Raw genomic sequence first — 72089 nt, 5'->3', positions numbered from 1 at the left:
TCCTTGCCATCAATCCCTGTGTGAGTCAGTCTTGTCCCGTTTATCTGTGGTCTGTCAGGTTTAAGATAAGTGTGTCTAAGTGCCTACCTTCCTATGCTGTACCTCTTGTCCTTGTAATCTCAACGCTCTGCATACAAATATTATAACCTCCTCCGGAGGTCTTGAGAACTGTACCCCTGGTGTCGTGTCATCTAACCCAGCCGTTGTGTCCTTTCCTTAATTGATTTAGCATAGCGCGATTTGGCCAACGTTCGAGTGGAATCGGGTAAACTGTGCAGACGCGGTCATACCAAACCGCTCGGTAAACTAACATCCAAAACCGCGTCTGTAACATTTGGTGTCGAGGAGTTGGATTCGGACCTGGGACTAAATTTGTTAGGCCCAAATTTTGGAACACCAATTGTACTATTAGAGTAACATTTGGTGTCGGGAAGTGGGATCGGTCCCGGAGCGCGTTTCACGCGCTCGAAATTATAACAGCGAAATTTAATTGTGTTTTACCAAAAAAAAAAAAAAAACCCGAATTTTGAAAGTCGCGCTATGGCAGACCAAGACGGCTGGGTTCCGGTAGAGGAGAGTGAGGCAGGGTCGATCCAGGACCAAATTGAGGGACATGAGGAGAGCGAAGCAGTGAGGGTAGCAGGGTCGCAAAATAGCGTCGTCGCGCACGAGGTTACGGGCGCGCAAAATGGCGCCTCGCACATGGCCACGGCGACCACGCCCGCGACCGTAGTAGCGCCGCTGGTAGATTTGAACCTTTTTTTCATACAAATGAAGGCCCTTATGGCCCAGAATAGCGAGAAAATGAGGGAGGAAATGAGGGCTGATAGAAAGCGATTGTGTGAGCGATTGGAGGGCCAAATGGGGGCAATGAGGGACGAAGCGAGGGCTCGGAGTGAGCAATTGGGGGTAATGGGAAACCAATTGGGGGTAATGAGGGACGAAGCGAGGGGTACCGGTGAGGGGTTAGACAACGGGATAAAAGAGGTAAAGAATGGGTTAATGGGGGTAGAAAACAGAATGGCCGCTCAAGAGAATCAAATGGAAGGGATGCAAAAGGGGTTAGAGGGGTTAGAAAACAGTATGGAAGGCAAATTGAGGGACATGAGGGACCAAGCGGAAAGGGAAGTTAAACAAATGGGGCAGCAGATAGAGGGGGTCAGAATGGGGGTAGAAACCAAACTGGATGCTCACAGGGAGGAAATGGAGCAGATGAGGGTGGCATCTGGGCAGGAGATGCAAGTGATGGGAGAAGAGATCAGAAGAGGTGTGAGTGAGGAGGTCGGAGGAGTGCGCGAGGAGGTGAGGCACTGTAAGGAGCACATGGAGAAGGAGGTGAGAAAGGGGACTGTAAAGTTACAAGGGGGCATAGAGGACCTGACGCAGGAGGTGGAACAGCTGACGGAGGGACAAAAAGGACTAACGGAGCAGGTTCAAAGGAACACTGCGGTATTAGGAGGGTTAAAAGCGACACAGAAAGAACTAAAAGATGACTTGATAGCGACGAAGAGGGAATGTCAGATGGTACGTGAGGGACTGACAACGAGGTTGGACGAGGTGACAGAGGTAATGGAGATGAAGGACCGGCAGGTGAGGACGCACATGGAAACGGTCAAGGTAGCCTTGGAGGACGAGCTTGAGGAGACGTACCGGGAAATAAAAGAGGTGAAGCAGAAATTAGAAGAAGTGGAAGAAGGGGTGAGCGAAATTAAGAAGCGACGGAGAGAGGATAAGAAAGAGATAAAAGAGGAGGTAAAAGAATTGGTCCAAAGTCTGTGTTTGGATCGTGATGATGTGCTCATTAACCGGATGAGGGATTCGCAGGTGATGGAGGAGAAGCGAAGAGGAAGAGGACCCGGTGTAAGTGGTGACCAATATGGTCGTGCGTATGATGCGCCAGGGGATTTAAGAAGCTTGGGGGTCGAGATAGACCCGGGTGTTCGTGAGAGGCCGTTGGTGAAGTGTGCGACAGGTCTGGTGTGCGAAAAAGGAGGTGTGCGAGAAAGTCCGACTCTGGGGTGTGTGAGGAAAAAGTGCGTGCCAAGGAGTGAGGGTGCTGGCGAGAGTGAGTCGGTCGTAGCGCGTGTGCGAGGGAGCACATGGAAGCGCGGTGTGGTAAGTGTTACAGAGGGTGTGACGGGAGAGTGTGCGCAAGAGTGTGCGCGAGAAAGGTGTGTGACGGACAGGTGCATGGGGAAAGAGTGCGCTGTCAGAGGCAAGGAAGAATGCACGCCTGTGGTGAGTGTTACAGAGGGTGTGACGGGAGAGTGTGCGCAAGAGTGTGCACGAGAGAGGTGTGTAACGGACGGGTGCATGAGGGAAGAGTGCGCTGTCGAGAGTAAGGGTGAGTGCGCTGTCAAGAGTGGTGGTGAGAGTAGTGAGAGTGACAAGGAGCGTGAGTTGGTTGTGACAGGTGAGAAAGGAAGCACACCTGGAATGGTAGAGCGTGAGTGGGAATGCACGCTGGAATTGGTAGTGAGGCACGTGGTTGGGTGTGCGAGTGAGAGCACACCTGTGATTGTCACAGAGGAGGTGACCGAGGAGGGGGCGCGAAGAGGTGTGTTGGTGAGGTGTGCGAGCGACGAATGTGTGCCAAGGTGCTCGGTGGTCAGGTGTGTGACCAAGGCTGTGAGTGGAATGAGTGTACCTGGGTGTGTAAGGAAAGGTACGAGGAGCATGGGTACGGCTGGATGTGTGAGCAAGGAACGGGCTGCGGGGTGTAAGCATGCAGGTGAAGCATCGACGTTAAACGGAGCAGCGGTTAGAACGACTTATAGCCGAATCGGGCCCTCGGTGCGTGCCGGGCCTCGCGTGGAACGGCCGCGTCCAGGCTCTACTAGGTGGAGCGGGCAGCTGGATAGGAAGGGTCATCATGGCGACCACGTTTTGTTGAGACGTGCCGGCAGGTCGAGATCGGGACATTGGATGTCTCCACGCCGAGATGGTGCGTGGGATCTCGGCCCGGGTAAACCTCCTTCCCTGCACCGAATGCGGGACGTATCCAGCCGCTGGCACCAAACAACCCGCATTCATTGCTCGGCTTTACGAAGCCGGGCTTTGGACGTGAATTGGCGCACCGAGAGGCATTAGTAAGTAGACTGTAATGACGAGGATAGTGTTTTGGCCCCAAAAATAGAAAAAAACAAAATTTGATGATTGGCAAAGGATTGGCAGTAATGATTGGCAGATGATGGGTAGTGATTGGCAAATTTTTGATTTGTTGAAATTTGATGTGCAAAATTGGTAGTGAGCGATGGGCCCGGTGGGTAAGGGTGGCATCCCTGCCACCCTTCCCAGGTGGGGGCAAATGCGCAATAGCTTATGGGGTGTATGGCAGTGAAAACTAGCCCGGGTGGGTTAGGTTATATTGTAGGGATCTAGCGAAGATGACATTAGGTAACGTTAAGTTTAGTTAGTGACTGATACCTGTAGTGGGGACGCAGGTAGTTTAGTGTGGATTATAATGACGAGGGAGCGCAATAGTTTAAAGGGACGACTGGGAAGCGCAAGTTTCAGAGGGGAGTAGTTAGATGAGATGATGCTGTGTGAGAACTGGACAGGTGTGTGGAGCAGTGGATGAGTAGTGAGTGTTGTGGATCAGCGCGAATGCGCTTGGGGAGAGAAGGGTGCAGGTGGCACCAGGTGTGAGAGCACAGGTGTGCAAGTAAAGGTGGTGTGGAGAGAGTTGGAGTAAGTGGTACGGAGTGGTGTGCATGGTGCGAAGGTGTGAATGGGGGAAGAGTGGACCCCCATCACGGATACCCGGGGCGGGTAGTGTAAGTGTTAGGTAGAGGGAATAGGTAAATTGTGGTTGGATATTGGCATTTGTGGTGCGGTTGCAGAATGGTATTGTGGATGGGTGCATTAGTGTTGTGGAAATGGCTGGGCGTGTAGCCTGTTAGTGTGTGTAGTTGGTTTGGGCACTCCACCACTGTGAGGATGTTGGCCAGGTGAGGCCGCATGTGGGCTCTGGGAGCCGGTAGAGTTGTGGATGGGGCCCGAGGATCCGGAGGACGGACCCGGGTAGCCCAGTGCCAGAGAGGGCACCGAGTGGGGAGAGCGCCAGAGGGCCTTCCCCAGGTAGATAGGTTCGGGTAAGGAGCAGGTAAGCTCGGAGGCAACTGCAGTGGTGGAGGTGTGCAGGTGGGTAGACCTGCTGGGAGAGCTACACGTCGCGGCCCAGAAATTGTGCGAGGGCACCGGGAGATGAATCGGGGGAGTGAGACCCCAAATTGAAAAGCACCACAGTTTGGTCAATGGGAATTGGTTTTTAGAACCCATAGTGTAAGAGGGCCAATGGTTTGGCAGGAGAAAGACCCCGGGTAATGTAAAGTTGTTAAAGTCATTTAGGAAATAGTTAGGATTGATGAACCTGTCGCACCATACGCAGCCACTTACCTGTGGTGATGATGATGACTCCACACCTGTGTTTTCTTTGTTCTGTGTGCAGGAAATGAGAATTGCTGTGTGGATTTGTGAGACGCATCACGACGTGGATGAGACATTGGGGTGATTCCATCTCTCCCTCCTTAGGAGGGACTGATGATGAATTGGTGATGGCAAATTTTGATGTTGAGTTGGAGATGGCAAATTGTGATGAGAGTTGAAAATGGCAAATTTGATTGGTTAGGAGGGAGAGAAGACGAATTTGGTTTATGGGAGGAACGGGGAAGACAGTAGGGACGTTTGTTGATTTGTAAAGTAGATGTTTATGGGTAGTGTTGTGTTTTGTGGATACTGTAAGGGGTAAGGGAGGGGCAATGTAGGTTACCTGGTGGGGGGGGGGCGTACGGTAGGAACGTACCTGTCTCACCTGGTTCCCATGTGCCCCTAGTGTGCATTACCTAATGTTGCGTGCACTTTTGCGCCCTTACCACCTTACTCACTTGTCTTCTTCTTTTGTCTCCCACCTCCGAGGATCTGGCTTTGGGGCAGAGAGAGAGGAGAGAGAGGTGCTGGCTCCGCAGTTGTGGGCCTGCACTTTCGCTGCTTGCTGCCGGGATCGATACACCATATGGACCGCAATGTTTGTGGCCGCCCACCATGGACCGCAGTTCTTTTGCGGGCAAGCACCACCCGTCGATGGACCTATTGGTCAACGTGGCACCTATGCCAGACAGGTGAACCACTAATAGTTGGCCCCCTGACGGCCACAATAAAGAAATGGACGCGGTTGGCGCCTTTCTTTATTTTTTAAAGAAGCAAGAAGGCCAAGTGCACCACATGAAGGCAAGACCAGCGGCAGAACATCGGCCGGCTGCGACACCACCGGTGACTATGAACACTTTATTGGTGCACCGGATGGTGCTGACTGTGTGATGGGGTGGTGCTTTTGGTGCTTGGAAGGGGTGCTCTGCACATTATTAAAGGCCGTAAGGCCACAGAGCACTCGTGGGTTGGTGTATCGATGCTGGCATGCGTGCTCTCTCTATGCATAACATCTGCATGTGTTCCTCCAAAAACAGGTCCTGGATCGTAGTGTAAATATCAGCGTAGTCTTATGTAAATAATGCTCCCTACCGGCTGTATGTTTAGTTTGAGGATTCTTTCCGCGATTCGGTTATCCTGTGGGTGTGTTTCTGTGAGGAGAAGGGTGCAACGTCGCAGGGGGACATATTTACTCATTTGTGAACATCTGTAAAACTGTCGCACTCAGGGTAGAGTTAATAGTAGAGGGAACTACATCTGAGTGCCACACTAACGTAGGTAAAAATTTATCGGGTCGGGACGCCCCGAGGGTAGAGAAGGGTGCAATGTTGCGGATATGGGATTTGGCCTCCATCCATATCCGCTTGTAAATATTCCCCTATTTCCCCAATACTCCCCAACTATCCCCAATCCCCCATTCCCTAGTCCCATTGTCTGTAAACAACACTCTGTAGAACCGACCTTCCCCTTTTTCCCCCATTAAATGTCGTGCCCAGGTTCACCGCATCTCACATAGACAACTATAGGACATCTTGCTAGTTATTCTTAGTCTATGTCAGTTAAGGACTCATTTCCATTAATTCTGACTCTTCGTTGCACCAGAATGTGATTGTATGGCACCAGTAGTGAGTTTAGGACCTCCCCATACCTCCTCCCATCTTCCTCATGAAACTACAACAACAACAACAACTACAACAACAGCGCGCGGGGAGTGTGCGTCCTCACTCCGGCTTGGTTAGCCGCCATTGCCCACGTGCTCCGACGGGGTTACCACGAAGGGGCTGACTGTCGGCCCCTCGTCAAGGGCGGAGCCCGGTAACCCCCCGCACCCAATAAGAAGCAACGGGCCGATTCCATCTGGGGCGGAGCTAACGAGCCGAGGGCGTGTCACTCCCCGCTGGATATACGCAGCGACTTACCGGACGTGACGGGAGATGCGCCCCCAGCTTGAAGAGAACCAGACGCCACCTCCAGCGCGACGATACCTCCCTGCATCTTTTGGACCGCGCTATCCTGTCCCTGAGCCAAGGTGCACCTTGTGCTGTCCAGCGACTACCTGCCCTTCCTTGCCATCAATCCCTGTGTGAGTCAGTCTTGTCCCGTTTATCTGTGGTCTGTCGGGATTAAGATAAGTGTGTCTAAGTGCCTACCTTCCTATGCTGTACCTATTGTCCTTGTAATCTCAACGCTCTGCATACAAATATTATAACCTCCTCCGGAGGTCTTGAGAACTGTACCCCTGGTGTCGTGTCATCTAACCCAGCCGTTGTGTCCTTTCCTTAATTGATTTAGCATAGCGCGATTTGGCCAACATTCGAGTGGAATCGGGTAAACTGTGCAGACGCGGTCATACCAAACCGCTCGCTAAACTAACATCCAAAACCGCGTCTGTAACAATATATATATATATATATATATATATATATATATATATATATATATATATATATATATATATATATATATATATATATATACATAATGAGAATAGAACCATGTTCCACACCTTGAGTTCCTGGGATAACAAGATTTAATGATGAACCAATATCACAGCGCTGTGGAGGGTGTAAGAGTCATACCATTCACAATTGAACAGCATGGCCACATACACTCCTGAGTTCCTTACAGAAAGAACTTCCTTATATACTTGCAGAGTGTGATAAAAATCTCCGCTAATTTTGGCAAGTTTGAGCAGTATAATACACAATGGGGGAAACGTTGACCAGTACCCCCACCCTTGTCCTATCTTATTTGGCATGAGCCAAGGGAAAGATGCGGGAGAAAGAGCACAGTGACATTCTCAAAACTTATCTTCTCATGCTGGCTTTTGGTCAAGGACAGACAGACGCGTTTTCACGAGGGGGTCTAACAGAGCAAGCAGTTTCACTATCTTTCTACATTCCTTGGCACAGTTGGAAAACATAGCATAGTTAAAAAGCAAGAGGGAACATAGTAAGCTTAATCCTTTTCACAAAGCAACCATTATTAAATGCAAACCACAATTACATAAGGCACAATAAAAGGCATGATCTCGACATTCCCCCATTTGGTCTCTACGAGACTACGTATCACAGAGACCAGGCCACATCGGCTTTATTTGCAAAGCAAAAGAGAATAGTGTTATATGTGGCCACATCGGGCTTTATTGAGTGTTGTATGTGTGTCCTCCAAGGGCATGCCACGCACATAAAGTACCTCGCATGCACGCTTGAAAGGTGTGTCATGTTGTGCGTGTTTGGAACATGAAGGTCCAGAACATGAAGATCTATTAACTTTTCAGATCCGCAACGAAGGCGCCTGGTCCGGCCAAGGATGTTGCCCGGGGGGGTCTAACAGCCCACCCTTGGAGCAGCGTAGGTGCGGCTGAAATCCCCCCCAATCGAAGGGCTCCCCGTCCTCGCACAGACCCAGTCCTTGCCGATCTTCGAAGTTAATCGACGTCCATGCTGTTGTTCTGAGGAATACATAATGTAATTAATATCTTGTGTCACGTGTTCCTGGTCAGAGTACAGAGCATTACAATTCAAAGTAAAGAGAGAGACTTCCTTTTGTGTCAAAGACGTTCATGGACGCATAATCAGCTTGTGGAACCAGAGTATCAGTGTCAGGTCCTTTGGCAGCCAGACCCAGCATTGCAGTCAGATCCATAGTCGAATCAAGCGGAGATGTGCAGCTGTGTGCTTATAATACATAAGAAGCATTAGCCAATTCCCGCAGGGGATTTACAACAAAATCATCACAATAAATCAAATAAATCAACAGTCTTCTGATGCGCCGGTCACATCGCCATCGCCCAGGGGCTCGTTCAGGTCGACGGCCTCGGCGGTCAAGATCATGGTCTTCCGACGGCGGTTTCTTCATCGTCCATCCTGAAAAATACTTTCTTACACACACCATGATCAAATTCCTAGCCCCCCGTCCCACCAATTGGCATTTAGTTACCTTATCTCTCAGATGGTTGGCTTATTCATAGCCGCATTTCCTGTGTCGTGTCTGGAAATTCAAATGCCATATTTACTTTCACCAATTTCCGAAAATACCTTCCTTTTAATCATCTTCCCTACATCTAATAATACATGATTTACCAACCATTTCCCCCCCAACCATAATCGGTCAATGGAAATAATCGGTATTCTCCCCTTCAAAATTTCACTGTTATCCTATCAATACCTGGACATTTTTTCCCTTCTTTCCTAGATACGCGAATTTCACACCAGTATATACCCACTGGAAAAATTATCTGAAAAATAACGAAATCGTCTCCAAGTTCTCTAGCTAATCTCCGTCCGCAATCACCAACTCTACCCTCCTGTGCATTTTGCCTTAGGTTTTAGAACCTAGAGTCTACCAAAACAACAACAACTAGCCTCCCAAAGCCATTTCCCTGCAAGAGCGGGGGTTAGCATTGCGGTCCCCATGACAATCTTCTTCATTTTGCTCTATCACCTCCCTTTGAGCAATAATTCAATTGATGTGATTCCCACATACCTGGTGGAGTTCTGTTCACCTGGTCTGCAGAGCCGTGATCCAATCTTCACCAGCCCCCAATCACCTCCTCGATTGGGGTCATTCTGCATGTAGCAATCTAACGCAACGTTATTAAACGAAATTCACAACTTTACATTCATTGGTCCCCCCAGTGCAAGCCAACCCCTTGTATCACCTTCTTATCTCAAAAACAACAGTCCATAACTAACCACTTTCCTTTATTTCCTGTCTTTTCCATTAACTTTTTACAACCTTTTCCTCTACTTCCTCAACAATTCCCAACAAAGTCACCTGTCATTGACAAATAATCCATCTGATTCGACTTTCCAATCCAATCATCTTTGCACTTTCCACGACCTTCTTCACACTTCCTCCCAAACCTTTCCTTCAGACACAACCCACATGAGTTATGAATACAATTTCCCCTTTCAGGCGCGTGTCTAGCCACTCACAAAGTGTCCACAAGACAACGTCACCATATTTCACACCTCGGACCAGCCAGGGGTCCCTTGAGAGATGCATCCTCAGGTTAAAATCACCTCAGCTCTTGAGAGCTCAATTTTGTTCCATGGCCTATTCTGACCCATCTTGGCCCACCACCACCTCTACCTTCTGCCAAGCAAGAGGCAGGAGCATCATTACTCCCTCTTCCCTCTGCCCACCATAACTGGCAGACAGACAATGGCGAGCCACAAGCCCCAATGTTCTTAAACAGACAGATTCAACAACTCTACAATAAACAAACTCCTCAGCCCCCTGAACACCACCACCCAGTCATTCACAATAGACAACTGCATCTCGTTCCTTTCATTCTTCCAACGCAAAATTGAAAACATCGACAACAGCTTGACCACCGCCGCACCTGCTCCCCCTCAAACCACCTGCCCCCCCTTATCCTGCCATCCCCTGTCTCAATTCTCCCCAGTCTCCCCTACTGACCTCTCTGAACTCCTCATCGGAATGAAAACTGCCACCTGCACTCTTGACCCCATCCCCTCCAGCTTTGTCAAGGCCTCCCTTCCTGCTCTCTCTCCACTTATCATTGCAACAATAAACTCCTCCCTGTCTACAGGCATCGTCCCACCATCCCTCAAAATTGCTGCTGTTACCCCCATTCTGAAAAAACCTGGACTAAACCCTGACACCCTAAATAACTTCAGACCCATCTCCAACCTACCCTTTCTGTCAAAGGTTTTGGAACGCGCTGTAGCCACTCAACTCAAACATCACCTCTCTGCCAATAACCTGTATGAAACATTCCAATCCGGATTCCGCTCCTACCACAGTACTGAAACTGCTCTCCTCAAAATCACCAACGACCTTCTCCTCTCCTCTGACGCTGGCAACCTCAACATTCTCATCCTCCTCGACCTCAGCGCCGCCTTTGACACCATCGATCACACCATCCTCCTCACCCAACTTGAAACCACCTTTAACATTACCGGCACTGCCCTCTCTTGGATTAAATCATACCTCTCTGACAGACGTCAGTTCATCTCCATCAATAACTGCAAATCCCCCACTGCTCCCACCCTCTGGAACTCGCTACCTCACACCATCAGAGACTCCTCCTCACTCACCACATTCAAAACATCACTCAAGACCCACCTGTTCAACACTGCATTCAACATTTAACCCACAGCATCTAACCCCTGACTATCTCCTCTCCTTCTCCCTCCTTTGTGCTTTGAATATTTCCCTATTGATTCTTCTTTTTTGCAATTGTTTTTATGTTTTGCTATGCATTATGTTTTGCACTCTGTCAAAGCGTCTTTGGGCTTCCTGAAAAGCGCTATATAAAATAAATGCATTATTATTATTATTATAAGTGAATTCATTTTCCCAGAACTCATTCCCCTTTCCAACCAACATTTACACCTAAGCTTTAGGAACATGCCTTGTTCCAGGTGTGTGCGCATCCACATCCTTAAATTGGCCGACCCCCATTTGTATCCCGGCTGCCCCACCACCTGGAGCATGGTTACCCCCCAAAATGACATTGCACGAACCCTTTCAATACCTGTCTAAACCTACTACCATTTAACGACGCTTCCCCATACACTGTTATGGCCCCATCTGGATTTTTCAATCTTTATTTCAATTTAAATTTAACCCGATTTCCTCCAATTCCTTCCTACAGCATCACATGCACCTGTTACAGTGAATATATTTCCCCTACCCCCTCCCCTTACTCAGGAGCCATCATTTTGATAAAATCATTTGAAAAATAGCCAATGGCAATCCATTCTGTTCAGATTGCGTGCTCCCAACAGAATACTGGATCCCAACCTCCAACCAAGCCACTGTTTCTCCGAAACAGCTCCAATTTTTTTCTTTTTCCCCCGCACACAAGTCAGTCCAAGCCAGCAACTGTACACAAAGATATCCCAGCACGCCGTGACGTTCACACCCCCACCAAGCTAGCATTCCCAAAAACAAACCCATGTTGTCTTTTTTTCCAGTCATACAAACCAAAGTACACTTTTATTTGCACATGTACTTTAACCACGATTATATGAGACTCAACACCAGGACTGCTCCGTGGAGCAAGGCACCAGAGACAACTCCCCTCTCCACCTGGACTTACCCCAGGTAGAATTTGGCTACCTACAGAGAAAGTACTTGCACAACACATTTACAAACCAATTCGTCCCCTCGTTGTATTAGGGGACATCTCGAATGTTCCACCACAATTCACAGCAGGTGACCACCCACCTGCCCTTGAAGTCCTTCTCAGTCATCTTTCCCACGAAAATGTAATCGATTTGTCTGACGCACCACGTCTGTTCAGCAAATTTTTGAGACACCCAAGCATGTCATAACACATGGGCTGTCCAATTCTGAAATCTCACGAAACCTTTTCTGAGGGTCAAATGTAAGACAGACAGACCGGCAAATAGGCAGGGGCAAACCCTGAGGCCCCAGACACCATCACCACACACATACCCCGCATCACATAGGAGTATCAACATTTGTCATAGGAGTATCAGCTTGAAATATACACCCGCTCTGATCCTCCAGAGCTGAGGAAACCAGCCAACCTGAGCAGGACAGCAAATGCCATATGTCTTTGTCTCAAATCGAGGGCAAAATTTTCACAATGGCAAACAATTAATATATTGTCCACATTCATCTTGGTCACCCCAACCCATCCTGGCTCTCCCCAAGAGCTCCGTGTCCGGACAGACAGACAGATAAACAGACCGGGTGAAACCATAACCATCCATCCTTCCGATTGGACTCAGCACACATGCCGCCCGCTCACCAGTCATGTACACTCAGCACCCATAAATGGCACACGCCAGCATCACATGTCATTCTTACCTTTATTCAACGCATTCCGCAATCCCAAGTCAAATCCCAAAACAAATTAAAACAGACGTCATCTTAAAAAATACAACTTGCCTCTGCAAGAGGGGTCTCACTAAAATCCGAAATGGAGCGAAATGGACCTCAAAATAACCAATAACTTCCCCACAGCCTTCCTAGGGAGGCGTGCTCTATCATGCAGCACCCTTTACCTGGAGCACACCTTCCGCACATTCCTCCCGCTCCCAGGCTTCGTTGCACACCGAACCACCGCACACACTCGTCGTTCGCACACTCCATTCCAGGTGTGCATTCCTTCTCACCTGCCACAACCAACTTGTACTCCGTGCCACTCTCAGCACCTTCCCTGTGTCTTTGCACCAATGCATCTCCAGGATGCATTACGCAACCCATCCACACATCATTCGCACGGTGTGAGCCACATCATATACCGACAGTTGAAACCTCGACCGTTTTCATCCCTCGGATGAGCGTTCGACCCACATTATCTTCTCCAATACTTTCCCCCATCCGCCTGTGGGGCAGCTTGTCTCGCATTATCTGCCCTGAGACCCATATGCATTTTCATAACTAAATCATACCACCATCGCTCGCCTGGAAAGCCGTTGTCCGGCGCATTGATCAACACAAATGTGCCGATGCATCGTCCAGCTGCCATTCCGCATCACATCCGTACCTCGGTCTTGTAACTGCCATTCTCTATTTCATCCGCTGTAGACAACCTCATTCACCTCATTCAGAGAGACCTCATCCACACTATACATCATTCATTGTATGGACAATGGACAAGAACAAGACTTCCTGTTGGCACCGGAAATTCATTATTGTCTTGAAATCCTACATTCAACCACGTCAATCGCCTCATTTAATATACTTCGCGTTACTATCAACATTAATTCAGCATTTCTCTTATAATTCCATTATCAAACAATGTATTCCTCATGATATTGCATGGCAGGATTCACAGGCGACCACTATACCGACATGGCGCATAGCACACCGCATGAAGCACCTTGCTGGCAAGGCATGAACGACTCACGTGTAGGAAAGTTGAAGTGGCCCACAATGCATTTGGGCACACATCCTCCAAGCAACCTCATAGCAGGGTTCTCCCCCGTACTCATGCATCTTCCTGTTCCATAATGCGCCTTTCTCTCCAGACGGCTCTCCCACACTCGTCCGTCTCAATCCCAACTGCACCTGTTCACAGGATTTTTGGGTCTCTCCCAATCTTCTGCTTATCGCGCCGGCCTCCATGCTAGCCGGGCTGCATCCCCATGCGGCAACTCCGCACGTTATTCTTTCCCTCATCTTCAGTTTTTCATAAAGGTGCAACCACCCGATGCGGCTGGTTGCATCATTTTCTTACCTGGCTCATTTTAATCCTTTATTCGCCTGACTCGGCCACCCGAATGCGTCGAATACACGCACTCCGTCTCCAGAACTCAAATCATTCTAGTTTACTTCAGATTGAGTATTACTCCGACATACCTTAATCTCCCTTAAGATATTTAATTAACGTGCACGGAACATTTTCCCGTCCATGCGCCCAGGCGGTCGCTCCCAGCGCACGGCAGCACGACCCCCATTTGCAAGAAGCAGCTCGTGATGCGTACAAGGTGCAAGGAAGCGCCCTGAGGCCATCCACCGAAAAATCCTGCCTTTTGGTTTACCGCGCCGATATTTCCTTAATCCGGTCCTCCCGCAGCGCTAACTCGCGGTCAATGCTTGTATAGCGCTTCTAACTTGTCTAACTTATCCTGGCCATCCTCCTTGGGTCTTCGTTAGCCCGCAGCCAATACTTTCTCTGGTTACTATCAACCCCATCAACTCCATCTTGTCTCTAGACTGCCCTGCCTGGGAAGTTCTTGGCTTTACCAAGAAGTCCCCCCTTTTTGCTAACTGACCCCCATTTCTTGGTTCATCAATAGACGACTTGTTACCCGAGCCAAATAGGCCTGTACTTACACACCAGATTCCAATTTGTTCGTGATCCAAGCACGGAATGACGAAATGGAAGACAGACAGCCTGGGTGAGTAAACGGAGCTCAATTTGGAAAGACCCCTCAGTATGAAAGCTCACGTTAATCGAATCAGTGCTGGCCAGCCTCTCCGCTGTGTCCCCACAGGGTCTGCCTCCCAAATATCGCTCAGAGTCGGATCCCACTCCTGACACCAAACTGATGAGAATAGAACCATGTTCCACACCTTGAGTTCCTGGGATAACAAGATTTAATGATGAACCAATATCACAGCGCTGTGGAGGGTGTAAGAGTCATACCATTCACAATTGAACAGCATGGCCACATACACTCCTGAGTTCCTTACAGAAAGAACTTCCTTATATACTTGCAGAGTGTGATAAAAATCTCCGCTAATTTTGGCAAGTTTGAGCAGTATAATACACAATGGGGGAAACGTTGACCAGTACCCCCACCCTTGTCCTATCTTATTTGGCATGAGCCAAGGGAAAGATGCGGGAGAAAGAGCACAGTGACATTCTCAAAACTTATCTTCTCATGCTGGCTTTTGGTCAAGGACAGACAGACGCGTTTTCACGAGGGGGTCTAACAGAGCAAGCAGTTTCACTATCTTTCTACATTCCTTGGCACAGTTGGAAAATATAGCATAGTTAAAAAGCAAGAGGGAACATAGTAAGCTTAATCCTTTTCACAAAGCAACCATTATTAAATGCAAACCACAATTACATAAGGCACAATAAAAGGCATGATCTCGACATATATATATATGTATATATATATATATATATATATATATATATATATATATATATATATATATATATATATATATATATATAGCAATTATAGTATACACATTACATATAGCCTACCCCTGGTAATTCTATTTTTACATATACATATAAATATATCATATTACATATAGCATACACATATTAGTTATTACATATAGCCTACCCCTGGTAATTCTATTTTTACATATAGATATAGCATATTACATATAGCATACACATATTACATATAGCCTACCCCTGGTAACTCTATTTTTACATGTAGATATAGCATATTACATATACATATTACATATAGCCTACCCCTGGCAATTCTATTTTTACATATACATATAGATATACATATTTCATATAGCATATACATATTACATATAGCCTACCCCTGGTAATTCTATTTTTCTATAGCCTACGTTTGTTGTCATGTATATATTAGTGAACTATATAAGGTGCATTTAAAATATTTTAGTCCATTAAAAATATTTGAAAGCAACATTTTCTTGGGAGATATTAACCCTTTGAAGCGCGGTGCTACGCGCGCTTACTTGCTACCAAGGAGGAAGCGGACAACGCGGTTAAAACAAAGTGTCTTTATTGACAAGAGGTCACTGTAGCACTGGCGCGTTCCGGGCTGCGTGCCCGGTGTATATCCTGAGGCCACGCCTACCCCTCGGGCGTGGCCGCCGCCCATTTGGTGCGCGGATGATGTCACCATGCCAGTGGGCTTTCGTGTCCGCCACACGCGCCCCCCCAGAATTCCCGCGCACCTGGCGGGCCAGTTTGCGGGGCAAACGGATGACCCGGCCGAAGCGCTCTCTGGCGACCGGCGGCGTCCGGGGTGCAGGGATGCCAGCTGGGATGCCCCCGGCTGTACACGGGATGGGTACCGGATAGGGCTGTCAACCGAGCCGAGACCGGGACGAAATCCCGGCGGTTTCGGCTTTCGAGACGGTCTCGGGACGGTCCCGAGATAAATTGATTGACGCAATTTCTCGGTAAAAAAATCCCGGTTAAAATTCCAACTTCTTGCAGATATTTTCCATAATAGAGGCATTTATTGAGCCTTGCTTTCATTACTCTGCTTCTGCACAAGCATCATTTTTCGCAAGTGCAGCTGAACTGACACAAACGATGATAGATAAAGTAAACTCACTGTTCCAGGATTTTCCCCTTGTCAACAAACAATGCACTGCAAACGAATCCGAATTCCGAATCCGGATCTTCACCAACATCTAATCATGTCGTCCTTGTCACACACGCTGCATCTCCACAAAATTTCGTCCAAATCCGTCCACAACTTTTTGAGATATTGTGTTCACAAACAAACGGACAAACAGACAGGAGTGAAAACATAACCTCCATCCACCTTTGGTGGCGGAAGTAACGACATCAGGATGAAGGTCACAATGAAAATCCGCCGCATCGCGGCTTCATTTAAACCGTTGAATCCTTCCGCTGTATCACTCCGCCTCGCTCCGCTTTACGCTGCGGTCACGTGTCCGTCCTTGGAGACGAGTTACGGAATGTGGTTGCTATGGTCTTTAGCACATTAATATCGAGGGACTCGCTCGAGGCCCCGTGATTGGAGGGACGATGTTTATTTAGATTAAAAACACGTTTATAACGGATTATTCTACACACAATGTATTAATACAAGTACAATACATTATGTAGTTTTATGAAATGAGTTTTTGATGAACGTTTATGTTTAATTGCAACGCTAAATCTATAAATTGTAAGAATCCCTCGGGGTTTGGTTTGACGGTTTGAATGTGAAAGTATTTTGGTTATCTTATCTCCACTTTAGGCCTGATAAGTTGATTACGTTTACTTTAGTCACAGAGTCAAAATAAGGAGGGGGGGTGGGGGGGGGGGTGTGATCACTACACCGCCTGCTTTATAATTTACTAGCAGAAGAACCCGGCATTGCCGGGCGGGGGAGGGGAGGGGAACGGGGGGGGGGGGGGGGAGCGAGCCCCTTGGCGATCACAACTCACAAAATGATAATGAAACTCCAACCGGGACTCGAATATGCCTGGGCAGAAACATTTTCTCCCTCTCTCTGACATTCCGAGCAAGAAATTACACGACAATACAAACTGTAATGAGATAACCCGGTCCCATCGGTGGCCGATCATCTGCATGTAGGCGGTGTATTTTATTTCATCCCGGTAAATGGAAGCTAAGTCGGAATTTAAGTACTCAACATCAGAAATGAATTTTTTTCATTGTTGTTTATATATTGTAATGAAATTCCATTATTTTTGAAGCTTTTTTTTTTTTTTTTTTTTTTTTACTTTGCCGGGAACCGAGCCGACCCGAGATCCCGTTATGAAAATTGAAAATTTATCGAGACGGTTCCGAGACGGGATTTTGAATCTAGCTAACAGCACTAGTACCGGACCGGGGGGCGGCGTGCCGGCGGTGCTGGGCGGTGCCGGGGGTCCGCCCGCCGGGGGGCGGCCCCGACACGGGGGCCGAGCCACCGGCAGTGGGTGGTCCACGTCGAGGTGGGCCGGCTTGAGTCGATCCACCCTGACGCGGTCGGGAGTACCGCCAATGTCCAAGGTGAAGTATTTCACCCCGGTCTCCAGCACGCGGAAAGGCCCGTCGTACGGGGGCCGCAGTGGTGTCCGGTGGGCGTCGTGCCGGACAAAGACATACTCCGCGGTGCGAAGCTCCGGGGCGACGTGCGTGGGTGGGTGCCCGTGGTGCGCCGTCGGCACCGGGGCGAACCGCCGGGCGGTCTCCTGCAGCGCGTAGCGCTCCTGCGCCGCGGACCAAGGTGCCGTGGGGTTGGGGAGGAACTCGCCCGGCACCCGCAGCGGTTGTCCAAAGACCAACTCCGCCACGGATGCACGCAGGTCCTCCTTGGGCGCCGTCCGGAGGCCCAGCAGGACACAGGGGAGCCTGTCGACCCAGCCGCCGTTGCGGAGGGTGGCCCGGAGCGCGGCCTTCAACGAGCGGTGGAACCGCTCGCACAGGCCGTTGGCCTGGGGGTGGTAGGCCGTGGTTCGGTGCAGCTGGACCCCGAGCCCCCGCGTGACCGCGGCCCAGAGCTCCGAGGTGAACTGGGGGCCGCGGTCGGACGAGATGTCCGAGGGGGTGCCGAACCGGGCGACCCAGGTGGCGATGAACGCCTGCGCGACGTCTGCCGCCGTCATCGCCGCCAAAGGCACGGCCTCCGGCCACCGGGTGGTGCGGTCCACCATGGTAAGGACATGGGTGAAACCCCGCGAGGGGGGCAGAGGTCCCACCAGGTCCACGTGCACGTGGTCGAACCTACGTGCCGGCACCGTAAACGGGGCCAATGGGGCCTGGGTATGCCGGTGCACCTTCGCGGAGGCCATGCCAGACAAACTTGTCGGCGACCAACCTCTGGGAGGCCTTCGTGCCCGGGTGGGACAGGCCGTGGATGGCGTCAAAAACCTGGCGCTGCCAGCCTGCAGGCACGATGGGGCGAGGCCGCCCGAGGGAGACGTGGCAAACGAGGGCCGTGCCCGCGCCATCGAAGGGCACTTCGGTGACGCGGAGGCCCGTGACGGCGGTCCGCAGGGCCTGGACCCCGGGGTCGGCGGCCTGGTCCGCCGCCATCCGGGCATAGTCGATGCCAAGGTGGACTGCGTGGGCGACGGCCCGGGAAAGGCAATCCGCCACAGGGTTGTCCTTCCCTGCGACGTGCTGGATGTCCGTCGTGTACTCGGACACGGCCGAGAGGTGACGCTGCTCGACCTTGCCCATCGCGAAAACCAGTGGCTTGTGGTCGACGAAGGCCGTGAACGCACGGCCCTCGAGCAGATGGCGGAAGTGCCTGACCGCCAGGTGAAGCCCAAGCAACTCGCGGTCGAAGGTACTGTAACGGCGTTCGGGCGGGCGAAGCTGCCGGCTGAAGAACACCAGCGGTTGCCAGGCACCACGCACCCATTGCTTGTACACCGCGCCCACAGCGTAGTCCGAGGCGTCGGAGGTGAGGGCGATCGGTGCATCGGGCGCCGGGTGCGCGAGCATGGTGGCGTTGGCCAAGGCGAGCTTCGCACCCGAGAACGCCGCTTCCATCTGCTCGGTCCAGGTAACGTCACCTTTGCCCAGCTTCCCTCGAAGGGCCTCGTGTAAGGGGCGCAGGAGCTGGGCGATGCGGGGTAGGAACCGATGGTAAAAGTTTACCATGCCCAGGAACTCCTGGGGCCCCTTGATCGTGCGGGGGCGCGGAAATCCCTTCACCGCCTCCACCTTGGCCGGTAGGGGGACGGCCCCGTGCCTGGTGACGCGGTGCCCCAAAAAGTCGATGCCGGTGACGCCGTACCGGCACTTGGCGGGGTTCATGATCAGGCCGTGCTGGCCCAGATGTTCGAAGAGCATGCGGAGATGGTGTAGGTGCTCTTCGCGGGACGCGCTTGCGACGAGGATGTCGTCCAGGTAGACTTACAAAAAATCCAAGTCGCGCAAGACGCTGTCCATTAGGCGCTGGAACGCCTGAGCCGCATTTTTCAAACCGAAGGGCATCCGAAGAAATTCGAAAAGCCTGAATGGCGTGATGACAGCCGTCTTCGGGATGTCCTCCGGCCTGACAGGGACCTGATGGTAGCCGCGAACAAGGTCCACCTTTGAAAAGGATATCCCCGCCAACCGGGCGGAGAAGTCCTGCATGTGGGGGACGGGGTCGCGGTCGGGGGTGGTGGCGTCGTTGAGGCGCCGGTAGTCCCCGCACGGTCGCCATCCCCCGCCGGGCTTGGGCACGATGTGGAGCGGGGACGCCCACGCGCTCTCGGAGCGCCGCACGATGCCGAGCCGCTCCAGCGTAGCGAACTCCGCTTTAGCTACGGCGAGCTTCGTCGGCTCGAGGCGGCGTGCCCGGGCGTAGACCGGTGGCCCGGCGGTGGGGATGTGGTGTTCCACCCCGTGTTTGACGGCCCCCGCCGAGAAAGTGGGCCGCGTGAGGGCCGGGAAACCCGCGAGGAGGCGGGTGAATTCGTCCGCTGCCGGAAGCGTACAGATGAACCTGGCCGGAACCGAACCGCTCAGCAAGCCACTCGGCGAGCCGCTCGATGAGCCGCTCTGTGAGCTGCTCAACGAGCTGGGCAGCGCGCACGCGAGCGAGCTGAACGTCTCAGCCTGGACAAGCCTTCTGCGCTTTACATCCAACAGTAATCCATTCGCACATAAGAAGTCCGCGCCGAGCAGTGCCATGGGCACGTCGGCCGTAACGAACGACCAATGGAAAACCTGCCCTCCGAACCGCAGAGAGAGACAGCGTTTTCCGTACGTGCGTATAGACGTACCATTGGCCGCAAGCAGCGTAGGACCTCGGCCCACGGTTGGCTTGTCGGACGTACCGGCAGGAACGACACTCACCTGCGCTCCCGTGTCGCACAGGTAACGGCACCCGGACAAGGTGTCCGTTATGTACAGGAGGCTGTTTGAATTGCCGATGCTCAAAGCCGCCACCGAGCGTCGGCTCGCCCGTTTCCCGACCTGCCGAATGAGCACGGCGGGTGACACTGCCGAGCCTCGTGGCCGAACTTGGCGTGGAAGAAACACCAGGTGGGCGGCTGCGGCGGCGGTTTTCTTTGCGGCGGCGGTGGTGGTGGGTGGGGCATGGCGGCGGACACGAAATGCACATCAGCCTCGAGATCCACGAGGTGTGGTGCATCAGAGTCAGCATCAGCATCAGCCCCGATAGCCACGACGGCCGTGCCAAAACTCGCCTGGGTGTCCAAAGCCACGAAGAACCTGTCGTCCTCTGCAGCAAGCGCCCGGGGTTCCGTCGTCGCAGAACCGGCCAACGCGAGGCGGACTCGTGCCGGCAGCTGGCGTCGAAACAACGCCCGGAATAGAGCGTCCGGGGTTTCGTCGCCCAACAACGACAGCATATGGTCCATACGGACCGACGGTCACGTGTCACCGAGCTCGGGGAGGTCCAGGAGGCGGTCGGCCCGAGCGTCCACCGTGAGCCCGAACGTGGCGAGGAGGAGACGCTTGATCGCCTCGTACCTGCCGTCGGCTGGTGGGTTCCTCAGGACCGACACGACGCGGCCGGCCGTGCCGGGCCCGAGGGAAGCGACCACGTGGCAGTACCTGGTCTCGTCCACCGTGATGTCTCGAAGTCGGAACTGGGCTTCCGCCTGCAGGAACCATACTTCAGCTTGCGTCTCCCAGAACTCGGGGAGTTTGATCGTAACCGCGTTGTTTGCCATTGCGATGGCGTATTCGGTCGGTCAGCGACGGCTGATCCAACGTCGGAGGGTCACCAAATGAAGCGCGGTGCTACACGCGCTTACTTGCTACCAAGGAGGAAGCGGACAACGCGGTTAAAACAAAGTGTCTTTATTGACAAGAGGTCACTGTAGCACTGGCGCGCTCCGGGCTGCGCGCCCGATGTATATCCTAAGGCCACGCCTACCCCTGGAGCGTGGCCGCCGCCCACTTGGTGCGCGGAATGATGTCACCACGCCAGTGGGCTTTCGTGTCCGCCACACCTTCAAGTTTCGCTCTCAATCTGCTCCTGAGTTTATAATTATAAACAACGTTGCGGGTTAGTCAGCCTGCAGCATGTGCAGTTCCTCTCCTTATCTGGAATTCACTCTTTGGCAAAGATGCGCAGATCAAGTGGGTCTCCTACTGTACTCACTGCAACGTACAGCTGGCTGTCCGTGTGTAAAAACGCATGACAGGTTCGACCGCTTCGGCGACATGTTCGGCCTGCACGGCATATAAATTAAAATGTCGGTCGGTGGAGTCAGCTGTCGTATACCGTAATGACATAATCGACGTAATGACGGACGTGACGGCCGGACACAAAACTGCCACTGCTTTAACTTTATACATAGAAGATATATTTTAACCTCTGGAAACTTTGCACTCACTATGAAGGGATTAGTGTTACAATTACATTTATTATAATATTAACGTTATGTTATCATTATTACGAAAATGATATTACTATTTTAAAAAACCGAGGCTAATTCATTACTTCCACGGTTACACCGCTTATCACTGATTCATGAACCATACACCGCTTCAATCCATTAACTGCATTCATAACATTGGGATTAAAGTGTTATGGTTATATTTACTATATTATTATTATTATTATTACAAAAACTATACTACCGAAACGATACTACTGTATTAAGGAACCTGGGATTAATTTGTCCGAAGCGACCTGAAGGTGATGCATGAAGCCTGAGACATATACGTACTGTGTCGTTGGAAGAGCCGTAACGTCTATGCTTTCGATATTTCATGATCATTTTACAATCGGTTTGTTTGTGTTTCACACTGAATGAAAAACGTGAAGGTAGAGCATGGCGATTGTGATATATGACAGGTTCGACGATATGTTCAGCCTGAACAGCATAGAAATCAAAATGGCGGAGTGTGGAGTCAGCCATTGCACGCCGTAATGACATCAGACAAAATCACATCACCATGTCATGTGAGCAGATCCTCAACTCTGATTGGTATACGTTTAAGGGGACATACATACAGACGGACAAACACTGTTCTAGACGGCTCTGCCCAATGTGCTACGCCGTGAAAATACGGTACTATTAAAAATGAAATTTCATACGAGGAAAAATGTACTTTTTTTTTCAATAAAAAATTTGTGTTGTGAGCAGAAATTAATCTAGGTACTGATGAGAATGTTTTTCTACAAAATTAGGCTCTTACAGCATATTGTCTGATTCCCTAATCCAATGATGCTGTGAATTGATGCTTTAAGCCTTGAATAGTGAAATGCCATTGCATTTTGATAAACTGCTAAAAAAAATTCAAAACACATGATTAGACAACATTAAAGGTCTGACATTTTAATTCAATATATGTACATTATATATATATATATATATATATATATATATATATATATATATATATATATATATATATATATATATATATATATATATATATATATATATATATATATATATATATATATATATATATATGCGTCTGATTGGGGTAAACATGGTATCCACAACACATACAGTGCTGAATGATACATCATTTAAGAGCTCTTGGGTCCATGCAGTGCAAGGGGACGCTTACAAATTTCAAAGTTCATGCAATTCCAAGTTATTTGCATTTTTGCTGCATACGTGGTGTATCTACTCAGTCATTGGTTCGGACAAGTACCAGAAGTTTAAAAAAAAAACTTTTCTGTCATTGGGAACGAATTCCCTAGGAACAGGCCGGTGAAACTGGGTTTTCTGCTAGTTATGGATAAAATATGTTTTTTGAAGGTTTTTTTTACAGTTATTACCTGTACCTGAGAGATTACGTATTGTGTCTTAAACCTTCATGGACTTCTCTTCTCGAGCTTCATATTATCCACCGCCTGGTGTGAATGTGAACACGTGACCACAGCACTCTGCCCCTAACGAGTGGTAATGGTAATGCCATGTGGAAACCTGCTCAGATGTGTCTCACAAACTCTATTTATAATTTTAAACAAACATTGTTGCTTCCTTTTCCCTCCACCAAACCTTAACCAAAACTCCTCCATATTGGTTCTCTGGTTGTCGGAGGCTTTTTTGGCTACTTCCCTCCTTTGAGTGTTGATCGCTCTTTTATTTATCTTGACTGTTAAGTAATGTGCACATCACACATGTTCTGGTAGAGATGCAGTGCTGGCAGGATGGACAGGGTGGACAAATATCTATTTTTCTGAATCACCATGTTGGAGTATTTCTTCACATGTGTAAAATAATACAATCAGCGACGGCCATATTCTTGCATGACCTCATTTCAACCTTCTATACTGCAAATGAATACTGCATTCATTGTTAAGTGCCTCTGGGCCATGTACTCCATGATTGACAGATTGGAAGTCAGTCCCGGCCTGACCTTCTCCTAGAGGCATCTGCAACTTGTGCTGAGAGTGCAGCCATTATGCACACTGCTCAAAATGCTCCTCAGTGTACTGAAGAGATGATATAAACACCAACTGTGGGCGACACATTTCTTGCTGGAAGTGGAATTTTAAACATCAACAATGATGAAAGTGACTCGCATAGGAAGCCATATCCAATCAAGCACATGTCTGTTTTTTAAACTCTTGCATTCGTCAAATTGTGACCAATGTCCTGTGGATGTAGGAAACCCAATATTGACTGTAATTAATTGTTTTCGGTTAAATTGTCTTGAAGAACAGAATTTAGAAATGAAAATAGTCCGCTCGTTATCATATAGATGCTTAAAACACATTGAGATGAATTCATCCTGTTATACTGATTTACAGTCGCAATTAGTGGAATGAAAAAAAGATGAACAATTAGCAAATTTACAACAGAAACAATGTTTTAATTCGACAGAGAATTTGTGCAATGAGAAAACAAGCACGACAGTAATTGAAATGCAGGTACAATGGGTCACATGAGTTCTTCAATCGACTTCCTTCTTTTGAACCTGGCAATGCCAAAGCGGACAGCTCACATCCATGCTCATGAATTTTTTTATTCACCTCGAAAACCTTCTTCCCATATAATTTTGGTCCCACCTTTCATTTGAGTCGTTCAAGAAGGCAGATCACAACCATCTTATAATGTCATCCAGAAGTTATGGTGTGGGTTAGGGTCTTTCCATGATCCATGATCTCTTCTGTAGAATATGATTGTATTTATTTTCAGGTAATTTTTCAGAAATTACTTCATAGACTGGGTCCCGGTGTTCGGCGTACGTATGTACGGACATTAACATTTGACTAAAGCATCTCCTCACAAACTACCTGACAAATATGGACCGAATTTGGTAAGATAGGGTTGTGCTCCCCATCTGGATGCATTCCATATAAAGGGGGTGAAAGGGGATTCTGCCCCAAATATTGGTATTTCATTCAAAAATCTTCTTCTCAGAAACCGCCAGACAGATCCAGACCAAACTTGTCGTATTTCCCCCGGAAAGGGGGCCACGGGCGTCACTCATTTTCACTAAAACATCTTCTCCACATAAGTCATGAAGGTGCTGGAGAGAATTCCGGATGGGAGGATAAGGAAGAGTGTGTAGATGGAGATCAGAGAAGAGCAGCAGGGGTTTAGAAAGGGTAGGGGACAGACAGATGGGATGTTCGCGCTGAGAACATCTGTCAATGGTGGAGAAGAGGTTGGAAGTGCAAGGTGAAATGGCATTGGGATTTTTGAATCCTACGACAGTATCCAGAGAGAGATGGTGATGGCGAAACTGAAATGAATGGGACTGCCAGCCAGAAGGGAAGAGTTTTGGTTGGTCCTGGGATGTCGTAGGAGTTCAGTATGAACATCGGTTTGAGGCAGGGAAGCCTTTTCAGCCCACTCCTGTTTAGCATGGTGATGGACCTGGTAAGCAGGAAGGTAAACATGAAAGATATTCCGAGGAGGATATTGTATGCGGACAATCTGGCTGTTGTGGTGGAGAATGGGCAGGAGATGCAGGAAGTACTGGGGGAGTGGAAGGAGGCATTAGGGAAACATCGATTGAAGATGAGCATGGAGAAGACGGAGGTGATATGGGTTGGGCAGCAGAGAAAATAAATGAATATCAGGTTGGAGTGGAAGGAGATTAGACAAGGAAATAGGTTTGAGGATCTGGGTAGAACTGTGATTGGGGACGGTAAGTCAGAGGCAGAAGTGCGGAGGAGGACTCAGGTGGGTGTGAATGTGTGGAGGAGAGTAGAGGGTGTAATGGCAGACAGAAATATTTCAAGTAGATTGAAAGAAAAGGTCCCAGCTTTAAATTGTCATCCTGGTGTTTCACAGACAGGACGATTCATCGATGTGTGTGCCATCTCTCGGATGGATGTTAAACGGGCGTCCCATCTGCCAGCATTTTTGGTGGATATTAAAGATCCTATGGTGTCCTTCGCAAAGAGTCGGCAAGTTGTCGCCGGCACCATGGCCAAATTTGAAATGATTGCCCTAACCAGCAGAGGGCATTGCATCATTGGGATAGCCACACCCTCGGTCAATGATGCTACCCACAGCATAGTGCTGCAAACGAATGAGGAAGAAGCAACTCAGGTCCATTGTACTCCAGTGAATATTTCATTTTCATTTCCTCATCGAATCCTTTGTCTTAATTAGTGAACAGATCAGCTAAAGCTGGCAAAACTAGAGGGCAAAAATAATTAAATGGAATTTGGACCAAACAAATGTTACAAATGCATGTTAAAAAAGATGATAAGTACAACTAAACTTTAATATAGACATAAACAGAGACATTTGAAGGACATTTCCATAAAACAGAATGAACTAGAAGGTCACATCTGGATTCGGTCCTGAACCAAAATCTAATTTCTTGTTCTTGTCATCTAACCAACTCATGCACAAAGTTTTGTCATAATCCATCCACAACTTTTTGAAATATCATGCTATATATATCGTCTTTGGCCTGGTCACTCAATGATGAAGAATCACTTCAAAAAACTAGATGGTATTCATAGAACACTTTTTTTTTTCTTCTTTTTCTTTTTTTTTTGTATACAAGATCGAGGCTCGTGAAGGAGCGAACATTTATCACACAGAAAGACAAACCGACAAACCGACACATAACCGACAAACCGACACATAAAACAAAAAGCATCGGGAGCGGTAGACAAGATGGGGAGAGAGGGGGAAGGACACAAACACAACATTTGAGAGCAGGAACCGAGAGACATGGAGACATCGAGAGAACTGTGGGAGGGAGAGGGCTTTGGGGGGGAGGCATGGGAAAGGGGGTGGGAGAGGCATAAAACATATGGACACTGCCAGGACTACCAGGAAAGAAGTTGGAATTACAAACAAGGTGGATCTGGGGTGAATTAGTGGGGGTAGAAAAGATCAAGGTTTTGGATGGGGGAAGTTAAGAGATGGTGGTGAACAGCTGTTTTAAAGACCTGGAGGGAGGAGTGGGATTGAAGGGAGTGTGGGAGTTTGTTCCAGAGGCGGGAGAAAAGAGGAATGAAAGTGTGAAGGTGAGCAGAGAGCCGAGATTTTGGCAGTTTAACCATTAGAGGCTTGCTGGCAGATCTTGTGCGACCTGTAGGAATATTTGGGGGACAGAGCACAGAGAGAGCTGGGGGAGCAAGGCCGGAGAGGAGTCGGTAGAAGACAGAAAGACCACCTACCTGCCTGCGGTGAGTGAGTGAAAGGCCCTCAGAGATAGCTTCATCGCGGGAGATTCCAATGATTCTGAAAGCTTTGGTTTCAACAGCGTGAAGCCGAGCTAGGTGTGAGGCAGGAGCACCAGCCCATAGGGGAGAACAGTATTCCATTGAGCTGTGGATGAAAGCCTTGTATGTGGTGAGGAGCTCAGGTGTGCCTAGGAAGGACTTCGCACGACGGAGGATGCCCAGTCGGCGACTGGCTTTGCAGGCGAGCTTGGAAATGTGGTTTTCCCAAGAAAGATCATGGCAGATAGTGAGACCCAAAAGCTTGAGCAACAGAACTTCTTGGAGAGGATTGTTGAGAAAGTAGATGGGAGGGTTGTCCAGTCGATCTTTTCGGAGAGACATAGTAAGAGTGTGAGATTTGTCAGGATTGAAAGACATGTTCCACTTGTTTGACCAGTCTGTGATTTTGTCCAGGTCTTCAGAGAGTGAGGAGGCTGCAGACTGCCGATCTGAGGGAAGAGGATTGGAGCGGCAGAGAGTGGAGTCATCAGCAAAGAGATAGAGAGGATTTTCCAGAGAGTCGGAGAGATCATTGATAAAGACCAGAAAAAGCACAGGGCCCAGCACACTGCCTTGGGGAACTCCAGCCTGAACAGGAAGGGGAGATGAGAGAAATCCATTCAGGGCCACACGTTGACTACGACCAGAGAGGAAGTCCGCAAGCCATGCATGGAGATTTCCATGGATACCATAGGAGTAGAGTTTGGTGAGCAGAGCTGGGTGCCAGACCGTATCGAAGGCACGTGATATGTCGAGGGAGACAGCTCTGATTTCCTGTTTGGCATTGAGGACCTCCATCCATTGTTGAGACAGGAGAAGCAGCATGTCCAGAGTAGAGTGACCTGGTCTGAATCCAAATTGATGATCAGAGATCAAGCCATTGGAGAAGAGGAAAGATTTCATATCCGAAGCAATGATGGATTCCATGACTTTGCTGATAATTGGGAGCAGGCTGATTGGTCTGTAGTTAAAAGGATCTGTTTTTGCACCTTTTTTGTGTAAAGCGGTAATGTTTGCTGATTTCCAGGATGCTGGCAGATGACCTTGAGCAAAAGATAGGGTGAAAAGAACAGAGAGAGGGTGAGATAGAGCGGCAGAGCAGGATTTTAGGATCCGTGGGCTGATGCCGTCTGGTCCAGTTGCAGAATCAGAGTCGAGGTTAGACAAAAACTCCTCCACCTTGTCAGGAGAGAAGGACACAGAGTGCAGGAGCAGTTGGGTTCGACTGGGAAAGGTGGGAACAGAGAGAGATGGGTGTGGGACTAAAGATTTTGAGGCAAACACAGAGTTGAGGCATTCGGCTTTGTCACGTGCGATGTCAACTGTGTGGCCATTTGAGGTAAGGGAGGGGATGGAGGGGGAACAAACACCAGAAACGGATTTGACTTGCCCTGCACAGTTAACTTGTTGCGAGCCAACTCTTCTTTTTTTGAACATTTTTTTTCTTTGATCCCATATAGCTGCCAGACCATGTGATCAATGACATCAAAAATTTATATTCTCTAATATAATTGTTGGATAGATCACGCTCAATACATTCCAAACTGATCAGACTAAGCCTTGTCCCTGTCGAATTATGACGTCATAATTATAGCACCAATGACGTCATCGTTAACAACACCTATTCCGCATATGGAGTTCTTTACAATGAGCCATGTTTCAAGTTTTTTCCATGCAGTGGTTTTGGAGATATAGAGGTGCGACATTTTTCGGTTTTTCTAAGATGGCGCCTGTACCACATGACCTATGATGTCATGATTATCATTAAAATATTCTACATGAGGAGGCGCTCCTATGGTGAAAATGTATGGCCCATCAGACCAACAGTTGCTGAGAAAAAATATTCGCAATGATCCGATCAGTGTTGTACTTGTCGAATTATGACGTCATAACTAAGGCACCGATGACATCATCATTAACACATCTTATTCCCCAAGGGGAGTACTTGACAATGAGCGATGTCTCCATTTTTCCATGGAGCGGTTTCGGAGATATTGAGGTGCAACTTTTTTCGATTTTTTCCAAGATGGCGTCTGTACCACTTAACCTATAACGTTATAATTATCATTTAAAAATTCCACAGGGGGAGCCGCACATATTCTGAAAATTTCGTGTCCATCGGACTAACATTAAATTGCAGAGGATTTTTTTTGTTTTATTTATACTGATCAGATCAAGTGTTGTACTTGTCGAATTATGACATCATAATTAAAGTACTGATGACATCATCATTGACATATCTTATTCCCCATGGTGAGTACTTGACAAAGAGCCATGTTTCAATTTTTTCCATGGAGTGGTTTTAGAGATATGGAGGTGTGAAGTTTTTCCAAGATGGCGCCTGTACCACGTGGCCTATAACGTCATAATAATCATTAAAATATTCTACAGGAGAAGCCGCTTCTATGGTAAACTTTCGTGTCAATCGGACCAACGTTTGCCAAGAAAATGGATTTTTTTAATGCAGACACGTACGGCACATGGCACACGGCACATGGAACACGTACGTAACTGAATGCTTAACCCCGCTTGTCACTTCGCGAGTGCAGGGTAAAAAGAGAATAGAGACAGACAGACAAACAAACACACAAACAGACACAGACAAACAGACACAGACAAACAGACACAGACAAACAGACACACAGACAGACAAACAGTCAAACAGACAGACAAACAGACAGACAGACAAACAGACAGACAGACAAATAAGCAGACAGGGGCGAAAACATACCCTCTGTCCACCTTTGGTGGCAGAGGTAAAATAAAATTCAGATAGCACTGGAAGAGCAAGCAAACAAAACATCATACGAGTATCTCAGTGGAGAAGAAGATCACAAAATTTGGCACAAACAAGCACAGAACAAGGCTAATCCTGAAAACACATCTCTCGCCAAGATAAAACAAAACCAAAGCTGTGAACTTGCTCGCAGTGCCAGTGTAGTAGTTGTGCTATAGCATGCTGAGCACATTCAGAAATAAACACGACATAGAAAAACAAGAAACTCCTTACTTTCTACAAAATGTTCATATAAAAACCAATACATTCCAAGAATGTACCTGCCGAGACGAAGAGTAGGTGGTGGCCTCCAGCTCAACCAGGGGCACACAACAATGACCCTTTGATTTAGCACATATGTGAAAAGGCCAACAGACTACTGAATCAAATGTGCACATGAGCACAAAGACAACAGATCAGAAAAATCATCTTGAACTCACATTGCAAAATATATATTTTTAACAAGTGCAAATCGAAAACGTCACAGCAGATATCAAAACGTTAAGGGATATAGCCCCAATAATTGCAAATATTTAAAAGAAAAAGAAAATGTTAGTAATAATTATTTGTTCTCGCAAAGAGCCCAGGCTTACCGACAGGAAGAAGAGGAAGTAGAACTTGGAGTAGGTGTTTACGATAGCACTTGTAAACACACAAACAAACTAGAACGGCACTCAGTAGAGAGCATACCTCCACCTGTTTGGCCATATCACTCAATGGTGAAGAATCACTTAAAAAATTTAATAATTCTCATATTCGAATCCATATTCAGATCTTCACCAAAATCGAATCTATTTGTCCTTGTCAGACACCCAACCGGTCGACAAAGTTTCGTCCAAATCCGTCCACAACTTTTTGAGATATCCTGCTATGTATCGATTTTGGCTCTGTCACTCAATGGTGAAGAATCACTTTAAAAATTCTAGTAGCCGGATCCGAATCTGGATCTTCACCAAAATCTAATAATTTCGTCCTTGTAACATATGCTACATCTCTGCCAAATTTCGTCCGAATCCGTTCAAAACCTTTTGAGATATTTTGTTCACAAACAAAAAAACAGACAGACAGACAAACAGATGAAAAATCACTCATAGAGCGACACTTGGCAAAACATAACAAAGTAGAATGGCACTCAGTAGAGCATCCTTTTGACCTCAAAAATAGTTGGTGGTTGAATTCAGTTGGCCGATATAAAAATCCTATTCAAATTTCAAATCAATCGGATGAAAATTGAGGATTTTAGAAATGTGAAAAAAGTGGTTGACCTTTGGCCTATGTTGACCTTTTCGCCTACGCTGATCTCAAAATAGTTAGTGGTTCAATTCGGTTCGCTGATGTGTAAATCCTATTCAAATTTCAAGTCAATCTGATTTAAATTGAGGATTTTAGATATTTGAAATTGTTGTTGACCTTTGGCCTATGTTGACCTTTTGGCTTATGCTGATCTCAAAAATAGTTGCTGGTTGAATTCAGTTAGCTGAAATGAAAATCCTCTTCAAATTTCAAGTCAATCGGATGAAAATTGAGGATTTTAGAAAAATTTCAATTGTTGTTGACCTTTTGGCCTATGTTGACCTTTTGGCCTATGCTGATCTCAAAAATAGGTAAATCCTCTTCAAATTTCAAGTCAATCAGATGAAAATTGAGGATTTTGTAAATTCTAAAAAAGTGGTTGACCTTTGGCCTATTGACCTTTTGGTCAATTGGTTGACCTTTTGAAAAAAGTTGAAAAAAGTGGTTGACCTTTTGGCCTATGTTGATCTCAAAAATAGTTGGTGGTTTAATTCAGTTTGCCGACATGTAAATTCGATTCAAATTTCAAGTCAATCGGATGAAAATTGAGCATTTTAGAAATTCGAAAAAAGTGGTTGATCTTTGGCCTATGTTGACCTTTTGGCCTACGCTGATCTCAAAAATAGTAGGTGGTTGATTTCACTTAGCCGACATGTAAATTCGATTCAAATTTCAAGTCAATCGGATGAAAATTGAGGATTTTAGAAATTCGATAAAAGTGGTTGACCTTTGGCCTATGTTGACCTTTTGACCTTTTGACTTAAAATACATATAGGATGTTGTCGGACCACGAACTCTACCATTTGGTGAAGTTTCGTGAAGATTGGTTCGAAATTGTGACCTGTAGTGACCTGAGTGGACAGACAAACAATCACACAAACCGGACGGAGTAAGCAACATATTTGCAAAAAAAAATAATAAAAAAATTGCCAAGTAACAAACAGACAAACAGACACGGGTGAAAACATAACCTCCATCCACCTTTGGTGGCGGAGGTAATAACGTCTTCGCTCTCAGGGATAGTGTGGGGTAATTAGTTCGGATTACAAACGGCAGATACATCAGATAAGGTAGGATATGGGGATATATGGGGTTTGGGGATAGTAAAATATGCAGATTGATAGAAAACACTGGGGACGATTGCACATTGTGATCCGGCATTTTTCGTAACGCCTTTTGTACAGTGACGTCATGTGCAATTCAGGCTGGGGAAACATCCCGAAGAAATGAAAGATGTGAGTCTCAATCACCATTTATAATGAAGTGAACCAGTCGGAAAACGAAGAATCTTTTAAACCACGCCAGCAGAGTAGCCGCTCTACAGGTGACCTTGTTCTAAACATGCAGCACGTTCTTCGGAGGCTTACTTTTATTTGGGTGGTGTATAGGCAACTAACAGTGCACCTCTGCCATGACATCCCTCACCCTTCAGATAGGCAGGCAGCAGCCTCTTCCCTCTTCCCACACCTTGACAAATTCACGAGCTAGTTAAACACTTGGAATATGTCTTTCAAGCCTGACAAATCTCACATTCTCACGATCGCTCACCAAAAGGACCATCTGGAAAATCCCCCAAGCTACTTTCTTAACGATCCTCTTGAGGAAGTTCAGTCATTCAAGCTCCTGAGTCTCACTATCAGCCATGATCTGTCTTGGGCAAATCCCATTACAAAGTTGGTCTCCAAAGCAAGTCACCGACTGGGTATCCTTGGCACACCTGAACTCATGTACACCGACAAGACCTTCATCCGCAGCTTGATGGAGTGTTGTTCTACCCTTCGGGCTGGCTTCCCCACCTCACACCTTGCTCAGCTTCACACCATGGAGACCAAGGCCTTGAAGATAATTGGAGCTGAGTCTGCAGGCCCAACCCCTTTCCCATCATAGACAGGTTGGTTAAACTCTGTCTTCTTCCACCTCCTTTCTGGTCTTGCACCCTCTGCTCTTTAAGTGGTTTGACCCCTCCCCAACCCCCAGATTTCTACAGGGCACCCACCATCAGCCCATTCCTGGTGAAGCTCCCTAAATGCGAGATCACCGTTCACCTTTACTCATTTGTATCTCTTTTTCTCACCTGTGGAACCAACTTCCACATTCTCTTCAATCTCATTCTTCAGGTCTTCAAGACAGCTGTCCACCACCATTTCAGATCATTCCCCATCCAAAATCATGATCTTTTCTACCTTTGTTAGACCCCAGCCAGCCACCCTCTCCTCCGCTTTACCCTTCCTCCCCCCATCCCTCCAAACCCATCTCCTTCAAATTCTCCAGTTTTTCCTTCCTGAAAGTTTGCTTCTGTATCCATCTTGTCCACCCTGTGCATCCTCCCCGACTCCACTTTCCTTATTTGTCCAAGTCTCCATCTACCTTATCCTTCAACCCTGCTGTTAATGTTCCCCCCACTTTCTGTTGAACCTTCTTTTTACTCCCGCCAGGGAGTAATGCATTCGATCGTGTGTGTGTGTGTGTGTGTGTGTTCGTGTGTTTGTGAACAAGATATCTGGAAAAGTTCTGAACGGATTTGGATGAAAGTTGGTGGGATGATTGCCCTTGGGATAAGGAAGAATTGATTAGTTTTTGGTGAAGCTCAGGATATTATTCCGGATCCAGGAATTTTTTGAATTATTGTTTACCATTGGAAGACAGGGCTCATTTTTTTTTTACATTATCTTCTATATATTCTATATTTAACATTGTGATATGAAAATAGTTTTCATATTTGTTGTGAATGTAGTTTAAACTCGTGATTATGCGTTAGAGCGGTGTATTTTGTTAGCGGCGTCGTCTTCAAGGTTCTCTTTTTTTTAATAAACATATATTCTGTCATTTTAAAACCACCAAAGTGTGTATTGTTTCCCCGTTTCATAAAATGTATCGTTTGATACGTATAATGCTTTAAAACTGTTTTTTGTTTTGTTTGTATTTTTAACCTCAGAAGAGATATCAACATTTACTTCAGCGAATGTCAATCGCGGTGTCAGTATTTGATGAACTTATAAAGACTTAGGTGAGTTATAAGTGTGACAAGCATGTGCACGGGATTCTTCCCAGAAGAATGAGTGGTCACATTAGCTTGTACTGTTGGAACCCATCTGTGGATCGGTCCCATCGGCCGATGGGTCTGACCCGTTTGGCGACCCATCTGTGGATGCACGAGAAATGACAATGCAGACCCATCGGCCGATGGGTCTGCGCCATCTGCGGATGTGTTGTTCACCTTGAAGGAATGTGTTGACAGAATGGTGCTCTTCAATCAGGTACACAGTCATTGGAATTACATGTGGTAGGAATTTAACAGAGATGATTTTTAAATGTTTTATTATCTATTTCTACCCATCTATTTATACATTTTGTAATTCACAGATACATGGCAGTTTTAGTAAAGCTTTACATAACATACTCAACATTCATACAAAACATTAGGTGTTCTTCTGATAATGGCGGAGGGGAATGGTGGCAGGGTAGAGAGTGGCAGGTGCTGATGAAGGTGATGGCGAGGGTAAATGTAGTTTTGGTGGCAAGGATCCTGACCTGTTTGGTGGCAAGGATATAAACAATGGAGAGCTGAGTCTGCCAGTGCCACCAGCGAAGTAGACCAGCGTTTTTAAATGGAGCGACATTATCTTATTCTAATCGGCTTGTTCTCGTCACACAACCTGTCCACCCGAATCCATCCAGATCTTTCTGATATCATTCTCGCATACAGACAGACAAACAAGGATGAAAACATAACCTCCGTCCACCTTTGGTAGCAGAGGTAATAAGAACAGGTTGAAGTTCAGTTGAAGAGTTTGATTGCTTATTAAACTGCAGTACAATATGGAATCGATTGTTTGCATAACCTCTCTTGATGATGAACTGGTCTGCAGTCTATAGCGAACTTTGTTGCTGCTGAAACTGTTTCTTGGCAACTGTTATGCTGGGTAGTAATTGCCATTGCCATGTCAGTTAGGACAGGAATTTACAATTTGGCCAGGGTGACCCGAGACCTTTAGGTCCACTAACTAATGCTGGCAGATGGGACGCCGGCACACACATTGTGAAACACTGCTTCTGATCAAGCACCAAGATGACAGTTTATTGCTGGGCCAGGATTTGATCCCAAGCTGGACAACTCAGAGGCGATCCTGTCTGCCCACCCTCTCTTAGTAGGGGGGGAAATGTGATATATTTGTATTGTTTTCAGAGTTGTCATGTGTATTGTGGCACATCACAAAGTGCAAAGTTTATTGATATTGGGTGAAATAAAGAAGTTCCTCATCCAGAGCTATTTTTGATGGATGTTTGTCCTACTTATGGCTCGAAGTATGACGCAAAATACACCGGAAACTGTTATACTTGCTTGTAACTGTTGCTGCGTTTTTGCCTGAGGAAGAAATGCTGAAATATATCTATTTGGGTTCTTCCTAACATCTTTATAGGACTAGGAGTTAGGGCTAGGAGTTAAGGGAAGGAGCTATGGCTAGGAGTTAGGGATCTTTGTTCCTTTCACGTTTCTTTCTCCTTTTTCATAATTCTCTTTATTCGTCCCCTACCGGTGTACACCGGAGGGGACTATAGGTTTGCACTCCGTCCCTCCGTCTGTCAGTATGTCACGCAAAGAACAGTTTTCCGGACTTTTTTTTCCTAAACTCTTAATGCTAATGATTTCAAACTTGGTACATGGTTTCCTCATGATAAGTTACAGATCAAGTTCGAACTTCACAACGTTTCGATCATTTTTGACAACGTTATGGCACTTTGAACTTTGGTAATTTCCCCAACAGTTTTCCGGACTATAATTTGGAGTGCGGTAGGTCAAAGCTGTTAATATTCCTTGTTTTAACTCCAATTACATTCTGTTTCCACTTTTAGTGAGAAGTAGGGGTCTGTGCAACCATTCATAAACTTCATTTGGTGCAAATTGGATAATTTCTAGCCAACGTACCTCAGACCGTGAGTTGGTAATTATATAATTCACACATAGTGCAATACGTGCAAGCTACTCCACGGAGCGACCTTGCAGGCTTATTTAACTCCGATTTACATTCTTTTCCCCCTTTTAGTGAGAAGTAGGAGTCTGTGCAACCATTCATGAACTTTATTTGGTGCAAATTGGATAATTTTTAGCCGAGTTACCTCAGACCGTGAGTTGGTAATTATATAATTCACACATAGTGCAATACGTGCAGACTACTCCACAGAGCGACCTTGCTGGCTTATTTTAACTCCGATTTACATTATTTTTACCCTTTTAGTGAGAAGTAGAGGTCTGTGCAACCATTCATGAACTTTATTTGGTGCAAATCGGATAATTTTTACCCGAGTTACCTCAGACCATGAGTTGGTAATTATTTAATTCACACAGTGCAATACATGCAGGCTGCTCCATGGAGCGACCTTGCGGTTTTCCGGACGACAGACTGCCAGTAGGGGACATGTATTGCAGCGCAATACTCAGAATGCTTGTTCATTCTAATTCTTGCTTCTTCCTTATTTCTCTCTTTCTTTATCTATCTGTCTTCAGAGAAGTGGATTCTTGGAGAATTTTCTTTTTTCTGGAAGGTTCACTTGGCTGTGCCTGGATGGGTTTTGAGGGTAGATGAGTAGCGGCTGAAACCCGAATCCTATCCAGGTTCCTCCTGATGACTCCAACTTTGCTCTTTACTTTTTTGGGGGTTTCTTCTGATGACTCCAATGCAGTATTTGGTTTTCTGTTTCAATACAACAGCGAGTACCACCCACCAAAGGTTCCCTTCAATATGTAGTTGGATCTTTGGCTGGTAATGGTCTTTTTAGAGGTTTTGATCTCTTTTTACTGTAAGTCATGGTGTGTAAGTACCCATTCCACTAAAGTCTGTCCTGCACTAACTTTTATCAAATGAAAAGAAACATTGCAAATCACCACCTTCTTTATGTGCTTGGGTGAACAGGTGATATATTGTAGTTAATATTTTCAACTGCAGCACCGTATATTTGCCGAAAAGATCAAAGGCTCAAAAAGCATGTTAATGGCTCTTTCTGGAATAAATGAAATTACACGAGGTAATTATTTGTTATTGCCAGATTCACAAGTAATGTTGAGCTGCTCTATGCTTTTACAATTCAATGACACAAAAATGTGAATTGTACAATTCGTTTGTTGTTTTTGTGGATTAACCTTTTTGCATCCGCAGGGAGGGAGATTCATTTGTTCATCAAGTCATTATTGCAGACAGGTGCAACAGAAGCATCTCAGAATTGGGACTGACAACCCCAGGATATGGTGACGGCTTTGGTCGATGCGCTCCTGAGGAAGGGAGTGGAACCCTTAATGGAGAAAATGCCAACAGAAATCGGATGAGCACATTCACTCTGTGATTTTCCAATGGGATTCACATTGGACACACTCATATCTGAGCAAAATCCAAGTCTACTATGGCAGACAAGGCTGATAAACAGATATTTTGGCTCTCTAGGTTATCAGGGCAATGTAGCAAGTGTTGTGGAAAGTTTAACTTTTGGTGCAGGTGCATTCCGGTACCGCAAACCATCCACTGCATTCTCCTTCATCTCCTGTCAAGACTTTGCGACCAAGACGAAGATGGAGTGGACAAGAGAGTGAGGCAGTTAGGCTTAGCAGAACGATCCTTCACTTTAATCAATCCCATGCACAGGTGCCTTTACATCTCAGGCAACCACCACCAAAAGTCCTGCGGCAATAGGCAAGCTGCGGAGCAGCAGGTGTGGATAAACTGGGAGCTGCGAGTTGCGGACCTGCACACAGATGGTTCAGGACATGTGGTCACTCTACAGTGAAATGAAGCATCAGTGGTGTGCAGCAGCATCCTGAATGACTAAGCAGCCCTTTTTAGGATTTCAATACTAACCTCCAAGACATGATGAAGGGACTACAAAATGTGTCCTAAAATTGTCTGCTTCACTCGACTCTAACCTGGACAAATGCCGTGATGATACAATCACGACAACATCATGACTGCAAACCCATGGGTGCCTCCATCAGTGCAAAGATGTCAAGGTCAAATGCTTTCACCAAGCAAATGAAGAAAATAAATGCTGTCAGTTTGTCACCAATCATTAACCAGTACACCAATTAACATAAACGTCACAAAGTGGATGGAACAACAATGTGTTTCCCTGACGAGACTCAATAAGGACGAAACTAGTCGGTAGCTTCGCTTTTCATCTGCTTGGTGACAGCATTTGTTTGACCTTGAAATATGTACATATGAACAGATGTTTGGAACTACAGAACTGTAAAATACACGAAAACAAACACGACATAATAAGATTAACCTGTGGCGGACACGAAAGCACTGACGTGGTGACATCACCCCGCACACCAAGTGGGGGTGGGCCATGCCCGGGAGAGAGGCGTGGCCTCACGATATACACGGGGCACGCAGCCCTGAGCAGCTCAGTGTTACAGTGAGCTCTTGAATAAAGACTCTTACAAGTTACCGCGTTGTCCGCTTCCTCCTTGCTCACAAGCAGCGCGCGTAACACCGCGCTTTACTGGTGACCTCGACGTTGGATCTGCCGTAGCGATCCTTCCAAACACGACGCCATTGCCATGGCCAACAACGCGATGTCGGTTAAACTTCCCGAATTTTGGGAGGCCCAGGCCGAAGTTTGGTTCGTCCAAGCCGAAGCCCAGTTTCAGCTTCGGCGCCTCACCGGCGACGACACGCGCTACTGCCACGTCGTCGCCTCCCTCGGGCCCAGCATGGCCGCTCGAGTTGTGTCCGTCCTTCGCCACCCACCGGATGGCCACAAGTACGAGGCACTCAAGCGGCTGCTCCTAGCCACGTTCGGCCTCACGGAGGACGTACGGGCCGACCGCCTCATGGATCTCCCCGAGCTCGGCGACACGCGCCCGTCGGTCCGAATGGACCATATGCTGTCACTGTTGGGTGACGAAGCCCCTGGTTCTCTATTCCGGGCGCTTTTCCGTCGCCAACTTCCAGCACAGGTACGCCTCGCGTTGGCCGGGACCGTGCTAACGGAACCCCGAGCATTGGCCGCCGAGGCGGACAGGTACTTCGCGGCTTCGGACACGCGGGCGAGAGTCGGTGCGGCCCACCTCGTGGATCCCGAGGCTGATGCTGATCCACAGCATCAGCTTCCACAGCATACACAGCATGCTGATACGCACCTCGTGGCCGCCGCCACGCCCCGCCCACCGCCGCGGCAAAAACCGCCACCGCGGGGAAAACCGCCAGCTCCACCGGCCTGGCGGAGCCAGCCACACTCCTCCAGCTCCGCCACCTGGTGCTGGTTCCACGCCAAGTTCGGCCACGAGGCTCGACAGTGTCATCCGCCATGCTCCTTCAACAGGTCGGGAAACGCGCGGGCCGGCGCTCAATAGTGGCAATGAGCGCCGGCCGTTCGAGCAGCCTGCTGTTCATAACGGACACCTTATCCGGGCACCGTTACCTGTGCGACATGGGAGCGCAGGTGAGTGTCATTCTTGCCGGTATGTCGGACAAGCATGCCGCGGGCGGGGGCCCCGCGCTGCTTGCCGCGAACGGGACGCCCATCCGTACGTACGGAAAACGCTGCCTCTCTCTGCGGTTCGGAGGGCAGGTTTTCCGATGGTCATTCGTCACCGTCGACGTGCCCATGGCATTGCTTGGCGCGGCTTCCTGTGCACCAATGGGCTCCTGGTCGACGTAAAGCACAGACGTCTTGTCCAGGCCGAGACGTTCAGCTCGCTCGCTTTTGCACTGCCCAGCTCGTCGAGCAGCTCACTGAGCGGCTTGCCAAGCGGCTTGCCGAACGGTTCAGTTCCGGCCACGTTGACCTGTACGCTTCCGGCAGCGGACGAATTCACCCGCCACCTCGCCGGGGGCCGTCAAGCACGGGGTGGCCCATCACATCCCCACCGTCGGGCCATCGGTCTACGCCCGGGCACGCCGCCTCGAGCCGACGACGCTGGCGGTAGCCAAAGCGGAATTCGCTACCCTGGATAGACTCGGCATCGTTCGGCGCTCGGAGAGTGCTTGGGCGTCGCCGCTGCACATCGTGCCGAAGCCCGGCGGGGGATGGCGACCGTGCGGGGACTATCGCCGTCTCAATGACGCCACCACCCCCGACCGCTACCCCGTCCCCCACATTCAGGACTTTTCCGCCCGTTTGGCGGGCATGTCCTTCTTCTCGAAGATGGACCTCATACGCGGCTACCATCAGGTCCCCGTCAGGCCAGAGGACGTCCCGAAGACGGCGGTCATCACGCCGTTCGGACTCTTCGAATTCCTGCGGATGCCCTTCGGTCTGAAGAATGCGGCTCAGGCGTTCCAGCGGCTGATGGACAGCGTCCTGTGCGACTTGGATTTTGTATACGTCTACCTGGACGATATACTCGTCGCCAGCGCGTCCCGCGAAGAGCACCTACACCACCTCCGCACGCTCTTCGAACGCCTGGGCCAGCATGGCCTGATTGTGAACCCCGCAAAGTGCCGGTTCGGCGTCGCCGAAATCGATTTTCTGGGGCACCGCGTCACCAGGCACGGAGCCGTCCCCCTGCCGGCCAAGGTGGAGGCGGTGAAGGGGTTTCCGCGCCCCCGCACGATCAGGGGGCTGCAGGAGTTCCTGGGCATGGTGAACTTTTACCATCGGTTCCTGCCCCGTATCGCCCAGCTCCTGAGCCCCCTGCACGAAGCTCTCCGAGGTAAGCCGGGCAAAGGCGACATTACCTAGACCGAGCAGATGGACGCGGCGTTCACGGGCGCGAAGCTCGCCTTGGCTAACGCCACCATGCTCGCGCACCTGGCACTCGATGTACCGATCGCCCTCACCACCGATGCCTCGGACTACGTGGTGGGCGCGGTGCACGAGCAATGGGTGCGTGGAGCTTGGCAACCGCTGGCGTTCTTTAGCCGGCAGCTTCGCCCGCCCGAACGCTGTTATAGTAGCTTCGACCGCGAGTTGCTCGGGCTTCACTTGGCGGTCAGGCACTTCCGCCATCTGCTCGAGGGCCGTGCGTTCACGGCCTTCGTCGACCACAAGCCGCTGATCTTCGCGATGGGCAAGGTCACCGAGCCGTGGTCGGCCCGGCAGCAGCGTCACCTCTCGGCCGTGTCCGAGTACACGACGGACATTCGGCACGTCGCGGGGAAGGACAACCCGGTGGCGGATTGCCTTTCCCGGGCCGTCGCCCACGCAGTCCACCTCGGCATCGACTATGCCCGGATGGCAGCGGACCAGGCCGCTGAGCCCGACGTCCAGGCCTTGCGGACCGCCGTCACGGGCCTCCGCGTCACCGAGGTGCCGTTCGACGGCGTGGGCGCGGCCCTCTTGTGCGACGTCTCCCTCGGGCGGCCTCGCCCCATCGTGCCCGCGGGCTGGCAGCGCCAGGTGTTTGACGCCATCCACGGCCTGTCCCACCCGGGCGCGAGGGCCTCCCAAAGGTTGATCGCCGACAAATTCGTCTGGCATGGCCTCCGGAAGGCCGTCCGCGGCTGGGCCAGGACGTGCCCCGCGTGCCAGCGCGCCAAGGTGCACCGGCACACCCAGGCCCCGTTGGCCCCGTTTACGGTGCCGGAACGCCGGTTTGACCACGTCCACGTGGACATGGTGGGACCTCTGCCCCCCTCGCGGGGTTTCACCCACGTCCTCACCATGGTGGACCGCACCACCCGGTGGCCATAGGCCGTGCCCTTGGCGTCGACGATGGCGGCGGACGTCGCGCGGGCTTTCATCGCCACCTGGGTCGCCCGGTTCGGGTCGCCCGGTCGGATTTTCGTTTTTGACAAAATGACGGAAAAACATGAACAACGCTACTGCATCAAATTTTGTGTAAAGGTTGGCGATTCCCAAGTGGAAACGATCCGCAAGATTCAACACCGTTCATTCCATTATGAAGGAGGATTTGGGCTTCAGGAGAATCTCGGCGAAATTCGTACCAAAGCTGCTAACGATTGAGCAGAAGCAACTCCGTTTGGAGATCGCACAGGACATGCTGGAGACTGTGAACAGCGATCCCAGCTTCCTCGACACAGTGATCACTGGCGATGAGTCCTGGGTTTATGGGTACGACCCAGAAACCAAGTTGCAGTCATCACAATGGAAGCATCCAACATCCCCGAGGCCAAAAAACACAAAATTTGATGCAGTAGCGTTGTTCAAGTTTTTTCGTCATTTTGTCAAAAACGAAAATCCGACGGCGCTCACTTACATGTCCTCACTCATCGGCGGTCTGCCGTCGAATGACAGCTTCTGCAGGTGGGAAAAAATTCACGCGTGCGCATTAGGATCGCCTACATACGTGCACCAATCAACGCCTCCCTAGCTTCTTTTTTTTTACGCACGAAAAATAAAGGTCGGATACTTTTTGAACACACTACATATATATATATATATATATATATTGTAACGGATTTGAGAATCCTGCCTTTGTAAATATACCCCCCATTGTAAATAATGTAATGATTATTTGTAAATACCTCCATTTGTGTAAAGGTCAAAGGTCGTCCCTTTAGCTAGTCCATCGCATACATGTAGAAAATCATAGGACCTTCTAAATAGTTATCTCTTTATTCTATGTCAGTATAAGTCTCTGTTTTTCCACTAGTTCATTGCATTGCACCGAATCAAATAAGATAGATTTCCCCTTTTAATTGCCCAAAACCTCCATTGCCAACTGCATTGCCAACTGCATTCGCCCTCCATTATGCACGCGGTCAACTCGGGGAAGAAGGGCGTGGCCCACCCATCGTCATCAGGAGGTGGAGCCAGGAAGCCCTTGCGCCCAACCAGGACTCGGTGGGCACGGCTTGGTAAGGTGTGGCTATGGCTTGGTAAGGTGTGGCTATGGCTTGGTAAGGTGTGGCTATGGCTTGGTAGGGCGTGGCTATATAACCCGTCGAGGGAAGCCCCCACCCAGCAGATGATCGAGGGAGCCAGAGGCGTGTCGAAGCAAAAACCAGCCCTGCCGCGTGAAACGAGATACGTGTGCCTGCCGCGTGGAACAAGATACGTGTGCCTGCCGCCGCCTTGCTCACTTCCAGCCCGGAGCGGACCTGCTTGCTGTGCCACCCTGCCAAACCTTCCAGCCCTGTGGTCCCACCTTCTTCTCCCTCCAGCCAATCCAATCTGCAATTCCCCATTCGTGTGAGTCTGTTCGTTTGTCCTGTGGGTTTAAGTAAGACTGTATAAGTAAGAATTGCTCTGTGTCCTTCTGCTCCTTCCATTTCCCTGTAAATTACATTTCTTTTCTTCCTTTTCTTCTCTTTGGGTTTTTGTGTAAATAATAATAATAAATCCCTGTTATTTCTTACCCGTTTGGTTTCCTTCTCGTCCGATCGCTTCCGTCCCTTCTTTCAATTGAGTACCGGTGGCGTGATTTTGGCCAACGCTTCGCAATCGGGTTTAGTCCCTTGATAAACGGCTCGCGCCGCAGTTCGCTTCGCTTGGTGCAATTAGTCAATTACGCTGCGGCACGAGCGGGAGCATTTCCTCACTGACGGCCGGTGGTAATACTTAGGTATTAAGACTAATTGGGCTTACGACCCTACGTACGATCGGCCATCAGTGACGTCATAGTTCCAGGACTGGGGGAATCGGCCAGTGTAAAAGACAAGGGGATTGACCCCCCCTTGGTAAGGGGAGCGCCGACCCCAGATCCGTAACAATATATATATATATATATATATATATATATATATATATATATATATATATATATATATATATATAGGATTTAATATTGCTTTAATTTTAATTTTATTATTTATAAATGTTTAAACTATTTATGATATATTAATCAGAAACACATAAACACGTTATGTAGGCATTACATTTATTTGTTTAATCAGGGCATTTACATGATAAATAAACTGGTTCCCAGTGAAAACAAAATTACCAGATAATTATTTAGACCTATTTCCACACTAAAAATATCGTATATCAGTATTATTTTAAATATCAGTATTTTTATGAATGCTGTAGCATTTCTCTGATAATACCCTTAGTTATAATAAATCATCATGTAAAACACTCATAAGTTGATTGGACAAAGATCAATAATGACACTACAAGATAACTCACTTGGATTTAAATTGAGAGCTATATTTCATTTCATTTGCAAATGGGACCAATAACCTTAAAGATTAACTTTAGTCTTTTTAGTTCTATTTTCATATTTGTAGAATTTTTCATTACATTGTATTTTTATTGTACTTCTATCATATTTTAAATGACATGCATCTCACCATGATGCCCAGTTGTCAAATAAAATCTATATATGTATGAAACAAGAGCACGGCACAGCCAGCTAGCCAACTTGGTCTTCCAGGAAAAAGAAAAACAAGAAAAATCGATATACTGACATGAACCTTTTAATAGTGAGACGAACCACATTATTAATAAATTATGTACAAATTAATATTCACATTGCTTGATTGCTGATATCACTTTAAAAATTTATTTCTTCTCCTTAATATGATATTGCCTGTATACCAAGTGGTATAAATAATGACAATAATAATAACTATACAGCTGTCACAAGGACAGTTACAAAATCTAACTCCACACTATGTGAGTGTGAAGTTATATTAATATTCAAACAATTTCATGCAGAAAAACATCACTGAAATGTACTGCTAACACCAGAAAAGCAGGACCATTATTACATCTTCATATTACAGAATCACAATGGGTAATCCAAAAGCCTGCAATTATCATAAATATGGATTGGAGTTAACAAAACTCGTAAAAAAAATTCTCCTCTTCATGTAATGAATATTAACACTTGTTACTTCTTCATAAGTACATGTCAAGAGCAGTAAATCTTTTCAGGTACAGTTATTATGCAGAAAAACTGCATATCAAATGTAACAAACACCAGGAATGTCAGTCTAATGGCCTTCAAAGTGTAGATTTTTACCATGCACTTTTATCAGATTACCACGTTGCAAATCCAGAGTGTGAACTTTAGCCACATGGTACTGCCTCAATGTATAAAATGCATCGACAATCAAAGACATCAGCTGAAAGTGATGGTTGTTAATCCCATGCTGAGTGTCTCCAATGTGATCACCCAAGTTGAAGATGTCTTCTGGTCCTACTTCCGCTCGGACAACATGATTGATTTGAAACACCTTAATTTGATGAGCTGCTGATCTGATGTTAGTCATTTGCCTGATGCAACGTTCTGCCGTGCGTATTACTCTCACAGTCCCGAATGAAGGAATAACTAAGCCACCTTTGTTCCTTAGTTGAAGCAAATGATAGTTATCCTCAAACGATGTGGGCACAGCATCAGAAACCAGTTTGCTACGGCACACATCGCATTCCAGTTTTTTGAAGATTTTCTTTACGACCCATCCTGCAATGTAGACCAGGGCATTGTCAACCAGCATGCCAGATGCACTAATTCATTAATGCATTTCCAACAGTGCTTGGTCTGGAAACAGGACCCTCTAGAACCTTTCATAGACTATTTGTTATGTTTTTATAGGACAATCTCCAGGAATAACCCATTATCATGTGACAAAACTAGTCAAATTGCGAAACTCGTACACAAAGAATCTACAAATAACACCCAGCTCTCCAAATTAAGAAATAACACCTAGCTCCAACTTAACACAGTTAGCATAAACTACAGAATATATTTTTGTTACTGTTAGTCAGGGAATGACTGAGCTGCTGTCAAACTGCCCTGTTTTCTATTGACACTGACAGTGACAGTAGTGTTGACAAGTGTTGTGGATGTATGGCAACACATAGCTAGCGGGAAACTTCCACTAAAATTAACGTAAATACACCTGTAAAACATGACTTACTTGTGGAATGTGATGCCTTTGTCCCTTGACTCTAATGTACGTTTATTTGTACAGCCGTACGCTGCACAAAATTGCGGCATTTCGCCGCTTTTAACTGCACCAGCGCGTCAGCTTTGGAGGACCTCCCCAAGAGGGCGGACTGTTCCATGTATCCGGGGAGGTGTCGCGTGAGATCTAGTGTTATATATCTATGGGATGGAGTTCCCCCAATATATACATATATATACTACTGGGGTCACCCGTGGGAATCCCACCGGCATGGACGTGTGTGACATTTCGACATATTGAGTTAGATTCTGCACCTGCACATTCAGTTTCACAAAATGGTTACTGGCAATTTATCAGATGCACAAATGATGTAATCTACACAATGTATTTACTTCTGATAACATGTGAATGCATGTGCGTGCACACCCACACACACATACACACATATACATACACACACAAACACACGTACACCCACACATATATATACACACACATACATACACACACATACACACATGTACACCCACACACATATATACACACACACACACACACATATATAAACACATACACACACACACACATACATATATATACACACATACACACACATGCACACACATACACATACAAACACATACTCACACACACACACACACACACACACACACACATATATATATACACACACACGTACACACACACACACACATATATATACACACACACAGGTACACACACACACACACACACATATATACACACACACACACATACACACACACACATGCACACACATGCACACACATACACACATATACACACACACACACATATAGAAACACATACTCTCACACACACACATATACATACACACACATGTACACACACATGTACACCGACACACATGCATACACATACACACACACACACATACTGTATATGCACATATGCATGCACACACACACACACACACATACACACACACACATACACACACACACATACACACACACACATACACACACACACATGTATACACACACACACACACACACACACACACACACACACACACACACACACACACACACACACACACGTACACCTACACATACACATGTCCCACGGCACATGTATATATCCCACATCCCACATGTATATACATGTTTAAAGTGTACATGCCCTTCCCTCCCTCCTCCTCCCTCCCCCGCCCGGCAACGCCGGGTCCTTCTGCTCGTAACTAATAAAATAAAAACGAAGAAATATCTCTCAGCAATTTCCCGTCTGTTAATTTATATATTTTACAAATGTGAATTACACGTCCATGCACACGTGAAATGAACACGTGAACCTTTACTTCCAGATAATAATGTTGAATGAAATAAGAACGAAGGAATATATGTCGGCATCATTGTTGACGTTTTTGTGACGACTGTCATCACAAGTAAAAGTAATATATTGTTGCGGATTTGAGAATCCTTTGTTTGTAAATATCACCCTGTGTAAATGTAATGATCCTTGTAAATGCCTCCGTTAATTGTAAAGGTCAAAGGTCGTCCCCTTAGTTAATCCATCGCATCCACGTAGAAAATCATATACCCTTCTAAATAGTTATTTCTTATTCTATGTTAGTTTAAGGCTCTGTTTCCCACTAGTTGACTCTGCATTGCACCAAATGACATAAGATAGTTCCCTTTTCAAGTTTCCCCCAATCATCTCTTCGAAGTGCCAGTGCATTGGGCGGTTTTCTTCACCCCAAACTCCATTACGCACGTGGTCAGCTCGGAGAAGAAAGGCATGTCTCCACCTCGTCATGAGAAGGAGTGAGCCAGCCCCCGATCAACCAACCAAGGCTGAGGGGTTTGGCCTGAGAGGACGGAGAGAGAGCGTTCGAGGAGGTTCGCGAAAGTTCCATGGGCGTGGTTATATAACCCGTCGCCCGGAGACTCCCACCGCAGTCCACCGGAGCCCAGTTGAGAGAGTTCAGTTGAGGAGGAGAGAGTGAGTTCTGGAGAGGAAAGCGGCACGCCCTGCTCGCGATACCAACCAGCACTCTGAAGAACACCCAGTGCGGGCACGCGAACCTCGACGTGCCGCGGTCTTCGGATCTCCCTGTCGCCCGTTCTGTGAACCAGAGTGCGAGGAGTCGGAGCTGTCACCTCCAGCCCTGCCGTTTGCACGGACCTGAACCTTCTCATCCCTCCACCCATTCCTGCCATTCCATCCTTTTGTGTATGTGAGTTTGTTTTGTGTGTCTTGTCCCTGGGGTATAAGTAAGCCTGAATAGATAAGCTGGTATTGCACTGTGTCTTCTCCTTCTGTCATTATTTTCGTTTCTTTCCTTCTCCTTGGTTCCTTTGATTGTGTAAATAGTAGTAATAAATTCCTGTTCCTCCTTACTCTGCCTTCTTTTCTTCACATCCGTTCGTCCTTGTCTTTTCCATCATTGAATACCTGTGGCACGATTTGGCCAACGAATAAGAATCGGGTCTAGTTTTTGTTAATGGTTCGAACCGCGGGCTGCTAATCCGCTCGGCAACTAACATCTTGTCCGCGGTCTCGAACGGGGTTGCCCCCCTGCCTCGTAGAGGGAGCTGGGCAGCTTCTGGACTCACGTCGGTCAGTCACAGACGAGGGGAGTAGAGCAGCTGACGGTGAGATCCACAACAATATCTTAACGGAAAAGAAAAAGCGAATTTTAAATATATGTCGACATTTTCCCCGACTGTTATTTTAGGCGGTGTATTTTCGTGTATCATCATGGCACGATTTAAAAAAATATATCTCTGCATTTTCCCGTGTGTGCGTGAATGTTCTCAATTATTTCTGACACCGAGTCTAAAACCATCGATAAAAATTAAATCAGATGGTGAATTCGATATAAAATCGTGAGGGTGACTCAATGAATGGGCTTTATTTTACAGGCCTTTGAGAATTCATTTCGTTCTATAAACGGAAACTTTCATCGGATTTTCTTCCCGTTTTTTTTCAACCGAGTCTAAAACGATGTTAGCGACTGTTAAAAATGAAATGATATATCGAATTTGAGTTGAAATAAACCTGTGTGAGAGAGAAAGACAGGACCGGCCTAACTAAACAGGCCTCAAAGCTATTCGAGTTAATAAAATGGTGGATATTTGTTTACATGAAGCCTCTCCAAGAATGGGTTGAGGTACTCTATAAACGGACTAAGCCACACCCCGGACAAACAGACAGACAGAATGACCATAGCCTATTATAATATAGATAATAAAACAGAAGTGTCTGTCCAACCGTCCATCCCAAAACTACTCCCTCAGTTTTGGGGCTAGACTCGCCACACCTTCTGTGGAAGGTTTGGGGCTCCCATCGGATATCGTAAGGTACGTGAAGCTTTCATAAGTTCCTCAATAAAATTATGATTTTGAAATTGGCTTGATACAGACCTGCTCCCAAATCTGGAAGTGAACAGATGACGACTGCGAGTTGTTGTTTTTTGTTTGTTTGTTTTTGTACACAAGATCGAGGCTCGTGTAAGAGCTAACATTAATCACAAAAAAAAAAAACTGACACATAAAACATGAAAAAGATAGCGGGAGACAAGATGGGGAGAGAGAAGGAAGCACACAACAACAGTAGAGAACAGGGACATCGGGAGATCTGTGGGAGGGGGAGGGCTTGGGGGGAGGAGGCATGGGAAGGGGGGGGGGTGGGTGGGCGAGGTGTAAAACACATGGACACTGCTAGGACTTCGAGGAAAGAAGTCGGTATTTCAAAAAAGTGGATCCGGGGTGAATTAACGGGGTTAGAAAAGATCAAGGTTTTGGATGGGGGAAGTGGTGAATAAGAGATGGTGGAGAACAGCTGCTTTAAAGACCTGGAGGGAGGATTGGGATTCAAGAGAGTGAGGGAGTTTGTTCCAGAGGCAGGAGTAAAGAGGAATGAAGGAGTGAAGGTGAGCAGAGAGTCTTGATTTTGGCAGTTTAACCATAAGAGGGTTTCAGGCAGATCTTGTGCGACCTGCAGGAATATTTGGGGGACAGAGCACAGACAGAGCTGGGGGAGCCAGGCCAGAGAGGAGTCAATAGAAGACAGAAAGACCACCAACCTGTCTGCGGTGAGTGAGTGAAAGGCCCACACAATCAGCTTCATCGTGGGAGATTCCAATGATTATGAAAGCTTTGGTTTCAACACCGTGAAGCCGAGCTAGGAGTGAGGCAGGAGCAACAGCCCAGAGGGGAGAACAGTATTCCAGTGAGCTGCGGATGAAAGCCTTGTATGTAGTGAGGAGCTCAGGGGTCCAAGGAAGGACTTCGCACGATGGAGGATGCCCAATCGGCGACTGGCTTTGGGGGCCAGCTTGGAAATGTGGGTTACCCATGAAAGATCATGGCAGATAGTGGCAGATAGTAAGACCCAAAAGCTTGAGTGACAGAACTTCTTGGAGTGGATTGTTCAGAAAGTAGATGGGAGGATTGTCCTGTTGGTCTTTTTGGAGAGACATAATGAGAGTGTGAGATTTGTCAGGATTGAAAGACATGTTCCACTTGTTTGACCGGTCTGTGATTTTGTACAGGTCTGCAGAGAGTGAGGAGGCTGCAGACTGCCGATATGAGGGATAAGGTATGGAGCGACAGAGATAGAGAGGATTTTCCAGAGAGTCAGAGAGATCATTGATGAAGACCAGAAAAAGCACAGGGCCCAGAACACTGCCTTGGGGAACTCCAGCCTGAACAGGAACGGGAGATGAGAGAAATCCATTCAGGGCCACACGTTGACTACGACCAGAGAGGAAGTCCGCAAGCCATGCATGGAGATTTCCATGGATACCAAAGGAGGAGAGTTAGGTGAGTAGAGCAGGGTGCCCGACCGTATCGAAGGCATGTGATATGTCAAGGAAGACAGCTCTGATTTCCTGTTTGACATTGAGGACCTCCATCCATTGTTGAGACAACAGAAGCAGCATGTCTCGAGTAGAATGGCCTGGTCTGAATCTAAAATTGATAATCTGAGATCAAGCAATTAGAGAAGAAGAAGGATTTGTTGTCAGAAGAGATGATGGAATCCATGACCTTGTTGATTATTGGGAGCAGGCTGATTAGTCTGTAGTTGGAAGGATCTGTTTTTGCACCTTTTTGTGTATAGTGGTAATGTTAGCTGATTTCCAAGCAGATGGCAGATGACCTTGAGCAAAACAAAGGGTGAAGGGAACAGAGAGAGAGTGAGATGGAGCGGCAGAGCAGGATTTTAGGACCCGTGGGCTGATGCCGTCTGGTCCAGTTGCAGAATCAGAGTCCAGGTTGGACAAAAACTTCTCCACCTTGTCAGGAGAGAAGGACACAGAGTCCAGGAGCAGCTGGGTTTGACTGGGTAAGGTGGGTACAGAGAGAGATGGTTTCGGGACACAATAATTTGAGGCTAACACAGAGTTGAGGCATTCGGCTTTTTCACGTGCAGTGTCAGCTGTGTAGCCGTTTGAGGTATGGGTGGGGATGGAGGGGGAACAAACACAAGAAACAGATTTGAACAGATGCCACCAGGATTTGGAGGAGGGTGACAGGTTTCAGAGTTCAGTCTTGTGGCTCTCCTGAAGGTAGACACACACTTGTTCCGAGCTTTGTGAAAGGAACTGAGATTGCCTTCAGTTGGAGGCTCTCTGAAAATGGCCAGTGAGATATCCACTTTAACAAGCACATCATCAAAAGAACCGATTGGAGCAGAAGAAGAGCAGCAGACATTTGCAGGGAAGTTTGTCATAACCAAGTTTAGAAGAGCAGATACTCCATTGACTGAGATCCGGGTCGGGAAATTAACAGATAGTGTCAGTCCCAGTGAGTTGCAGAAGTCCTTTGCTGAGGTGCCATGGCTGGTGTGAGAGGAACCCACACCCAGCCAGCTGGCATGAAGACAGTTGAAGTCGCCACATATGAGGAAGAGAGAGATGGGATGTGTGGATAGAAGTTGGTCCATGTTGTTAGACAGGGAGATGTAAATGGAGTTATCACTGTTTGGAGGACGGTACAGAACACACATGAACAAAGGGTGGGAGCGGAGAGGAAGCCATAGATAGAGGTACTGCTGGGGTTGAGGTGGAGAGAGGGCAGTGCAATGAGAGTGTGGAAGAGAGTTTTTGATAAAGATAGCAAACCCACCACCAGGACGAGGCTCAGGTCTATCATACCGGAGGAGGGAGTAACCAGGAAAAGATATTAAGGAATCAGAGACATCTTGAAGGAGGAAAGTTTCTGTTAAGCAGAATGCCTCTGGTCTGTCAGAAGCAACCTGTATGGAGAGATCAATCAGGTTTGAGCGAAGGCCCCGGATGTTTGAGGTCCATACCGTTAAGGAAGATGGAGGGGTAGCATCGGGTACAGGGGGGGGGGGGAGGGGTAGGGTAAGATGAGGGGTGAGAGGGGGATGTAGGGAGAGCTGTTGATAGTGTGTCAGAGATTGCAGAAGAGTTAGCAGAAAAAGAAGGATTTGGAGGACAAATGGATTGATGGTGATGAGATGAGGCTCAGTGAGGTGTTGTTTGAGGGGGGCAGAGCAAAGTCGAAGGTTGAAGGGGTGGAGGTATGTGATGGAAGGGAGAGGAAGTGGGGCGGAGGTAGCTTTAAGGAGGAGGGGGGAGGGGGAAGAATGGGAGAAAGATAGTAGGGGTGGAGATTTGAAGGGGAGGGTTGGGGGGGGAGTTTTGAAGGGGAAGGGGAGGGGGGAGTTTAGGAGGGGAGGGGTGAGGCGGGAGAATTGAAAGGGAGGGTTGAGGGGGGAGTTTTGGAGGGGAGGTGTAATGGGGGAGTTTAGGAGGGCAGCGGTGATGGGGGAGTTTAGGAAGGGAGGGGTGAGGGGGAGTTTAGAAAGTGGATGATTAATGAAAAACAAACATTTATTACAAACTGGGTTTATTGTGATTTTCAAGTCAGAGATCCATTTGAAAACGATAGAGGAGGGATGCAATGAATGTGAGTTTTCAGAATGTATGGAGGAAGGACTGTAAGAGATTGAATTTTTTTTTTTGAAGTGGAATGATTTCATGAGGAAATTGAAAAAAGCCTTTTAAATAGGAAGAAAAACAGCGTGTTGTAATAAACCACTGAATAAAACATTGTAGGAGAAAGTTTAAACATATTTAAACAAAACCGTGTAAAACAATCTGGGAAAAGTCTCTGAAGAGAGGGCATGGATCAGAGAAAGGAGAAAGGGTTGAAATAGACTATGGGATGTCCGCTCGTATCGTTCAGTCTTGTGGTCCAGTTCGGGGGGGTGGGGGGGGGGACATATAAAACAGTTTAAAATTAAGAAATAATTAAGAAATTACCTATTTAACTTATCCCGTGAATATAATATGCACATTTTAGCGCAATTCGTGAAATATAACTGACTTACAATTCTAAATAGTATTGAACGACCTGCAAGCTTTCATCTAATGAGATATTATTTAAGTAACGTCTTTGGTAGCGTCTTCTTGTTTATCCAATAAGGAACGCTGTTTGGGAAGACTACGGCAAAGGCAGCTATTGATGTTTCATTGCCGATTTACGTAAACCGCGATTTTTTGGGTCATGTCCGACGTCCACAAACAGCTGATCGCATATAATTATGTGTCGTAAGTGGCATGATGGCTGCGGAAAGGGAGAGAAATTTCTCTCAATTTAAAGTGTATTTGCCACGATTCTGGTGTTACTGATGAAGATATAAGACCCTTCGTCGAATCTTCGTGGGCTTCATTTTTATGTAGTGTTGGTATTTGGCAAAATCTACTCGGAAATCGGGCTGAAATAGCGATGTGTTTTGTGCAAGAACATGGCGGCTACATTAACGTTCCTACGCGCGAAAACACTGGATTTCATTGGCGATGCTACCAGATGCTACCTGCAAGGGCTGAAAATGTGATGCCTCCAAACAGCGATGCTTTGCATAAGCATCACCAAACAGTGATGACTCCATCTACATCTCGCTGTCTGATAATATGGACCAACTTCTATCTACCCATCCCAACTCTCTCTTCCTCATATGTGGTGATTTCAATTGTCACCATGCCAGTTGGCTGGGTGTGGGTACCTCTCTCACCAGCCATGGCTCTTCAGCAAAGGACTTCTGCGACTCACTGGGACTGACACAATCTGTCAATTTCCCGACCCGGATCTCAGTCAACGGAGCATCTTCTCTTCTGGATTTGGTTATGACTAACTTCCCTGAAAATGTCTGCTGCTCTTCTTCTGCTCCAATCGGCTCATCTGATCATGTGCTTGTCAAAGTGGACATCTCTCTGACCATTCTCAGAGAGCCTCCTCAGCGTCGACGAGTCTGGCATTTCACTCAGGCCAACTGGCACGGTCTTCAAGCAGCCATCAATCATCTGGACTGGTCTCCCATCTCTACCGCCTCTGACATCAACTCATCCTGGGAATTCTTTCAAAGTAAATTGCTCTCTCTCATGCACAGATTTATCCCATCTCGTCTTCAGTTGTCATACCCTTCCTCCCGTCCATGGTACACGGCATCTTGTGGTGAGGCTGTTGCCCTGAAACAACTTGCTTTCGTCTCCTGGAAAGCAAATCCAATGGAAGGAAATCTCATTTCCTTTCACAAAGCCCGAAACAAGTGTGTGTCCACCCTCAGGAGAGCCAGGAAACAATATCTCACCGTTCTCAAGACCGAACTCTCTTATCTGTCTCCCTCTTCCAAATCCTGGTGGCATCTGGTCAAATCTGTTTCTGGTGTTTGTTCCCCCTCCATCCCCTCCTTCACCTCAAACGGCTTAACGGCTGACTCCGCACGTGAAAAAGCTGAATGCCTCAACTCTGTGTTTGCCTCTAAATCTTGTGTCCCAAACCCATCCCTCTCTGTACCCACCGTACCCAGTCGTACCCAGCTGCTCCTGGACTCTGTGTCCTTTCCTCCTGACAAGGTGGAAAAGTTTCTGTCAACCCTCGACTCTGATTCTGCAACTGGTCCTGACGGCATCAGCCCGCGGGTCCTAAAATCATGTTCTTCCGCTCTTTCACTCCCTCTTTCTGTTCTCTTCACCCTCTCTTTTGCTCAAGGTCATCTGCCATCTGCTTGGAAATCAGCCAACATCACCGCCTTGCACAAAAAGGTGCAAAAACTGATCCTAGCAACTACAGACCAATCAGCCTTCTCCAAATTATCAGCAAACTCATGGAATCCATCATTGCTTCAGATATGAAATCTTTCCTCTTCTCCAATGGCTTGATCTCTGATCATCAATTTGGTTTCAGACCTGGTCACTCTCCTCTGGACATGCTGCTTCTGCTTTCTCAACAATGGATGGAGGTCCTCAACGCCAAACAGGAAATTAGAGCTGTCTCCCTTGACATTTCACGTGCCTTCGATACGGTCTGGCACCCCGCTCTGCTCACCAAACTCTCCTCCTTTGGTATCCATGGAAATCTCCACGCATGGCTGGTGGACTTCCTCTCTGGTTGTAGTCAACGTGTGGCCCTGAATGGGTTTCTCTCATCTCCTCTTCCTGTTCAGGCTGGAGTTCCCCAAGGTAGTGTTCTGGGCCCTGTGCTTTTTCTGGTCTTTATCAATGATCTCTCTGACTCTCTTGAAAATCCTCTCTATCTCTTTGCTGACGACTCTACTCTCTGTCGCTCCATTCCTCATCCCTCAGATCGGCAGTCTGCAGCCCCCTCACTCTCTGCAGACCTGGACAAAATCACAGACTGGGCAAACAAATGGAACATGTCTTTCAATCCTGATAAATCTCACACTCTTACGATGTCTCTCCGAAAAGACCGACTGGAAAACCCTCCCATCCACTTTCTGAATAATCCTCTCCAAGAAGTTCTGTCACTCAAGCTTTTGGGTCTCACTATTTGCCATGATATTTCCTGGGAAAACCACATCTCAAATCTGGCCTCCAAAGCCAGTCGCCGACTGGGCATCCTCCGTCGTGCGAAGTCCTTCCTTGGCACACCTGAGCTCCTCACCACATACAAGGCTTTCATCCACAGCTCTATGGAATACTGCTCTCCCCTCTGGTCTGGTGCTCCTGCCTCACACCTTGCTCGTCTTCACGCTGTTGAAACCAAAGCGTTCAGAATCATTGGAATCTCCCGCGATGAAGCTAACTCCAAGGGCCTTTCACTCACTCACCGCAGGCAGGTTGGTGGTCTTTCCGTCTTCTACCGACTCCTCTCTGGCCTTGCCCCCCCAGCTCTCTCTGGGCTCTGTCCCCCAAATATTCCTACAGGTCGCACAAGATCTGCCTGCAACCCTCTTATGGTTAAACTGCCAAAATCAAGACTTTCTGCTCACCTTCACTCCTTCATTCCTCTTTTCTCCCACCTCTAGAACAAACTCCCTCACTCTCTTCAATCCCACTCCACCCTCCAGGTCTTTAAAACAGCTGTTCACCACCATCTCTTATCCTCCCCCATCCAAAACCTTGATCTTTTCTACCCCCGCTAATTTCGGTCCCCTTGTGTTTTATACCTCTCCCCCCCCCCCCCCCCCCCCTTCCCACGCCTTCTGCCCCCAAGCCCTCTCCCTTCCACACTTCTCCCTGCTCTCAAATGTTGTGGTTGTGTGCTTCCCCTTCTCTCCCCATCTTGTCTTCCGCTCCCTCTTTTTGTATATTTTGTTTGTCTGGTTGATTTGTTTGTGAAATAAATGTTAGCTCTTTCACGAGCCTCGATTCAGTATACAAAAAAAAAAAAAGCACATTCAGCGGGCAAATGATCAGACAGCCATCTTCAAGCGTAGTTTTGAGCAACATCCGTCAATTCCTTCACCTGTTGGGCATGGTTGGAAGATGGTGGACAATAATCTTGGCATTGACTGGATGGATATGGAGTCTGCTGAGAATAGTATCCTCGAACTCTCCGTGTGTTCATGCAAGAAATCTAATTGCAAAGCGAGAGAAGCAAATGACCAGAGGTGCGTATCATTGGGTATTCCGTGTACTGAGTTGTGCACATGCAAGAAGTGTGAAAATATGGAGCAACACAAAGCAGTTCTTGTTGAAGAAGATGCACAGGAAACCGACGATGAAGATGATGAACAATATGATGTTGAAGATTGCTTTGAAAGAGAAGAATTCTTCCTGTGACAACAATCATTAACTTGACTAAAAGTACTTGAATGATGCTCAAATTTGGATAAGCTGAAAAAGGCAATGTTTGCCATTTTTTAAAATAGGCCTAAAACAGAAATTGTCAGTGATGAGTTTACTTCTGTGATGGAAATATTATTAAGAAAGTTTTTTTTTTTAAAGATCAGCCATATAAAGCAACATCGACGGATCATTGAGCATTTCATTAATGTGTGGCTTCTTTTCTAATCAACAGACCCATTGATTATAATTATAAATTTTGGAAGGAAACCATGTTCCACATATTTTAGTCAAAACTTAATATTCTACTGTGAATGAAATGTATTTGATTGTAATTTTTAAAGACATTGTAACAACCAAAGAAACATGTGATACATGTAGTAATGGGTTTAGAAATGCTGGGTTGGCACCCTATTCTGAAGATGTTTTCTTGATTTTTCTCAAATATTAAATGGCCATTTCATGATCCACAGCCTCATCTATTCACTTACTCCAAAAAAGTTGAGTTTTTATATTATCAGAAACCTCGGACTACATAATATCTGAATGCGTAACCTTTCTTGCAGATTCGGTCGTTTGTTAAAAACATTGTCCGATTGGTATTTCTGTCTGTAGGCAGACAGAAATTGCAACACTGCAGTGGCCTATGAGGCACTTAATTTAACTGTAGTCATTCAAATTCAATGTTTGAATCAACTGAATTTTAGGAAATAAGCCATTTTCCTGGATATCTACTGAACCATACATCAAAGATGATGCTAGAATCATGAAATGCACCTTAAAAGCAAATGTTTGGATTTTTAAAAAAGTAGACATGGATCTACATCACTACACATAATGGGAGGTGATGCAAGGAATTCTAAAATTGAGGTAAATTTGTAACATATGTAGGTCAGGGGGTTTTGAGTTATGGTCATTTTCAAAATGTTATCCAAACCCCACATGTACATTGACAAAGGCAGGTCATACATGACAAAGTTTTGTAAACGTATTCACTCTACATGTATGATGGATCAGGTACATGTATACATTTTGTAAATATTTCATTTATTTTTAACAAGTAGAGATGCCAGATTGTATTTTTTTTTTTTTGGATCAATGAGATATTGATAGCCAGATTTCAGATTTTATGGATTTCTGATTTCCAAATTTTACTTCTCTAGTAGATGTACAGACAAATGATGAATTGTAAAAACTGTAAAAAAAAAGAAGAAAGAATGTTATTCAAGCCATTGATTCATTTATCAATTCAAGTTTATTGATTGACTTTACAGCAAGAAAATCACTCTTCATGTAAATGTATTATACAAATCATGAATTGATCGACTCTATAACAAGAAAATATTAATATTGTAAATGTTAATATAAATACAAATCATAACATGTTCAATTGATACTAGGATAATTCAATTGTAATGCCTATACATTAGAGCCCTAATTATTCAGTTATACCAGGAAACCTGTGTAATCAAACTTTCAAATACAAAGTTTCTCCACATGTTTCCAAACTATGTACGAGTCACAAACATAGTAACTCCTGAATAAAATACAAATACCATGTAGATAACTGTCAACCGACTATCTGTTGAGTCTACCGTCATATTTACATCACACAACATTACACTCCACATCAAAATAGTCCAGAACACATTTTATATGAAATTATACCAACTTTGATAGTTCCTTTCTTATCAGGTCATTTTTTTTGTGGACATTACGTTTTTCTATTACCCAGATGTGTATATTTATAATAAAAATACACCAGTTGCATATTTAATATTTTTCAAATGGTTAAATACACACAAGTAGAAAAACAACATTTTGGTCTGAAGTGACGATGCATTCCCTTAATTCCTTGTTTACCCCCAAAACTTTGAGGCCGCACCCTTCACGAATGTGCAACTTCTGGATGTGGGATAAGGTATAATAGTGATGACACATATATTAGCTTCACTTTAAACCAAATTTCATCTTCCCCCCATGAGTGGACCACAAGAATCATTTTCTAGAGGAATAAGGAAAGCACAGCCCATAGCCTAAAAGTATGAAGGAAACTACAATTGGAGAAGTGAGTATCAGCTGGAGATGGAAGGAAGAGGTGGAAGAAAATGAGATAAAGGGGGCGTGGCGAGACAACATCACACGTGGGTGGCACCCGCGTAGGGAGAAGGAAATAATATATATATATATATTGTTACGGAACCCAACGTCGGCCTCTGTTCCCCTTATCGAGGGGGGATTAATCCCCTCGTCTATAACTGACCGACGTGGTCCCTGACGCTGCACAGCTACCCCCGAAGAGGCAGGTGCACAACCTCGTTCGTAACCACGGACAGATGTTAATTGCTGAGCGGTTTTAGCAACCGCGGCACGAACTATTAACAGAACTAGACCCGATCCTTAAACGTTGGCCAAAATCGCACCACATATACTCAATGGGGAAACCTCTAAAGCAACCGAACGAGCATGTAGAAGAAAAAGACAAAGTAGGGAATAACAGGATTTATTATTATTTACACACAACTAAAGCAGAAGAGAAACAATCAAAGTAATACACAAGGAAATGGAAGAATCAGAAGGACACAGTGCAAATATTAACTTATATTATACAGTCTTACTTAACCCCAGGGACAAGACACACAGAACAAACTCACGTACACGAATGGGGAAATTGCAGAGTGGATTGGCTGGAGGGATCAGAAGGTTCAGGTGGGACCACAAAACCTGGAAGGTTGAGCAGGGCACACAGCAAGCAGGTCCTCTCCGGGCTAGGAGCGAGCAGGGCGGCGGCAGCACACGTATCTCGTCCTTCCTCGACACGCCTCGGGCTCTTTTGTCATCTGCTCCGGTCCTCTCAATCGTCTGACGCGTCTCTCTCCCTCCAATCCTCCTTTGGCACCACCTTCTTTGTATCTCTTGCTGTCTCTCTGCTGCGCGATCGTCGCACGCTTGTCTCATACCTTCAGCGCGGGTGTGACACGCCCTCGTCAGTTTCGGTCCCGCCCTCCCCCGTGCTCTGTTTCATGACCTTACATGGCAATGCCCCGGGCTTGTTTCCTTATTTGGGCATGGGGCTGAACAGCCCCGCCCCTCGTGGCGCGCCCTGGGCTTGCCTCTTCCCGGCGACCCCGCCCCTCCTGTTCAAACAGAGCACGGAGCACATATTCACTATAGCAGTGAAATGAGAGGGCGCGCACCCCACGCTTGTGAAACTGCTTTACCCAGAGATGGAGAGTTTGGCTTGGAAATGTAATTATTGAAGGGGGCTATTCTTATTTGATTCGGTGCAATGGAGTGTCAACTAATGGAAGACACAGCCTTTAACTAACATAGAATAAGGGAATAACTATTTAGAGGTTCTAAAATTTGCTAGGTGTATGCGGTGAATTAACTAAGGGGACGACCATTGATCTTGGTTCTTAAAGGAGGTATTTACAACAATCATGACACTTACACAGGGTGATATTTTACAACAATTCTCAAATCCACAACAATATATATATATATATATAGTATTTAAAACGTTCGACAAAACATTGTTGTTCGGGGAAGTTAGGGGGAGAACAGAAAATCTAAGAAACAAGCAATACAGCGAAGGAAATAACTTATATTCACAAAACACCGATGGGGGATGGGGGGTGGGGGATGGGGGGGGGGGTGAGGGAAGCCTCAAGCTACCAGGCCTCACACGTGGTGCGAACTAAAAACGATTTAATTATACACAAGTTTGCACGAATTACAAACCAACACTAACTAGAAACACACAGTAACACATACACAATAAAATAACAAGTGGAAATTTGACAAAGACATGAATGGGAAAATACTTAAATATTGATGGCGTGGAGAAATTGAAGTCGCTCGCTAGAGGGACCAGAAACGGAAGCTCTACGGAAGGTTTGATTATATCTCAATACAATCGTGATTTAACACAGTATTTTGTTATTGTATTAATGTATGATTGGAATGTTGCTGTTTGGAATGAAAATAGAGATATTGAATTTAAATTAACTAGGGCATGCCCGTACTATATATATATCTAAAATTATATCCCCCCCCTCTATTTACATGGAATGGTTTGGTCCATTCGCAAAGCCAAAGGCAAAGCGAACGGCTTGCGAGTACGGTGACAATCCCCCCCCCCCTCTATTTACATCAAATGGTTTGGTCCATTCGCAACGACCACAGAACCCCCCCCCCCCTCTATTTACATGAAATGGTTTGGTCCATTCGCAACGCCAAAGCGAACGGCGAACGGCTAAATCGCCATAGCTCGGTAACTACTTGTCCGATTAATTTCAAACCTTGAAAAGGCACATCCTCGGGTCCCCAGCAATATACCTGGCAAGTTTAAAGTATATCGGACCCGTGGTTGTCGAGAAACAGCGGTCACAGACAAACATACAAACATACAAACAAACATACACACAGAGATTAGTGGAATTATAGATAGACTAGGGCATGCCCGTACGTGGGTGCCCGTTCCTTGCCAAAAAAAAAAAAAAAACGCTACCCGTACGCTCTACCCCGCCCGTACGCCCGTACGCCCGTAAACAAAAAAAACAACGCTCTTCGCTTCCGCCCTTCGCTCTGACTGAATTGGGAGAAATAATGCGCATAAGAAATCGAGAAATTATTATTTTCTCCGGAAGAAATCGAATTACGAACCGTAATGGCGCACGCGCTCGGCTCGGCTCGCTCTCACATCGGCCACGCCTACGCAACAACGCGTTCTGTGATTGGCTGCCGGAAGTGCAGTCTTCACTGTCCGGAAGGTCGCAAATCGCAGTTACGATGAATCGCAAATTAGTTTTAATTAGTTTTAAAACATAGTTTAACGGCAACATAGTTTTCCAACGTGAAATAAATGAATACGCTCTCAAATGTGCCGTCCGAGGCAGAGTCTGTTCGCCACGTTCGGCACACGTGATAGCTCGCTGCTCTCTGATTGGTTGAATCGTTTTTTGGACATAGCTCGGTAACTACTTCTCCGATTAATATGAAACCTTGAAAAGGCACATCCTCGGGTCCCCAGCAATATACCTGGCAAGTTTAAAGTATATCGGACCCGTGGTTGTCGAGAAACAGCGGTCGCAGACATACAGACATACAAACATACAAACATACAAACATACAAACATACAAACATACACACAGAGATTACTGGAATTATAGATAGATGAGGAGGTTTATGACGTCATGATGACGTGAGGGTTTCTACTTTAAATAAATTAAATTAAATTAAATTAAAATAAATTAAATAAATGACGTGAGGGTTTCTACTTTCTAACCGTGACATTCGCGGATTCGCCATATGCAGATTCGCCATATGCAGATTCGCCATATGCAGATTCCCCATATGTAGATTCGTCATTGACTGGGGATGGAACCATCAGACGGGTACGTTTTTTGCCAAAGTCCTTCACGAACCTGCTGTCAATGCCTGACATTTGACTGAAGGTGGCACAGGAATGTGGAATTTATTGGTTCCATGGTTTAACATTCATCGTTTCCGCATTGTTTGCTTACTTATGGTTTATGACGCTTCTCTCCCGTGCATGTCACAGGTACCTCGCTCGCTTATATATATATATATATATATATATATATATATATATATATATATATATATATATATATATATATATATATATATCTACAGTCACGTGAAAAAGTAAGTACACCCCATTTAAGTTTTGACTTTTTCAACATATTTCAACATTCAGCTATTTGATCTTCATTTCAACAATATTGATAAATAAAGGTGATATAATATAACAAATATCATGAAACATTTACGTTTTGTAGTCTATTGTATAATTTAAATAAACATAAATTCAAATTTCGCATGTGGAAAAAGTAAGTACACCCCTACATTTATCACTACTTCAAATATCTAAAATTAGAATCAGGTGCACCAGCTCAGGTGCAAATGATTAAAACATCGTTAGAGAGGATCTTGGAGGAACCTGTCTTATTTAAACCTCAGACATTAAGTTTGGTTTGCTCTTTGTTGTTGAAGTGTGTGGCGTCACCATGCCTAGATCAAAAGAGCTCTCTGAGGCCTTCAGAAAGAAGATTATAGATGCCTACGAGTCTGGGAAGGGATTTAAAAATATCTCCAAACAATTTGAAATCGATCATTCGACTGTCCGGAAGATCATCTACAAGTGGAGAAGATTCCAAACAACTGCCAACTTGTTCAGGCCAGGCCGCCCCACCAAGTTCAGCCCGAGAGCAGACCGCAAGGTGCTGAAAGAAGACTCTAAGAACCCCAGAATGTCATCACGGGACCTACAGGTAGCTCTTGCCACTGTTGATGTCAAAGTGCAAGTGTCTACCATTAGAAAGAAGCTGCACAAATTTGATCTACATGGGAGGTGTGCCAGGAGGAAACCTTTGCTGTCCAGAAAGAACATCAGGGCAAGACTATAGTTTGCCAATGAACACCTTGGCAAAGACCAGCACTTCTGGGACAATGTGCTCTGGACAGATGAGTCAAAGGTAGAGCTATTTGGCCACAGTACCAGAAGACATGTTTGGCGAAAACCAAAGACAGTATTTGACCACAAGAACCTGATACCAACTGTAAAGCATGGTGGTGGAAATATTATGGTTTGGGGCAGCTTTGCTGCATCAGGGCCTGGGCAGCTCACCATCATAGAATCCACTATGAATTCTTCATTGTACCAGAGGGTGCTTGAGGATAATGTGAGGCCATCTGTCGGAAAGTTGAAGCTCAACCGAAGGTGGACCTTGCAACATGACAATGACCCTAAACATACCAGTAAATCCACCAAGGAATGGCTGAAAAGAAAGAAATGGAGGGTTCTGGAATGGCCAAGTCAAAGCCCGGATCTAAATCCCATCGAGTTGTTGTGGGGGGATTGAAACGAGCTGTGCATGAAAGAAACCCCTCAAACATCGCACAGCTGAAATAATTCTGCATGGAGGACTGGTTAAAAATTTCTCCCAGTCGATGTCAGAGACTGGTAGACAGTTATAAGAAACGCCTACTTGAGGTTGTTTCTGCCAAAGGGGGCAATACCTCCTATTAGAGCCAGGGGTGTACTTACTTTTTCCACATGCTAAATTTGCATTTATGTTTATTTAAATTATACAATGGACTACAAAATGTAAATGTTTCATGATATTTATTATATTATATCACCTTTATCTATCAATATTGTTGAAATGAAGATCAAATAGCTGTATGTTGAAATATGTTGAAAAAGTCAAAACTTTACATGGGGTGTACTTCCTTTTTCACATGACTGTATATATATACTGTGCATGTATATTTCACAACAGCTGTATTTTAACTCACCCGCATGTCATAAGATGAAATATGTTGTTTTAAAGTTTGTCTTTATCTTCTTATTCCATTAAATAGAGACATTATATTTTGGGGAAATATTTTTTATGCAAAACTCCGAATAAAACGCGAATATGGAAGCAAGCACACTCAATCGTAAAAGAAGTGACGGGAAAGCTACTAAAATAGCCTTAGAATTGAACAGGCTCGCTCCATATCGAAGTCACAGCTTGAGGCCAAATGAGCTTGTGAAGTCACACAGTGCAGGGATGTAAGCTGCTGTGATAATAAACAGCTTCTTTACCTGAGTGACTGTCTTTTGGCCATTCTTTGCAAAATATACCAAACAAACAACTTTCTTTATCCAAAATCATTTTATATTGATATAATTATGTTTGTGTTGAGTTATTGAAGAGGAACGCATGAATTTAAATGAAAAAAATTTCCAATCTTTAGATATTAAATTAGAACGCCACTCAGTGGAGCGCATACTCCCGCCGTGGGTCAAGTTGGAATAGTACGATTTCACAAAATCGAAGTCACATTAATTGAGGGAGTAGTTCAGTGACAAGACAAGACAACACAAGACAGACACTGCACAGATATATATATATATATATATATATATATATATATATATATATATATATATATATATATATATATATATATATATATATATAAATATAAATATATTGTTACGGATCGCGGTTTAGATGTTATATTGACCGAGCGGTGGTGTATTACCGCGACCGTTACAGGATCCCCGATTGGCCCGACTCCCCCAACGTTGAACAGATCGCACCACAGATATTCAATTTGGAAACCTCTAAAGCGACCGAACGAGAAGGAAGAGAGAAGAAGACAGAGTACGGAGGAATAACAGGATTTATTAAGTATTTTCACAAGCCAGAGCAACGAGAGCAATCGGTTATATTCAGCGAATGGAAGGAGCGATCAAAATTATTTACAAGCAATGGATGGAACTGGAAGAAGCAGTCACACAGTGCATCGTTAGCTTATACTAGTCTATTTACTTAACCCCAGGACAACGATTAGGACAGACGACGTTCACACTTACACGGGGGATATTGCAGGCAGGTATAGCTTGAGGATGGATGGTTGTTTTTGGGAGGCAATGGAGGGTCCAGCGTCGATTGCTGCCTGGCGCGGCCTGTTCGTGGCCTGCGGCCCCTTAGCTGCCCCCTTAGCTGCAGCGCAGCTGGTCGCACGATGGCTCGCACACACCTGCTCGTTCAGGCGTCTTCCTTCTCCCCAGCAACAACGAGGGACAGCAAGCAAGAGGACGGAGTCAAAGCAAGAGCTTGGAGGACGCAAGAGCAAGAGGAGCAAGAGCTGGAGGGGCAAGAGAGCAAGAGAGTGGAGTGCGTCCCGCGGCGACTTATATTGGTTTCCTCACCGAACCTTCGCGCACTTTCTCGGGGGTTCCCGCTCCGCCCTCTCTTAGCCAAACCCCTTGTTCTGGGTTGGATGAGCGGGGCCGCCTTACTCCTCCCCCCTATGACGAGGGGGGCGACCCGTCTTCTCTAGCCACTCCCCTTGGTCGTAATGGCCGCAAATGGCGAAAACCGGTCAGCAGCTGCAGGTAAGGCGCCGTCACATTGCACAGCAGTTCAGTACTGCAATAACCGGTTGCTGTGAAAGCTCAAGTGGGGGAATCCCTGGCACTTGAGCTGCCATGGATCATCGGAGGGGCCTACGCTTTATTTCGTTTGATGCAATGCAGTCAATCTAGTGGGAAACACATATTTAGCCTACATAGAATAAGGAAAATAAACTATTTAAAAAGATATATCGTGGCCTGTGTGTAAGTTTCATGGAATTAACTAGGAGGACGGCTGCGACCATTATTTACATTACGAGGGTGTTACACACAACAAAACCATACTTTTCACATTCGTTACACTTTCTCCAAAATTGTTACACTTCTCCAAAACCATTACACTTCTCAAATTCGTTACACTGCACCCTCCTTTCTTCAGGCCCGCCCTCGGGCCTACAAAACTTTAACTTAGTGTGACACGTAGGTGTAATTCCCTCTACAATTAACCTGACCCTGAGTGTGACAATCTTAAAACACAAATAAGTATGTCCCCCTATTGCATTGCACCCTGTCTAACAGACTCAAGCCCACAGCTAACCGAATTACGGAATTGTTCTCAAACTATACATTTACGGTGGGGAGCATTATTTACAGTGACGTTATTTCTTATTTACAACGCAACCCAGGACCTGTGTTTTTTTTTTTTCTTTTTAGGGAACAAGAAAAAGAAATTCCTGTTGGGAGGGAGGAGACAGCACGCATTGCATCGATGCACCAGTACCAATACCACCAAAGCACCCAAAAGCACCACAAAGCACCAAAAGCACCACTCGGTGCACAGTCACCACGGTTCATAATAAACACAACAAAACAACTGGTGGTGGTCTTCTCTTTCTCTGCTGGGCCGATGTTCTTCCCGACGTCTTCTGGCTTCATGCGGCCTACTTGGAAATAATAAAAAGCACAACTTGTGTTCATTTTTATTTAGGGCCTCAGGGGCCAACTAAGGGTGGTCCACCTGTTTGGCATAGGTGCCGCCTTACCGAGGTCCGCAAGCAAGATTCCCTGGCCACTATGGCCGGTCTCCAACAGAGGTGCCCTGCCCCAGAACCTGGGGTCCATCAAGTGGTACTTGGCCGCAGAACAGCGGTCCATAAAGTGGTACATCAACGCAATGCGTGCTGGTTCTGAGAATCTCGTGCGCACAATGGCCATCTCACGCACGCTCCCCTCGGCACCCAATGGCGCACAGGTCCTCAAGTGGGAGACAAAAGGGGGGAAGACAAATGAGCGAGGGGTAAGGTCACAAGGGTACACGTCAATAAAGGCAATGCAGGGTGAAGTGCGTACGGAGAGCGAAGTGAGAAAAACTCGTCCCTACCGTACGTCACCCCCCCTGTCACCTACACTACCCTTGCCCTTACCCCATATTTACAAGAATTTACACCTTTACAAATTCGTCACTACGTCTTGTCTTCCCCTTATTTCCCATACCAAATTCGTCTCCAATCCCTCTACTTCCAAAATTTGCCATCATCAATTCATCATCAATCCTCATAAGGAGGAAGAGATGGAATTACGCACAATGTCACACCCATGTCATGATGCGTCTCACAATCCAAACATTTGCATCATAAAAAATACTCAAAACATGGCATGGTGTGGAGGTACGTCATCTTTACTTCAGGTGAGTGCATGTAGATGGTGCGAGGAGACTTCAATCCTAACTATCCTCTAAATGACTTTAACACCCTTTACACTACCCGGGGTCTTTCCCTGCCAATTCATTGGCCACTTACACTATGGGTTCTAAAAACCAAATTCCCATTGACCAAACTGTGGTGCTTCTCAATTTGGGGTCTCACTCCCCCGATTCATCTCCCGGTGCCCTCGCACAATTTCTGGGCTGTGGCGTGTAGCTCTCCCAGCAGGTCTACCCACCTGCACACCTCCACCACTGTAGTTGCCACCCGAGCTTACCTGCTCCTCACCCTAACCTATCTAACTGGGGAAAGCCCCTCCTGGCTCTGTCACCCCACTGGTGCCCTCTGGCACTGGGCTACCCGGGTCCGTCCTCCGGATCCTCGGGCCCCATCCACAACAACTACCGGCTCCCAGAGCCCACCTGCGGCCTCACCTGGCCGACATCCTCACAGTGGTGGAGTGCCCAACCAACTACACACACTAACAGGCTACACGCCCAGCCATTTCCACAACCCTAATGCACCCATCCAAATACCATTCTTCCACCCGCACCACAGATGCCAATATCCAACCACAATTTACCTATACCCTCTACCTAACACTTACTCTACCCGCCCCGGGTATCCGTGATGGGGGTCCACTCTTCCCCCATTCACACCTTCGCACCATCCACTCCACTCCACAATTTCCACCATACTCACTCCACGACCATCCATTCCAATACTCCATTTATTCCACACTACCATTCTCCATACCTGTTGTTGCACACCTGTGCCCTCACACCTGGTGCCACCTGCACCCTCCTTTCTTCCTGGACCATTTGGTCATCACAATACACATCACCATTGCCATCACTCACTCATACTCCATCCACCTGTTCAGTTGCACACCTGTGCAATCACACCTGTTCAATCCTCAAACACACGGCATCATCTCATCTAACTACTCCCCTCTGAAACTTGCGCTTCCCAGTCGCCCCTTTAAACTATTGCGCTCCCACGTCATTATCATCCACGCTAATCTACCTGCGTCCCCACTACAGGTATCCTTGTCACTAACTAACCTTAACGTTACCTAATGTCATCTTCGCTAGATCCCTACACACAATATCCTAACCCACCCGGGCTAGTTTCCACTGCCATACACCCCATAATCTATAGCACATTTGCCCCCCGTCTGTGAGGGATGACAGAGTTGCCATGCCACCACATCGGGGAGGTCCTACTATCAATTTGGCACACCAAATTTCAGCCAATCAAAAATTTTGCCAATCATCTGCCAATCACCGTACCAATCATCAAATTTTGCTTTTTTCTAATTTCGGGGCCAAAACACTATCCTCATCACCCGTCTACTTATTAGATCCTCTCGGTGCGCCAATTCCTTTCTAAAGCTCGGCTTCGTACAGCCGAGCAATGAATGCGGGTTGTTTTGTGCCAGCGGCTGGATACGTCCCGCATTCGGGGCAGGGACGGGGGCTTACCCGGGCCGAGATCCCACGCACCACCTCGGCGTGGAGCCATCCAATGTCCCGATCTCGACCTGCCGGCACGTCTCAACAAAAAGTGGTCGCCATGACGACCCTTCCTATCGAGCTGCCCGCTCCGCCTAGTTGAGCACGGACGCGGCCGTTCCAAGCGAGGCCCAGCGTGGATCGCGTACGGCGGTCCTTTCGAACCCGCCGTGGCTCGGATCCCCGCTGGTTCTCGCGGCACGCGAAGCCCGGCACGCACCGAGGGCCCGATTCGGCTAAAAGTCGCTCTAACCGCTAACCCGGTTACCGTCGATGCCTCACCTGCATGCTTACACGCATATGCTACCCCTTTCTTGCTCATACCTCCAGCTGTTCCCATGCTCCTCGTACCTTTCCTTACACACCTCGGTACACTCATTCCGCTCACAGACTTGGTCACACACCTGACCACCGAACACCTTGGCACACATTCGTCGCTCGCACACATCATCAACACACCTCTTCGCGCCCCCTCCTCGGTCACCTCCTCTGTGACAATCACAGGTGTGCTTTCACTCGCACACCCAACCATGTGCCTCACGACCAACTCAAGTGTGCATTCCCACACACGCTCTACCATTCCAGGTGTGCATCCTTCCATTCCAGGTGTACATCCTCGCTCACCTGTCACAACCAACTCACGCTCCGTGTCACTCTCACTACTTTCACCTCCACTCTCGGTCGCGCACTCACCCTTACTCTTGACAGCGCACTCTTTCCTCATGCACCTGTCCGTTACACACCTTTCTCGCGCACACTCTTGCGCACACTCTCCCATTACATCCTCTGTAACACTCACCACAGGCGTGCATTCTCCTTCACTCTTGACAGCGCACTCTTTCCCCATGCACCTGTCCGTTACACACCTTTCTCGCGCATCCTCTTGCGCACACTCTTTCGTTACTTCCTCCGTAACACTTACCACACCGCGCTTTCATGTGCTCCCTCGCACACGCGCTACGACCGACTCACTCTCGACAGCACACTCACTGGTCGGCGCGCACTTTTTCCTCACACACCCCATGGTCGGACATTCTCGCACACCTCTTTGTTCGCACACCTGACCTGTCACACACTTCACCAACGGCCTCTCACGAACACCCGGATCCATAGCAACCCCCAAGCCGACTGAAGCTTTCCTCACATCATATACATTGCCACTCACCTCCATACCTCGTCGTCGCACCTCCTCTCCCACCTGCAAACTTTTTATTTGGTTAGTGAGCACCTCATCATGATTTGAACACAGGCCTTGTACATATTCCATGACTTCTTCCTTTATCTCCCTCTTAGTTTCCCTCCGTCTCTTCTTAATTTCACTTACCCCTTCTTCCACTTCCTCTAATTTTTGCTTCACCTCTTTTATTTCCCGGTGCATCTCCTCAATTTCGTCCTCTAAGGCTACCGTGACCGTCTCTATGTGCTTCCTCACCTGCCGGTCCTTTGTCTCCATTACCTCTGTCACCTCGTCCAAACTCATTGTCAGCTCCTCACGTACCATCTGACATTCCTTTTGTGTTGCTATTAATTCGTTTTTAATGTCCTTTTGTGTCGCTTTTAAACCCCCGATGATTGCAGTGTTCTTTTCCACTTGGTCCGCTAGTTCCCTTTGTCCGACTGTCAGCTGCTCTACTTCCTCCGTCAGGTCCTCTATGCCCCCTTGTAACCTAGCCGTATTATTCCGCACCTCTTTCTCCATACGCTTCTCACCTCGCTTTACCTCCTCGCGTAGCCCCGAAACCTCCTCACTTACACCTCGTCGTATCCCCTCTTTCATCTCCTCAATCTCTTTTGTAGATGCCACCCTCATCTGTCCCAATTCATCCCTCTGAGCATCCAGTTTACTTTCTAACCCGATTTGCACCTCCTCTATCTGGTTCCCCATTAGTTTGATTTCCCTGGCAGATTGTTCCCCTATTTCCCACAATTTGTCCTCCATCCTATTTTCTAACCCCATTAACCCATTTTTCACCTCTTTTATCCCGTTGTCTAACCCCTCAAATTTCTTGTCTAATCCTTCAAATTTCTTGTCTAATCCCTCACCCTCGCTTCGTCCCTCATTACCCCCAATTGCTCATTCTGAGCCTCCATCCGGTTCCCCATTTGTCCCATACTGCTTTCCAAACCTCTAATTTGGTCTCCCAATTGCTCACTATTCTTTTCCATAAGGGCCTTCATTTGCATCATAAAAAGGTTCAAATCCACTGGTGGCGCTGCTACGGTCGCGGGCGCGGTCGCCGTGGCCATGTGCGAGGTGCCATTTTCCGCGCCCGTAACCTCGTGCGCGAGAGCGCCATTTTGTGCGCCTGATACCCCCTCAACCACATTGCCAATGTTCTCCTCCTCTCTTTCCTCCACATACATTTCCCCGAGGTCCTGGGTTACCCCTAACCCGTCTATCTCCCCCACCGACATCCGATCGCCTTGATTGTCCATGGCGCGATCTCAAAATTCGGGTTTTATAAAACAAAAATTTCGGCAGCTCGTAATTTTGACCAAAATTTTTTTTTTCTACACGTTTTAAAAATTTGGTTCGGGCCTCGAATCCCACTCCCAGACACCAATTGTTACGGATCGCGGTTTAGATGTTATATTGACCGAGCGGTGGTGTATTACTGCGACCGTTACAGGATCCCCGATTGGCCCGACTCCCCCAACGTTGAACAGATCGCACCACAGATATTCAATTTGGAAACCTCTAAAGCGACCGAACGAGAAGGAAGAGAGAAGAAGACAGAGTACGGAGGAATAACAGGATTTATTAAGTATTTTCACAAGCCAGAGCAACGAGAGCAATCGGTTATATTCAGCGAATGGAAGGAGCGATCAAAATTATTTACAAGCAATGGATGGAACTGGAAGAAGCAGTCACACAGTGCATCGTTAGCTTATACTAGTCTATTTACTTAACCCCAGGACAACGATTAGGACAGACGACGTTCACACTTACACGGGGGATA

Source organism: Myxine glutinosa, chromosome 2 (assembly GCF_964187855.1).
Source record: "Myxine glutinosa chromosome 2, kmMyxGlut1.1, whole genome shotgun sequence".
Taxonomy (NCBI): domain Eukaryota; kingdom Metazoa; phylum Chordata; class Myxini; order Myxiniformes; family Myxinidae; genus Myxine; species Myxine glutinosa.
This window is presented reverse-complemented; position numbering follows the sequence as displayed.